This window comes from Camelus bactrianus, chromosome 8 (genome assembly GCF_048773025.1).
Source record: "Camelus bactrianus isolate YW-2024 breed Bactrian camel chromosome 8, ASM4877302v1, whole genome shotgun sequence".
Lineage (NCBI taxonomy): Eukaryota > Metazoa > Chordata > Mammalia > Artiodactyla > Camelidae > Camelus > Camelus bactrianus.
In genome coordinates, this window is record NC_133546.1 from 79,885,845 (window position 1) to 79,949,246 (window position 63,402).

At 46.3% G+C, this 63,402-nt stretch overlaps 2 protein-coding genes and 2 long non-coding RNA genes across 26 annotated transcripts; 2 read left to right on the top strand and 2 right to left on the bottom strand.

Moving 5' to 3' along the window:
• Positions 1-962: 962 nt before the first annotated feature.
• On the bottom strand, positions 963-31,232 carry LOC141578401 (uncharacterized). Its single transcript, XR_012508783.1, has 3 exons — positions 30,523-31,232; positions 3,667-3,852; positions 963-1,184 (listed from the first exon to the last, which is right to left on the bottom strand). It is a non-coding gene; the product is annotated as an uncharacterized LOC141578401 (long non-coding RNA).
• LOC141578402 (uncharacterized) lies at positions 31,019-32,696 on the top strand. Its single transcript, XR_012508784.1, has 2 exons — positions 31,019-31,145; positions 32,513-32,696. It is a non-coding gene; the product is annotated as an uncharacterized LOC141578402 (long non-coding RNA).
• Positions 32,697-41,957: 9,261 nt separating this feature from the next.
• Positions 41,958-55,738, bottom strand: LOC141578400 (uncharacterized). Of its 11 annotated transcripts, none has more exons than XM_074368782.1 (11): positions 55,659-55,738; positions 54,057-54,232; positions 53,854-53,936; positions 50,546-50,632; positions 50,038-50,198; positions 47,024-47,152; positions 46,547-46,680; positions 46,085-46,137; positions 44,141-44,305; positions 43,721-43,833; positions 41,958-42,314 (listed from the first exon to the last, which is right to left on the bottom strand). In XM_074368782.1, exons 5-10 carry the CDS (start codon positions 50,135-50,137, stop codon positions 43,830-43,832), a joined length of 585 nt encoding a protein of 194 aa, XP_074224883.1. In that variant the 5' UTR covers positions 50,138-50,198; positions 50,546-50,632; positions 53,854-53,936; positions 54,057-54,232; positions 55,659-55,738; the 3' UTR covers positions 41,958-42,314; positions 43,721-43,829. The 11 variants fall into 11 exon arrangements, with proteins under 11 accessions (XP_074224883.1, XP_074224886.1, XP_074224884.1 ...); XM_074368785.1 differs by having other exon boundaries at positions 54,152-54,232; positions 55,659-55,727; XM_074368783.1 differs by having other exon boundaries at positions 54,147-54,232; positions 55,659-55,727.
• Positions 55,739-56,117: 379 nt separating this feature from the next.
• LOC141578403 (GDP-fucose protein O-fucosyltransferase 2-like) lies at positions 56,118-63,396 on the top strand. 13 transcript variants are annotated; one of them, XM_074368800.1, is made up of 5 exons: positions 56,118-56,243; positions 57,628-57,864; positions 60,000-60,166; positions 60,994-61,123; positions 62,032-63,396. In XM_074368800.1, exons 1-3 carry the CDS (start codon positions 56,132-56,134, stop codon positions 60,005-60,007), a joined length of 357 nt encoding a protein of 118 aa, XP_074224901.1. In that variant the 5' UTR covers positions 56,118-56,131; the 3' UTR covers positions 60,008-60,166; positions 60,994-61,123; positions 62,032-63,396. The 13 variants fall into 13 exon arrangements, 12 of the variants coding, with proteins under 12 accessions (XP_074224901.1, XP_074224900.1, XP_074224902.1 ...); XM_074368799.1 differs by having other exon boundaries at positions 60,000-60,101; XM_074368801.1 differs by having other exon boundaries at positions 60,000-60,101; positions 61,066-61,123; positions 62,721-63,396.
• Positions 63,397-63,402: the final 6 nt, after the last annotated feature.

The window sequence follows — 63,402 nt, forward strand, 5'->3', positions numbered from 1 at the left end:
ATTTCCAGAAGCCTTAACTAAAGGAATACACATACAAGATCACAGGAAGTTCTGTACAAGAATGATGCAACTCAAACATTCTTTCTGACAGTGGAAAATGGAGAAAACTTAACTGTCCACCATCAAGACAATGATGCGGTAAATCAAGGCGAGCTGCGGGCGCTGAGGGAGCCGGCGTTTCGCCGTGGTCCAGGGCCTTGTCCACAGCACTATCCCACCAAATGTGTCCGTGGACAAGAGACGACACCCACACATCAGGAGACCCCTCCAATCTATCTGAAAGGGCCGGGTGAGTCTGGAGTGGGAGGATGTCCATGATATACCCCTGAGTGAATAAAGCGAGCTGCAGAAAAACATATAGTATGGTCTCATTTTTAAATAAAGCATATATACACACACCTATATATTGATTTCTCATATGTGTATATATATGTATCTCATAGGCATAAAGGTCATGAAATATATATACCAAAATTTCAACAGCTTTTACTCTCAGGAAATAATGGGAAGGGAGTTAGGGGCCTTCCTGTACCACCACAGTTCTCTTTTCAGTATTTCAGTTAAGTATACTTGGAATTTAAAAGTTTATTTAAGTCCGAAGTAAAATGGACCATGCCTCCATAAGACAGAATGCTACACTGGTCTTTAAAAATCATGCCAGGGGAGATAGAATATTGTAGAAAAACATGTAATAAGCCGAATGGAAAATGGAGGTCTCCGAACAGTAAACAGGGACGGAGTGCTCACTGGTTTTTATGACAGAGATGCTACACAGTGACGAAAAGAACAGAAAATAAATGTTAAATTGTTAATTATTATCTCTGAGTAGCGGGACCAGGATAGAATCTTTTGCCCCTTTTTTCAGACATATTATATTAAATGCACATTATTTTTCATCTGAAAAAAGCATTTTTAGACGTGTAGTACCACGCATTGGGGAATAATACATGAATACTTACAGAAACAAATAACTAGGAGACACCGCAGCAGCGCCACACAATGTAAAACGGGCAATCCTGATTGACACCGCTCAGTTACATAAGGATCCAGAAAGTGAGAGCACCTGCTGTAACAGGGCGTGGTCCCCTTCTATTTGTCAGTTGTGTCTTCAGGGCTGAGGCAGTTCTGAGCACGGTCAGTGTCAGTTCCGGTGTCTGGATGGATGCTACTGGAGGTGAGGGCACCTGCAAGCAGAAAGGAAGAACAGAAACCATCCTCTGCCTTTTCTGTCTTGTTTCTTTGTTACTTTAAAAGAGAGGCATAAATAAGATAAACTGTGTATCTCCCCTAGTGAAATTTCAGTAATGAAACCGTTTTTAAAGGCTTCAGAGCTTATATTATGTCTATAACTGTCTTTACAACAAAGCATAATATTCATTAAATGTTAATTGACTCAGTTAATTAACTCCCTGTTGAAACATTCAAGTAAAGAACATGAAAGGCCTTACGTAAAAGAACCACACCTGCAGTGACTAGCTCAGCTGTCTTGACGGCAAAGCAGTCAGCCCCCACCATCCCGTGGCCCTGAGCTCCTGATGCTGCTAAGAGAGCACGCTGCCGCCTCAGATGGAGAGATACTGTGAAAGCATTTTTTGAACTCTACAGTACTGACAAAACATAACTGACAAATCCCAGGCTCCTTTGAAGCTGTCATTTTCGGTTTCTGGCCATCCCCAGTCAATGAGCAGAACCACCCCATTCCCGAGTCATGGGACTCACGTGGGAAGAAATTTTGTAGAAATTTCAAGGTACAGAATGTAACCAACTATATGTAGAACTCTGACAAAAGAAAAGATGAAATAATCTGATGTTGAAGACACTCAAATTATTCTCCTAAGCCTTAGTAGCTGGAAAGGCTGGGCTTCTCCTCAGCCACTTATTTATTTCACAGCCAGTGAGCATCTCCCACACACCCTGTTTCCCTGTGTCTGCTGGGAGCCTCAGGCACACTGTTGCTGTCGATCTTATAAGTCACAGGGCAGACGCGTGTCTCTCATGCCTGCCACCCTCACACAGGCTCGCCTCCTAGCCTCACTGTCTGAACTTGGCCCCAATTTCTCACCTGTTTATTTGGTATCTGTTCTTCTGTAAGCTGCCTGAAATGCTTTTTGGAACAAGTCAGAAGAATGAGTGGGTAGAGAAATGGACAGTTGGACAGGTGAGAGTTGGGCAGACAGACAGAGAGACTCCAACAAAAGGGGAACAAAGAAAATTTCCTATGCAGAAAACTCTTCTAGTCAGGGAAGAAAACCGCCACGGAGACGTGTGAAGAGGCAGGTGGCTTAGGGCTGTTTCCTGGATTCCATGAAAAGTCCCACCAAGGGAGAGGGTTGAACTATAAATAATAAAAGAAAAAAGCATGCATGCTTGAAAAATATATCTACAATATGTACTTTCTAAAGAATAGATTCAAATCAGCAGGGCCCAATTACACAATCCTTGGGTATTTACAGAAATGAGAATCCCATCTCCAAACCACAAGGCATCCCTTCGGAGCACTGAGAGTCTACACGGGGCAGTTATAAAGCCTTCACCACAAAAGCTATGCTCTCCTGCACTTACGAGGAACGAGCAGCTGTGCTCGGGCTGCCCACGTGCATTATTTGCACCCTACAGCACCTCTACGGGGGAGGGACGCCTAGCGAGCCCCATCTCTGCAGGACAGAAAACAAGCCCGAGAGAGGCTAAGCCGACCTACCAGTTCTCCATCTCACAGGATTGGTCACTCCAGAGCAGGACTCGAACTCGGACCCAGTTTTGTAATCACGGTACTACCGTGCTTTGTGTGCTTTTTGTGTGTATAATACATTTGTTTCTGGCATGAAAGTATATTTAATAAATGATCGGTTGTCCTGTCTATCTCATTTGGTCACAATCAATCTTTATAGTGTTGAATTGTACTCTTTTTCCGTGGAGAAAGGAAAGGAACGAGCGGGTGTTAGAATGAGGTGGGGCTCCATTATTTATCTGGTACCTCATCTCATCCAAGTCCCCAACCAGGGAGAAGGAGCAAATGTTTTCTTCATCTTTTAAAGAGAGGGCTCCACTGATGGTGACTTAACTCCAAAACCAAGTCTGGGGAAAGGGCACATTCAGCAACCAGAGCTTTATCACATGTAGGAAGGCAAAAACAGCTCACGGGAGGGCTCAGGGGGTCACCCTGATTTAATTTCAATCGATAAAACAATAATGCACTCTAAAAATACTAGCATGCAATGGATTGGCTCTTTCTTGACATCTAGCAAGTTTCCACAGCCCACATGTACAATTATCGTGAACCAGTGAAAGGAAGTGTCTACAGACAAGAAAAATCAATGCCACAGGTAAACTGAAACCCAGGCTGGAGGAAAGGAAGAGAAAGGGCATAGTAAAGAAGTGGGGAAAGGCTGGGGAAAAAAAATCATCACACGGACTCTCAAGCATCATCCAACAAGCATATAATCATTCGAGAGAGAGAGTTACTGAGGTCCTATTCTGTGCAAGATTGTAGAGCGCGTGAAGCAAGAGCGCAGCGACCATGGTGGCAGCAAGTGGCGGGGCTCAAATACACTTCTGATCCCGGTACATGGCACACTTGTCCTCAGTATAAAGGCAAAAAAAAAAAAGTAAAATAACTCTGTAAACTCAAAGCATTGTTAAAAAAAAAAATGAACAAAACCTAAATACCTGGACAGACAAACCAAGCACATTGCTGGATCAGAAGACAGCGCTCTTGGAATGGCAGTGCTCCCCAGAACGATCCGTATATTCAACGTGGTCTCGATCACAATCCCTGCGGGCTCCTCTGCAGAAACTGACTAGCTGCTGCTACAATTCATATGGGAATTCGAGGGTCTCAGTAACCAAAACGTACTTGAAAAAGAAGAACAATGTGAGAGGACTTGTAATTCTCAATTTCAAATCTTACAACTGTATGTCTAGGTGAGATTAGAGGCCATTTTAAGTTATTAATGTGTTTATCCGTATTTTCTAAATTCTCTACAATGAATATAACTGTTACAATAAGAAAAATAAAAAGTAAGGTATCTTTTAAAACATGCACAGCGATTCATTCATTGGGAAAAAAATATTTTAACTATAAAGAGGTAACCAAATATCTAGTGAAAAAGGGCTACTTAAAAACAAGTGTGTATTTACATTTTTCATAAATTGAAAACTGAAAAGCACAAACACATCAAGTTTCTAGGGAGATCGATGCAACATATTAATAGTTATTTTCAAAAATTCTAATTGAACAATGAAAACTCAAGAAAGGGAAAATCGCGATTGACAGCCAACTGCAAACACATGGAGAGCAAAGGCCTAGAAATCACAGTTCCTTTAACTCTGATACTAACTCAATAGAAGAGGAAATTCCTCCCTGTGGGGACAGTGGAATCCCATGCATAAGACAGGATACACAGTACAAACTGCACTAGAATCTGGGGTGATTTTCTTAGAAGAATTCTAAAGTTACAACATTGCTGAAAAACTATAAAAACACTGAAAGACAGATTAAAACACACAGTCATATATATTATATAGAAACATATGAAGTCTGCTCCCTTGTTGCATAGAAATACAAACATATTTGTTCATTTATGGGCACTGAATATTTTATCCCAGGTAGAATATTTCAACTAAAACAAATAATCAATAATACACACCTCTTGTCAAATCTACTTGATAAGGTACTCTGCTATGTAACCATAATGTGTCTAAGATAGATCTAAAATTAGTGAAAAAGATCTTTGTATGGTTTCTTGAACTCTTCTCAAAATTCCAAGCTTAATTTTAAAATAGATCTGAGCAGTATTTCTATATTAACTTTTCCCTCGTGAAATGAACAGCACAGTCTGTTGTCAAAATTCTGTCCTTACAATGATTCACGAGCACTGTATCCTAACAAAACTGCTGGACAGCAAGGCACTATCCAGACACTGTGACCAAACAAATGAAACACAAGGAAGACAGTGACCCTATTCTGGAGGTCTTACCGTCTGTGTCAACTCTGGGGTTTTTATTTGATTGGTTTGATTGGGTAGCAAAATAAAATCAATCAAGTACTTTCTTCTTTAAGCATTCTGTAAGTCATGACTCTGTTGTTAGTGTCATGAGAAGGAAAGACTAAAGCAAGACTTCATTAGGTCAATTAGCAACAGCCATCACTGGGGAGTGAGTAATAAAGAAGTTAACTGATAGCAATGCTTCTGCCTACATGAGACCTAAAATAAACCTACACTGATCTCTTAAAGGAAAATGAGGAGATGAGGCCCCAATGAGAAAAACAAAAACTAACAAGAAATCAAAAAAGTAAAGACTTTTTCATTAACGATTCCAGGAAGGAGTGGAGCATGGTGGTGAAGAGCACAGATGCTGGGGACAAACATGAGGGTCTGAACTCCCACAGCACTGGGTAGCTTTGACACTGATAAGTCAGTGAAATTTTCTGCATCCCAGTCTCCTATCCATAGACTGGGGACAACAACAGCACCCGTCTCCTAGAACGGTCCTAATAATTAAGTTATTTTATATATAAAAGTTTAAATAAAATACCTCAGATATTAAATATTACCCCAAAAGGACAAGGAAAAAGAAAACAGAGATAAATTGGAGTTCATCAAATTTCAAAACTTTGCTTCAAAGACACCATCCAGAAAGTGAAAAAACAACACACAGCAGAAATTTTTTCAAATCATTTATCTGATAAGGAATTTGTATCTACAAAAAACAAAAACAAAAACAAAACAAAAACAAAAAGAACCTCCTACAACTCAACAATAAAAAGGCAACTCAATTAAAAAATGAATAGAGGATCTGAAAAACATTTATCAAGGAAAATATACAAATGACCAATAAGCACAACGAAACGATGTTCAATATCATTAGCTGTAAGGGAAATCAAGTCAAAACCACTAGGAGAAACTGCTTCACACTCACTACAATAGGTTATAATCAAAAAAAGAGTAACAAGCACTAATGAGGACACAGAAGATGCAGAGGTCGCAGCCGTTGCTGGTGAGGATGTAACACAGCCTGGCCACTTTGGAAAAACGCCTGGCAGGTCCTTAGAGAGTTGAACATTTGGTTTCTGAATAACCAGGCAATTTTGCTTCCTGGGCACACACGTAAGAGAACTGAAAACAAATGTTCACATAAAAACTCCTACAGGAATATTCACGGTGCCATTACTCATCACAGCCAAAAAGCAGAAACAACACAAATGCCTATCACGTGATGAATGGGTAAACAGAGGGGCCCAGCCATACAGAGGAATATTATTCAGCAATAGCAAAGCATAGAGTACTGACCCAGGCCACAACGTGGACAAATATTGGAAACGTTACTCAGTGTGAAAGCAGTCAGTCACAATAGATGCTTCCACTTACATGAAGTAACTCGATTTACATGAAATTTCCAGCAGAGGCAAACCCACAGAGAGAGAAAAGTGGCTCCCTGGGGCTGTGGGAGAATGGGGAAGATGGGGATGTCTGCTTATGCGTAAGGAGCTTCCTGTTGGGGGGACGAAAATGTTCTAAGATTGAATGGGATGCACAATTCTGGGCATAGAGTAAAAACCACTGTACATTTTAATGGGTGAATTGTTATTAAAACTGTTAAGAACGAGAGCACCTCGGGCCAGTACCTTCCCATAGTAAATGCAAATTGCTAAATTTTATTACAGGAAGAAGAAACTGCCCTCAGCATGAAAGCAGGAGTTCAGCAAATGTGAGTTAACCGAAATTGGACAAGAGCATTTCACTTGAAACAGTTGCTGAGTGTACACAAAATATTAAGACATGACAAGGAAAATCAGTTTGACATCACGAAGAAGCATTCTGCTTCAAATGCAGATCAAGGATTCGGCAAGCCCAGCTGCTAGAAATGACCAGAGAAGAAACCTGGCTCTTTAAACAAGCACCAGAGCCAACAAGGAAATAGTGGTGAGGAAAGCAGGCGGCCGAAAATCTGGAAAAGTTTGTTACAAATAATTTCTCCAATGAAAATTCAAAAATAAAATGAAAGTGATGTAATACTGTGTTGACCTCACGTGAATGGGCTTCCTCCGGTTCTCGACAGTTTTGTAACCCCGAATGAGAGACTCAGGAGAATCAGAATGGCTCCTGGGAGTCCCCAAATGACGGCCCACCAGCACGCTGACCACCATCACATCTGCCAGGGTGGAATTGCAGAGAAGAGACCAACTCCTGAAAGGCACAGGAAATATTGACAAGGGAAAAAAAGGCTGATGTCAGTCTTGGGACAGAGGCCCTGAGAGCAGAGGCCAGAAGGCTGCAGGTGAACTGGAGTGGCCCTGGGGCAGGAAGGGACCACGGGGGAGCAGATCTCAATTCTCTTCTCTCTCTCCCTCGGGTAGGAGAGATAAAGTCTGCATCCTTCTCACCTGGAACTGTGGGTTCTGGCTGGCAGAAGTCTTACCGACATGGAATGAATGACTCAAGACTGTGGAAAAAGGAAAGAAAGCGAGAGGGAGTAGGGAGCCAACTCCAAGAGCCTCTCAAATGCTCCCATATTTATTGTGTATAATCAAAGAAAATAGTCTTTAACAGTTGTGTGATAGTAAACAGGAACTTGGGGAAAGACAGGATGAGACAGAGATTGTAGAATCCACAATGAGTAAAAAGGCTTAGTTTACCTTTAGGGGAGTCATGGGGAGAGGGGAACAAGATAAATTCTTTAGATATTCATTACAAAGCAGACCACCAGTCCAGCCAGGTCCGTGTTTTGGGGATAATAGACTATCTAACAGCACGCACGCCCAGCATTTATAGCTGAGGGCCTGGGTCATTGCTGTGCAATGAACAGAGTGCTATCTAAAACCTCAAATATGCAAGCAAGGCATTGTCTCTGCTTTTTATGGCAAGGAGACAGGAGTGAGGATGCACAGGTGCTTGCTTGAAAGCAGTTACTAAGCACACTTTTTCTTCTTAAGGTTCACATGCGTCTGGAGTCTGTTAAATTTGTTAACCCAATCATGGGCTATCACATGGAACCATTATGGAGGACACCCTAGGATGACAAATCCTGGCTCTGGGTCTTTTCCTGCCAGCTTCGGCCATTCCAGCAGGGTCTAGACACATCCCTGAATAACGATCCCACAGAACCACCCAGACTCTTAACTCCTGGTGCTTGGAACTTAATTTTAGCTTTACACAACTTAACATAGAAAAGTTTCAGAAATAATAGATATTATATTCTTTTTATATCTCATCATAGAACTGATTTTTCTGATTGCTCTAAGCTGCTTCTACTTGGTAAATCACCTAATTCTGCAGGTGAATTCAGTACTTTCCATTGCGCATAACTAGACAGTCTGGGCCCTCTGACTTCTATTGGTCAAATAAATACCGATACACCTAATTGATTTCATTGTTCATCAATTTCAGCCTGGAGGTGAGGGAGTGTCACTCTGTTCCTCAGCCCACCCTCTACTCTATTCTCTTCAGCAACTCAGGCCTCCTGAATACAAAACATAGCATCTGTTTCCCTTCACCTACACTTTCCACAAACGCAACAGGAAACATCAGCCTAGAGAATGAATTCAACACAAATGTTAAAACAAAAATCTACAAACCTGAAGCAACTCCATCTCCGAATCATGATACACAATGACATGAAAGTAAGGGTGTCAGGTACAAAGCACGCGTGAGCCTGACCACCTCACTTCTATTCTTCAAAGGAAGGAAGTTTTTCATGTTTTTTATTATCATTCTTTGTCATTGTATCTGATTAAGCCAAAAAATAGTTTATGAAATAATTAAGCACTGCAATAACAGATTTTCGCTGTATCAATTACAGAAGGCATTCAGAGGGGATAGGAAAACCCACCAATGTAAAAAATGCAAAATTTCTTCCCCTGTTAAGAACACGTATACAAAATGCAACAGAGAATTCAAATTCATGTGGAGAGGAGCAAAAGCCACAGAATCAAAGTCATTACTATGAGTCAATTCAAAATTCACTGGACAAACATGCTCAATGCATTCAAAGAATTTTAAAGGCACACTGCAAACCATTCACTTAATGATCTACAGGCTAGAGGAAGAATTTCCCTCTTTAACAGACAACAGAAATCAATAGGTTGCCCCACCAAACGAGGACCAAACAGCAATCAGGTTTTTAACAGTTCTGATAAATCAGCATGTTCTAAACATCAAAATCCAGAAATTTTAAACATTCATTCACACCACAATGAAACAAGCACTTAAAAAAAAAACAAAACAATAACCCGAAGAAACTAAGCACAATTATCATGTACCTGGATCAATGGGAACTTCTTGTAACGCTGGAAGAAAGAACAGGCTATAGCCTTTTACTTAAAAAATAAAACTACATTTAAAGATAACTGCTAAAACACATTTCATCATTCATGTTGCCTTGAAAAATCTGAGGCACTCGTATCTGATCAGAAAAGCAATTCTGAGTAATAGTATGTTACAATTCAGTGCCAGTTTGCTTTAGTAGAAAAAAGAAAAGCTACTGTTTCTCATCCTGCACAAAGTGTAAAGAACCTTCCTGCCTCTATCTCCTCCTATTTTCTAAGCTCATTCTCCCCAACCCTTCTGAAACAAGTATGAGAACCTTTTATACCCACCAATATGCCAAATGACAAAAGAGTATCAATTTATTTGTATAAATATATGCCTACACCTTGAACTGGAAGAGAGAGGTATCAGAAGGCTATATGGAACTTATTTCTACCTTCCTGAAATCACACACACACACACACACACACACACACACACACACACACACGTTCACAGAGACACAGACATGTACACACTGAATTACTGGGCAATTCACAAGCTGAGGACTTCCAATTTATAGAAGATAACTTTGTAGTTAGTTTAAAATACAAAACTGTCAGCTTTTGAAAGCCTTCATCATCTGCTAAATCATCCAAATATCAACGAGACCCAATTAGCCTTCTCTGTAGAATATAATTTCCCATGATGGCAAAACAGACCCTAAGTAGTGGATCCAAGACTCGTGTTTATCACTACCTATGATCGTTTTTAAACACATAAACAGATTCAGAAAGTATGTCCCAACAACATTTATTCTTATTGAAATAGCATATGTATTCAATTGTCTATACAGAAAATAGGTCCCATGATGGTGTTTAAGAGCTATTTTGTGTATTGAAATATTTATTTTTAAGTTCAGACAAGGAGGGTCTGTATTACTCAGTTGTAGAACACCTGCTTAGCATGCACAATGTGCTGGCTTCAGTCCCCAGTACCTTCATAAAAATAAATAAAAATAAGTGCTTATTTAAAAATAAGAATAAATTTATAAAAAGAGTAAATGCAGACTAAAAACCACTGCAATCTAGGAGCCATAATTTTAATAAAAAACAAGAGTTTCTATCAAATATTCACTATATGACTATCACAGGGACAACCACAAATCGCCCCTGACAACCATCACGTGTGATTCTCAGCAACCCTACTAAGTAGACAGCGAAGAGAAACCCAGCATTGCGGATGAAGAAACGGAGCTCGGAGGAGCCGGGGACGCTGACCGTCCTGCTCCCCGTGACACCACGTCAGCCCAGGATGAGCGCTGACAGAGCTGCACTGTGGGGACACCCAGCTGTACGGAACCTTGGTGCACTGGGGAGTCCCAGAAAACACTCGAAACTGTTCAGTGAAGAACCAGCTCAAATATATTACATTGTGCCACATCCTTTAAACAGGGAACATGTCTGAGACCTCTTTGATGCCTCCGTGTCCTTTCTGCCATTATCAATTATTTGCCCTCTCAGCATGCCCAGTCATGAATTGGACCCCATATGAAGTGCACTCAGATGGCAGAGCTTTTAAAGCTGTTTTATGAAGTTTGTAAGACTCTGTCTATGCCTCACACAGGCGGTCATCCATCACTTCTCACCGGTGTGGATGTACCACATGAAATCACACCTTTCTGCTTTTTAAAATCCCTCCATGTAATCCAGACTTTTCAACAGCAAAGAAGCAGCTCAACCAGAAACAGTGGATAGCTTTTCACCAAATGGACTCGAACAGCCCATCGGACTACCTGGAAGCCCTTTTTTTCTATTAAACCCACTTCCAAGGACTTCATCATTTTCTGATTGGTGGACTTGGCCTCTGACTGGCCTACTCTGAGAGCTCCCAGCCTCACATCCGGGGGTGGGAGAGGACCCTGCTGTTCGGGGAAATCAGTGTGGAAGGCGGAAATCTTCCACCCAGGTCCACACGGGTAGAAGTGCCACAACATGCTCAGAAAATATACCGTCAGCAACCCTGGGCTCCCATGGACTGATGTCACATTAACCAAACTCATGAGAGACCGATGCAAAGAAACCAGAAATTGAATTTATTAATGTAACAGGAGATGTGAAACTACGAACCAGACTGAAATATCAGAGTTCAACTATGAGTACAGATTCTCCTCAGCGGCCCAATCACGGGCAGGCAGTCACATGGCAACCATGGACAGAAGCAGAGCAGGAAGGGTTTCTAGATTAACTCAATGGACTAAATTTCTGTTATACGAACAGATCTGCTGCCCAGAAGACATTTAACGCCAATCACGGTGCACTGTCCTTTGACAGTGGCTGAGACACGACTGTGAGCACCTGTGTAACTCTCCTTTCCCTGTCCTTTCTGGGCTAAGTGATGCACAGAGGTACAGAGATCCAGGGATGCAGATACCTCTAAACACCCAAAGCCCATCCCTGGGAGCCTGGAAACCAGACAGCCAGGGTTTAAATACCAGCTCTGCCACTTACTAGCTCTGTGACCTTGGCCAACTTAATTACTCTCTCCGTGCCTCAATTTCCACATTGTAAACCTGGGATAACAATCAAATCTCCCTTACTCACTTGTTGTGAAGATTGAAGGATTCATTTCTGTAAAACGCTCAGAAAAGAATGTAGCACATTTTTGGTGCTCAACAAATGTGAATTTAATAAGAAAGTGATTTACAAGTCTCCCTACTAATCATCTTCTGTGTTTCATGGCTAGTCTGAGTCCCAAATGAAATCCTTACTTCCCCTCTTATAAACTCTTGGAGAGCACCCTTCTCTTGCATCTCACCACCTGTTTAAACTGAGAGAAGGGATGCCTCCTCCACACTCCTCTGGTCCATGGAGAGTGCTTCCCCCTTCACACCCCTGACCCCTGGCCAACGGCTAGCACTCTTCACAATAACAGATTGAGGTGTGAGTCCGGAGAGACAAGCAGGGCATATGAAACCTTTCCTTTCCCTCCAGTGTTGGCCACCCTTGGGAAGCACCCGGGATGCTCAGCTCCATGGCAGGGCAGCCCTGTGCAGGATGGGGCAGATCATCTTAAGGGAAGGCTCGCTGTGGCCCAGAGTTACCTGGGACTGCGTGAGTCTCTAATTCTGGGACACAGTATCATGACACGCATTTTCCCACAGCCCTGAATTTCATGGAGAACGTGGCTTCATCAGTAATAAAGGAGACATTTATCGCCTGTCTGTTCTTCTGTGTCATCTCTCAGTTGGCTGCTGGAGAAAACATGTGTATAAGTATTGGGTCCACTTAAGCCCCAATATATATGAAGTACCAAAAAATTCTGTGGCTTAACATTGGTTCAGGGCGACTGTGTAACTTTCCTGACTTTGCTGATGCTAAATTATGGGTATAGGAACTATGGAACCTCCTCAAATATCTTTCATCATAAAACCAGCTTTTCTTATTTTCCTGTTTCGTAGTAATTGCCAAAGACTCTAAAATGATGGCTTCATACAAAACAGGAGCTAAACTTTATGAGCCCTTTGACATTCCCACTGTGCTAAACAATTTACATAATTTCTAATTCTCACAATTCTGCAAAGCATATACGAGCATCCCCATCTCACAGACGAGGGAGAAACTCAGAACAAACTGACTCAGGCTCACGTGGCTCAGTGGCAGCGCGTGCACGCAAACCCAAGTCAAATCACTACACCCCTTCTTCTATGTACAAAATCACCTCCCACCAAATGACACACAGCGGCTGGGTCAATACTCAGGGAACTCAGTACACTTTTCAGCTTTAAGGTGCTCAAGAGGCCGCTTCTAGCTGCTTTATAAAATCCCGGCTCACTGGTTGCTAACACTGGAATAAAAGACCGATTTTGCCATTGTTTGCACAGCAAGTCTGAAATGTTCACAGCGAGATGACAGAATAAAACAAAGACATAAGCAGAATAATTTTTCCAGGTAGACAGACATAATGGACATTGTGCTATTCTGAAGCACTAAGCAAAGGAATCAAAGCAAAAAAAATATTTGTTAAGCCTTCTTTTACAAACAGGAAAATTAAGACTGTATGAAGGTGCAACAGCGCCTCCAATGGATAAAAAGACCTTCCAGGTTGCCGGGAAAGATGCAACACAAAAATTGCCTGTTGAATCAGAAACAAGAATCAGATAACTAAAAGCTTATGTAGCACATACTGCAGTTTGCTTCGGGGAAGGGAGGGGTATTCAGTATTTAATCTGACATTGCTAATACTCTTGAATATAAACAAAAGACACAGGCTCATGGAAACTCATCTTAGAAGAGGAAAGAATCCAGTCCAGCCACTTCATTTTACAGGAGGGGAGACTGAGATCTGGGATCTGTCCTTCCGGCAATCAGCAGCAAAGTTCTCTCTCCTAGGCCTCATGTCATGCACTGTAGCAAAAACCAACAGATCTGTACTAGACCTCTATTCATAAAAGTCACGTCTGTATTTTTCCAACAGTAGGTAATCTAAGTATCTTGCAAAATACTTCTCAAAGAGCCAGGAAATCATACAAGTGTATTGAAATACAAAAACTTTTATTTGCACATTAAAACAGCATGAGCTTTATTCTATTAAAAAAAGTGACATGTCAAATCAATGTTTTGATATTTTAAAACCTATTAAGCATGCAGAAAAATAAATCAAAATTTCTTTAATCACAAAAGAAAGAAGCTTATTCCCTTAAAATGATCAATGTGGATTTTTCTAAACTTAATAGTTCTGGTCAGATTTCTACGAATTTAAATGTCTGAGTGGATGGTTACACGGCAACATGAATTTTGAGTTATAACAACACACATTCTGTGTAAATAATCTTCAAGGCCGTCTGCTTAAGGTGATTTAACTAGTCCCTGTCTCACTAGAATGATACAGATTTCATTAAACCTTCATACTGCACACACACACAAAACCCTGAATCCTTGTTACTTTAAGCCATATTCATATATTCATATATATGCATATTGAATATGCATCAGAAACAAGCCACCCTCTTTAGTATTCAGAGTTGATCCTTCTAAACTATCTGTCCTTGTGACAGCATATTTTTACTAAGCAGCTCTTGGGTGCTTCGTATACAAGGCGTCTACATCTCACAGTCAAACAAGGTAAACGGCATCACTCAAATTTCACAAATGAGGAAATGTAGTTAAGCCATGAAAACAACTTACATATTCATCATCAGGAAAGAAAAGAGTAAAGATTTTACTTACAATATTCACTGACAAAACTTTCCTCCATACTAAGACTACATAGAACCAATTCAGTCTTTGTAAATTTTTCTCTCAATAAGCACCACTAGAGAAAAACAAGCAACATCATTAGCAATGGTTGGACTTTCAAAGCCCACTCCTATTTTGCACTATAATCATTTGTAATGTTTTGTTTTTAGTGTTTACAGAGCACTAAAATAAAAAAATATAAACTTTTTAAGTCATTGGCTGAGAATGCAACATTTGTGAAAATGTACAATTTCAATTTATGCCACTCTGTCTCACATTCTCACTGGTGTGTCTCCTTTGAAGGCTTCATCATACTGAGACCGCTGAAATCGTTCATTTATGGACTCACAGGAGTTCGGGAAACCACTCAACACGGGGCTGATCAGAGGAGCCATTGAGAAAGCATCCTGTGCAGCCTGGGTTCCAGCCCTGAGTCTGCCAGCGCCAGCTGTGTGAGATTTTGGACAAGCTGCCCCATCTCTCAATCCCTCAGCTGCAAAAAAGGAGACACTGATACCTACCCTTAAACACCTGCTATGAGGTAAAACATGAGGAAAGCATTTTAGCCTTAGGGAGGTGTCCACTCAGAGCAAGCTTGGTCATTATGATGATGAGGATTACTTTTAATAAGTTAAGGCAGACAAAAAATTAGAAATCACCATAAAGGAGAAACATTTTATGTCAATGAGCATTTCCTTTTGAATGGATTGCAGAAAGTTTTATAGAATTTTTTCATAAACCAAATTTTGTCCACTAATTATAGATTTACAGGTTCATGGACATGTCTCCAGAAAAAGAATTAGAGGCCTCTAAACTCTGAATACTAAGAAAGAAAAGTTTAAAAAAAATCACGGGGGAGATTATACCTCACTTGAGAGAGTATGTGCTCAGCATGCATGAGACCCTCAGTTCAGACACCAGTAACTCCATTTAAAGACTTTTTTTTTCAAGAAATGGAGAATTAAATAAAAAAGATGGAGGAATACAGAAGTTTTTTAGAGACTCAACTCAGATTAAAGATGGGGGAAAAATATCCATTTCTCATAGGAAATCTTGAGAACTATGTAAACCGGATCTGAGTTGTCTAATCTTTTAACATTATTCATGAATTCCTATTACCAAGTCTTAAAACTGCCTGATAACCCACAGTGGTGATACTGATCATAACAGCTGCCAACACGGATCGAGCTCCGGCTAGGACTGCTCTGTTCGGCCATCTCGGCCCCTGAGGCCTCACCAGGCTGAGAGCACTAAATTTTGTCATTCATGAGCATCTCGTGTAAGTCCTCCCTTTGTGCTCCTCACTCTCCCCTCACCAGCCCCTCTGAGGGAAGCACTGTTATCATCTTCCCCACCCGCAGATAAGGCCACTGAGGCACAGAGACTAAACCTGCTCCAGGTCACATCGGCATTAAAGGACGTCTATATTTCTGCTGTTTTACTATTGACAAAGGAATCTGAGATATCAATTCAAGGGAGACTGTTAAATAATCAAATCTGCCAGGTCTTCACCTCAAAGAGCAGATAGTATAGATTCCTGATGTAGGATGAGGCTGCCGCCACAAACTGACTCAGTTTGAAATTAATATCCAAGATGAAGCAGCGGATACACGTAAATATTCACGATTGTCAACTCCGCTCACGGGTCTGGGCCCTTCACTGCCTGAACGGGGGTGAAATCCCCACCCCTGTCAGGGATGGAAGCGCGGCTCTTCCCAGTGTCACCCAGGCTTCACGGGCTGTTTCCCCCCACAGGCTGTCCTCAACGATTAAAAATCTCGCAAGATTTTTACACCATGCAAAACTGAAAGACATTTCTGCAGATGGAGCACTTTCTCAGGCTTAAAAATTTTTTGCTTACACTCCGCAAGGGGGAAAATAACACATGACTCTGCAAAGTCTATGAGCCTCACCACTCACAGGAGTAGAATGGACTCAGCACAAGATGACTCTTCACGGATGAGAACAAAATAAATCCACCCCCAACCACAGGCACTCCCAGAGACAGCCCTCAGCAGTCTTCTGCACACTCACGGTTGTGCAGCCCTCACCACCATCTATTTCCAGAACACTTCATCACCCCAGAAGAACACCCCTGCCACTAGCAGTCAATCCCCAACCCCCCTCCACCCAGCCCCTTGCAACCATCACCTGCTCCCTGCCTCTGCATGTGCCTATTCTGAGCATTTCAGATCACTGAAGTCAACAATATGTGGCCGTTTGTGTCTGCTTCCTTTCAATTAACGTGCTGTTATGAAGGCTCGTCCATGTTGAAGTGGTATCAGCATCTCTTTTTTTTTTTTTGAAAGTGTTAAAGTTTATTAGAAGTTGGTAAGTACTATGAAAAACAGTAGAGAGGAGCATAAGTGATTGGGTTTCAAAGGGAAAAGGGCGGGTTGATCAGTCAGGGTGGGCTTCCCAGAGCAGGTGGCCTTTTCCATATTCCCCTTTATTTATTTTTTCTTTTTTATTCACTCTTACATCTGAATAATGTTCCACTACATGGAGATACTACATTCTGTTCATCCATTCAGCAGCTATGTACGGACGAGGTCCAGAAGAATGAGTGTAAGAGGTGACTAGGCAGGGATGGCATTTAAGCAAAGGGCAAGATGTGCTTTGAAAAAAAAAAAGCCAACAAACAGAGGCACAAGGAAATTCAGCGTGTTTCTGAGAAAGTGCATGCTTGCTTCAGCATGACTGCCGTGCAGGGCTGGGGGGGGTGGGGAGTGACAGGAGTCACAATGAGGGAGTCACCTGAGAATATTCCCCATGCAAGCAGCTCAGCCATTTCTCCTCCTTCATCCTGTATTTTAGAGCCATTTTTGATAGGTTTTCTATTTCAAGTAACAGTACTTTGTTACACATCTGATCATCTGCATCAGATCACCTTACCTCCAAGGCACAGAAAGTCATTCACTGACTGGAGCAGCTCCAAGACATAACGGTGATGGACCAGGGAGTCCTGCAGCATCCCGGCCTGCAGGCACAAACCCCCACATGTTCCATGGTGATGTCCGGAAAGTAAAATGCATGGAAATATCTCACTGTTTGTGCACGATATCTGCCCCCAAATTGCCCCAAAATCATGCTGGCAAAGCACTACTGAGCCCTCTCACTACAAAAAAAAAAAAAAAAAAAAAAAAAAAAAGATAGAGAGAGAGAGAACAGAAAAGAAAAGAATAAAGCTAAGTAGGCAAATTTAGGGTCTTCCATTGAAAACCAGCAAGCATCACTGCCAGTATCTCAGCTGGAATGGTCCTGTCTTCAAAAACCACTGCGCAGTTACATTGCAAACGTGCTAGACATACATGTATTCCACGTAGATGATATTACAGTAGGATTTTTCTTTTCGAAATTTCCAGTTGCAACATTAACACAAGAGAGTTTATGTTTCAGCTATAAAAAAATCAATTATCTTCCACTTTCTTAATTTTGAACCTATTATTATTTTATAAAGGGTGCTATGCTGCAAATTATAAACCAACTGTTTGGCTTCTGCCAACAAGAACTTTATGACTTCACTATTTCAGAGCAAGATTTAATGATGCTTTGAGAAGTGGGGCCTGGGGCGCTCACTAACAGCTCTTTAAATACTGACAAGGATGTGCTATTTAAGTAATGCAAAGGCTCTAACTCTACATTAACTCAGAATCCAAAGAAACTACACCAAAGCCTTACTTTATCATTTTTAAATTTTGCTATTGTTTTGAATATTAAATTTCTTAAAAGATAAGATTTTTTTTTGAGAAAGACAGCAGCTGTATTAAATTTCCTCTCACCAAGAAAGCAATCTTTATCAAGAATAAATACCCCTATGGAAATCCAAAAGACGGGACGTTTCTAGCTAAGTGAACATGCAGATCTCAACACAAGCCTAAATCCTATCAGATCTCACTCGAACGAGCTCAACAAAGTCCTGGACTACCCTGAAACTTAGCTCTTCTGTTCCAAATGTTGGCTGAGCTAAGATCATCACACAAGGCAGGGAAGAAGAGAAAAGTCCACCTGGCTGCATCCGTTTTCTTCCAGCCACAAGGTGCCGCTAGGGGGTCCCCGTTAATAAGCCCTCCCCATGAGGAAATCCGGCATCCACACTGCCCCTGCCGTCCCCAAGCAGCCCCGACGCCCCTCTCCCACTGGTGGCCCCCCAGCCTGTCAATGGTCTTCTAATGACCCTCCCAGTTGGTGGCACTCTCCCCCTCTTCCCCGCTTCACACACACACACACACACACACACACACACACAGCCAGGACAGCCTTCCCAAAGCACAAATTTGATTACGTCACCCCCACTTCAAACCCTTCAGAGGCTCCCTGGTAGAGTTCTAGCCCCACCCCCGACCCTGCTCGCCCAGCCTCACCTCAGTACCCAGGTCCCCAAAGACCTCAGGTGCCCCCTGACCTGCTGCTACTTCCCACTTGCCTCCAGGCTCATTTTGACGGTTTGTCAAGGAAGCCTTCCTTCCCTCGAACCTCTGCACTTTGGGTTAGGTGCCCCTGCTGTGTTCCTAGAACATTCTACGCTAAGACAACTTCTGACACTGCTAAGCTCTCAAGAAGCAATACATTTTGCTTACTACTGTGAGTCCACCCTCTCTCCCCTGGACACTCAGAATTGCATGTGTTATGAATAAATGAATGAAGGGGTGGGTCTCAAAGGGACGGGCAGAGCTGCTCTCGCCCACCCCGACCCCTTCTTTCTGTAGAACATCAGAAGCAAAACCAGGAGTACCTCTCCTGAGGGTCACTTTCTGCTGACACCCTTCACTGCCACTTCTGTGTCAGTTCTAGTAAAAAACCAAGCTCCTCCAAAGCCCTCCATCCCTAGGCCCACTGCAGGGTCCTTCCAAGCAGGGGCACCCTCCACCCTGGACCACACAGTGCACTCTCCCCGAGTCCCCACCCCACAAGCCTCCAGGCCTCTACCCGGGCTGCTCCTGCCACCTGAGTCACCCTCTTGATTCCTTCTCCTGGCTGACTCTTACTCTGCCCTCATAACTGAATGTAGAGCCCATTTCTTAAAGGAAGCCCTCTCTGATGATGTCCTTTAGCTCTTGGCTGGGCTCCCTCTACAGCAGGACTGCTTGGCGACCAACTGGTGTTTGTCCACCTGCTCCTCGGAGACCATGACCTCTTGGAGGCCACGTGAGAAAAAGGAGTGAGACAACAAGAGGGGTGGGAAGAGCAAAAAGCAAAATCACAGCCCAAGTCCCAGATTCAAGGATTCTGTCTCAGAAGAAAAGAATAAAATGTTTCATACGTATGTCATTTGGCTATGAGTTTTGTGGCTCATGGAAAGCAAGAGGTTGGTGTTCTAGTCTAAAATCCAAGTTACATGCAAAGAAATGTACATATTCATATCCAAAGGAAACCAGAGCTGCTCAACAACAGTTTGCAGTTAAAATCAAAGGAACTTTGATAAAGGCAATCTCTCTCTCTCTCTCTTTTTTTTTTTTTTTTGTATCATATAGTTGTAGAAGTATTTGTGTAACTAAGTGATGGCTACAGCCTATGATTCTGCACTGGAGTGTTTGGGGCTGAGGAAGCCCAGATTACATGCACTGTGTAAATACAATCACACCAACACACTGACAGGCGCCCTAGTGGCTGAGCTGAAGTTCCAAAGCAGACAACCTTACGTTGCAAGACATCTCTCATTAGAAAGTAAGGAATGCAATATTCTGTATTCAATTACATACGTTATATGGGCCATTAAGAGATAGTGCATCTTGTCTAATGAAACCCCAAAATAAATTGTTAACGTCGATTTTCTCCATCTGACCCTTCTTTGCTAACGTTGGATATCAAACCCTCACTCCATACGGAAAGCTCAGATCTACGCTGCAGCAGGTTACATCCCGTGGAAGAAAGCCTATCAAGGGAGAACTGGAGAGTTTCCCTTCAGAAGCTGCTAAGTCTGGTTTTGCACCTGTACGTCATTTGCAACCACGTCAGCGTCAAAGGAGTAAGACCTTACCTCTGTGGGGCGAAAAGCACTGCGGTGCTTCTGAACCATCAAAGAACACTGAGCTTTGTGAAACAGTCCTGAGGCACTTAAATCGTACTTTTTGAGAAAGGCTCCAAAACTGACCCAATTCACCAATCCAGGTACAACAGGGAGGTACCGGAATTAGTAGATAGAACATGCCCTTGAAGTCTGACAAGGCCCTGCTTGAATCCTGCTACAGCATTGACTAGCCGCTAAACGGACCAATCCCTTAACCCCTCTGAGAAGGCTTCCCAATCTGCAAAAGGGGGCTGCCACCGCCCACCTGGGAGACATGGATGTGAATGCAACACGCAAGTAGTGCGGCCGACTGGTACCTGACACGAGGCCTGGCTAGTTTCCCTCCGCTGCCCTTCTCCCCCTTTAAACTTGCATTGTTCCCCCTGGTAAGGGTCAAGCCCCCGGACCAGACTGCCCGATTCTTCTGTGTATCCCCAGATACATGCCTTAACTTGAGGAGGCCAGAAAAAGAACTATCTCCTCCAACGTCACTATCAATGTTCTTAAGAGTCTGGGTTTTTTTAACTCTATTTTGCAGGGAGACTATTCCAGAACTGTCCAACCACCATTCTCCACTTTGGCTCCTCTCCCAGCGCCCGTCCCTTCTCACCTCAAATCTTCTGACTGCTGGCCTTTTGTTCGTGGGAAAGAGAGTCCGCTAGGGTGGAGAATCCCTAGGCCTCTGTCCCTCCCTCACAGGTGAGTGTGACTACCTTCTCCGCACTCCCCACTCCGACTCCAGCTTCCGAGGAGGTTCCCCTCCCGGACCATGCAGCCTCTGCATCATCCCAAGACGCGCACGCGTGGCCACAACCCTCCCTTCAGATTTCTTCCTGGGTGGCCCTGCCCACCCCCAGGACCCTTAAGGATAAATGCCATTGCTCTGAAAATCCCAAACGCCACTGACTGACACACCAAAGCTGCATGGTCTGGGCTTTCCTCCAACCCAGGCACAGCCCTGCCCCGCCTCAGCCTCAGTCTGCACCTCTCGAGATGAGCTCATCCACCTGCACGGCTGTGAACACCAGCTAAGAATGACGACTCCCAACGTGTATCTGTGGTCCGGCTCCTTCACCTGAGCCCCAGGGCCATAGACCAGAGTGCCTCTTTGAAGTCCTAACTTGGATGACAAATGGAATCTTAAAAATGCCTCATGTCCACCATTTACTCTAGAGTTCGATTCCTGGCAGGTACCTCCCAGGCTCCCGATTTTAGTAACAGACCCAGAACCCACCTAGGTGTTTGAGGTCACATTCAATTTCCCCTGTTCCTCCCCCCGGCCCTGCCCTGGAATCAGTCCTGTCATTTCTATCGCTAAGCCAGTCTCAAGTCTGGTTCTGCAAGGACCACGGATGGAACCCCACAAGCTCATAGCAAGGTACAGTGCGTCACAGTCCTCCGAAGAGAGCTCCCTGGAGGGGGAGGCATCTCCTGCCGCTGGTCACCTCAGAAGGCACTGGATTCTCACAAAGGAGGCCCAGGAGAAGGGACTCAAGGTTCTCCTGTGGTCTGAACTTTGAAGGGCCCGAGGTTTGGGGCAGTTCCGAGTTAGCAGACACACCTGCCAGTGAGCAGATGAGGATGGGGGAACCCAGGCAAGGCTGTTCTCACTCCGACCCCTGGGCTATCGGGAGCCACGGGAAAGGCCTGTGTCCAAGGCACAGCCCAGCCTTCACAGATCCCAGCCTGCATTTGCCAACCCAGATAGCCTAGACACCTACTTGCTACTCTTACTTCTGTTCTGTTCCCCCCCAGAATGTGATGGACTCTTTCAGAAAGTCTGGCCTGTCTCAAGCGAGACCAAGTCAGTGAAGGATGAAGTGTCCACAATTGGACCAGGGCATGAAAGGAGAAACAAGGTCTCATGGCCAGCATGACGGTGGTGGCCAAACCCTTTCCCCGGGTGAGATGAACCAGGGTGTGGGTGAGAATGCAAGGTCACTTCACGGCTGACTGGGGTGTTGGAGACTCACTACCGCAAACTAACGACACGGCCGTCAGTGGTGGACGTCAGCTGCAACAGACACGGAGTCAGCTATTTACTGCCAACATGGGTTAATAGTAAAGGCTGGTACAGGGAGGCCTGCATGGCTGCTGAGGCAAACCACAGACCCGGCTCTGAATGCCCACTGGCTGGAGCAGAGAGGAAGCTACGGTCCCCTTTAGCGGTCCCTGTGTCCACCAGATCCAAGTGAGCCAGCTACTTAGGAGAAGGCCATGTTGTTCTGATACTCAGAAAAACCAGCCTCGTAAAGGGAAAATAAGAGTGGCATGGAGTTTAGACCCACTCCTGCCTCTCTATGAAGGCAAAGTAAAGTAAATGGCACGGGGAAGGTGAATGCAAAAACAAAAAACAAAAAAACATAAAACCGGTGACTGCTTCCTCCAACAGCATCCCCTGCAGCTGCTCATCTCCGAGCCTGCCACTTTCTCACCAGTGACCACCGGCCTGGAAGCTCCGTCACGCACGTCACACAGCAACAGCCCGGAACCGCGTGCCAAGCACGTTTGTGTGAAAGCCAGAATCAAGGAAGATGCTGTAGATTTTGACTTTTCAAGTTTAAATACTCCATGAAAAAAATCCCTCAGCAGCCACCTAAATCAATTCGCATCTCACTTCTTCAAAACAATCAAACAAATTTAATAAGGGCGCATTTGTCACCAAACATAAGGAGGACCAAACTGGTTCCTCAAAGCAAGGATTTTAACAGGTATCAAACACCAGTGGGTGATGTGCTAACAAAAACAAAAATTCCAAAAAACTAGAAAATAAAAAGATGACTAGGATAATATATGGATCAAGGCAACTGTTAAGGTTTTTGCTTTTTAAAGCGATGGGGACAGCACGGAGGACAATCTGGCTATTTCCAATGCAGGGTGTGCACAGTCCACTTTTCAGACGCAACAACATGCTCACAGGGCGGTACAAGATAGAAAGGGAAATAGAAAAAGGAAAAGAGGAACAGCGAAAATTAGAAACACATGAGAACAAAAATAACTGACAGCAATTACAAGAATTTAGGTGAGTTTGGTGAGGACAGGGACGAGGGGACGGTGAGACCCACCCTCACCTATTGTTCCAGGGAAGGCAGGGGCCTGAGGCGAGCGGCGCTGCCGGGGGACCCCAACGTGGTCAGCGCCCCAAACCTAAACTTCACCTAGATGCGTGTAGACAGCTTTTGAGCTACAAAATGTGGTCGCATTTCAAGCTGGACAATTTTACTCACTCCCACCAAGAGTAACAGGAGAGAATTAGGCTCTGTTCCTGCACCAAAGCATTGTTTAAAAAAGTAATGACTGTGGAATAGTAAAAGCAACAATGGAGTAAAAGTGACTGGAGGAGAGCGTACTTGACCCGAGCTCACTGGCCGCGTTATCTCACTGACGTTCAGATGCTGGCTGAGCCCTTATGATACCAAAACAGACAGACCCACCAGGAGGGAGGTTTAATGCGCTGCTGTATTTTGATGCCGAGAGCCATGCCTGGTACACGAGGTTCTGGGTAAACAATGGTGACAGTGTCAACCACTATGGGCTAAGCACACAACCAGCTACTCCGCCAAATCCCAAGGACACACTTCAAAAGGCAAAAACAAGCTGGCATTCTCTGGTGGGTCTGCAGACTCAGAGCCAAGCAGTTGCTGAGCAAACATATCACCAGTGCCTCCTGTGACAAAAGAGGAGGCACTGGCCAGGGGGCTGGGGCAGGGCTCCAGGCTTCCACTGCTCACCCACCATTTTGTCCAGGGGGAGAAGGTGGTCCCTGCTTACGTTGCACCGATGCACCTACATTCACTGACGCCTGGGGACTGAGCAGGAGGTGACAGGTGACGGGAATGGAGCCAGCCTGGGAGTGGCACGGTGCTGGCATCTGTGCACTCAGCTTTGCCCAGACCACTACATCTGCCAGCTCATCTACAAGAAGCAGAAGGGGAGAAAGCCGTGTAGATCACAGGGCCCTGCGAGGACAAGTACAGGTCATGGCCACGATATGCCTCGCCCCTTCCTTAAGCCATAGAGGTATGTCCGGGGAGGAAGTGAAAATTCATCCAGAGCCCGCCAGGCACCACAAGCAGGTGGGACTCGGGTCCCCTGTGCCTGTCACTCACAGGACTGGTCTGGACTATCTTTTTATCAATTCTCTGGCATCTTCTCCTCCAACTTACCAACAACCAGAAAGTAGAATCTGATTTTAGACTCACAGAGAATCGCAGAACACCTCCTCCACTTCGGGCCCGGCAGCACGTGCCAGGTCCTCCGACCGTCACCTGTGGGACCACCATGAGCCCTCTCCAGAGTCAAGGCCCGAGGCCGTAGGCCGGGGGGACACAGATTCCCACAATCTCCCCAGCAAAGGGGGACCACCTCTCGGCAAAGGCATCTCACCCTCTTCTTCTCGAGGGATATCTCAATAGATACACAGGGAAACAGAGCAGAAGGTGGGGGGGTAGGCAGCCCAGAAGAACTCGTCTGCACTTCCAAGGCAAAGTGGGTCCGTTGACCTAATCACAGGGACAAAGTGAGGACGAATCTTTCCCTGCTGTGCCCCATACTCCGTGACACGCCTTTCCCTGCATAAGGAGCTCATTTGGAAGCCCCTGGCAGTGTTTCTGTTGTCCTAAATTGGCATGGTGGTTGTCAGGCAGGGAGAGAGGGCCTGAGCCGTGCGGGTGCTGGACCTGGGAAGCAGGAGACACTGGCTCCACCCCCAGCTCAACCAGCGCCTCATTCTGCATCTCAGGATTCAGCATGACATCTATAAGCACAGGGATGAGACTGTCCCAGGACAGGCTGTCCAACAGGAATGAAATGTGAGCCATGAAAAGAAAGTTTCCCAGTTGCCACATTTAAAGAGGTAACCCCCACCAAATAAAACCCCTAGAAACTGATTTTAAGAACATATCTTACTTATTCTACTGTATGTAAAATACTATCATTTTGACATGTAATCAATAAAGAAAGTAACAAGATAGTTTACATTCTTTTTACTAGACAAGTCTCAGCGTCTGATGTGCATTTGACCTAGAGCACATCTCAGCTCAGAGCAGCCTCCTCCCCAGCTCTCCTAGCATCAGTGGCTTTGGCTACTCTATTGGACAGCAACTCCAGGGGTCACACCAGGGTAATTGGCTGAAAAGCGGGAGTAAGTGTCCATAATAACCCTAAAAGAATCTCTCCGAAACAAAGGCGGATTCACTTTTAAACGTCTGAAAACCGGCGGGTTGCTCCTCCCTCACGCCTTGGCTACAAGACAGCCCTCCTCCTTGCTGATCCCTTTCTGGATGTAGGGAAGCAACCCTTCACATAGCCAGGGTGGCCGGGCATCCAGGTAGACTTTCCTGCTCTCTGTGTCCAGTCCCACGAAGTCCTCATTCTCAAACAGGATGTAGAGCAGGAGGATCTTGTCCCCAGACTTGTTGGATGCACCGTCCAGCCACTTGGACTTGAGCATGATGAAGAGAGACTCAGTGAAGTCCTCGATCCTCTTCTCCACCACCCGGCAGTCCTCGTAAATTGAAGGCCACGTCGGTGCGCGGCTGCTCGGCCACCTCCCCATGCAGCACAAAGACAAAGAGCCGAGAGTCATAGAGCGTGGTGCCATACAGCTCCTCTGCACGTGGAGCTTCTCGAAGGTCTTGGCCAAGAGGCAGTCGGTAATGGTGACAAGGCCCACGACCTTGTGGTGGGTCTGGAAGTCGCTCCACCCATTCTCGGGCGCATAGTGGTGACTTTAGTGGATACAGAGTGCCCACTGCGAGCCGCACGGGCTGATCTGCCTCACCAAGGAGATTCGCTTATAGATGCACAACAAATTCTGCTCTGAGATGATCCCCACGGGTTGGACCACCACGGGGAGAGTCTGGTGGTCCTCAGCACACTGCACGTAGTCAGGGATGTTCATGTTGCAGGCCCTGACGAGAGGGAAGAGGAGACCGAGGTACATACTGTGCTGCGGGCTGCGGGCCTCACTGGGTTGCGGTGACCTGGTGTGTACCAGTCAGAAGGCAGGGGAAGCCCAAGCAAAGCCGGGGGTACAGTTTGTCCTCAGCGTCTGCACATGGCTACCGCAGCTCAGATCACATTACGCAGCTTTTGGTCTAGGCCTCCGCCCTCTGCAGAAAAGGGTCATTTCTTGTTTTCTGTTTCCAAGCACCTAGCCAGGCCCTGATGCAAAGTCAGTGCTCAAAACTGCTGAATAAAGGAATGAATAAAGGAACTGCTTCCACACCCCTCAGCAGGATATAATGCAAAGAAACACAGTAGGATCAAAAGACCTGGATTTCAACTCCAATTTATTTGAACTCCTAAGCTGCAGAATACTTGATAAGAAAACTTTCTTTGGGGAGGAGGGTACAGTTCAGTGGTAGAGCACATGCTTAGCATGTATGAGGTCCTGGGTTGAATCCTCAGTACCTCATTTTAAAAAAAATGAAACAAATAAATAAACCTATTTACCCCCCTCAAAAAATATTTTTTGAATTCCAAATTCAAGAAAAAAAAAAAAAAACACCTTGCAATTGACACAACATTGTAAACATGAGTATACTTCAATTAAAAAAAAATCCTTGCCTTACAAGAATATATCTGGATTATGGAAGTTTACAAATGTAAAATGCCTAGGGTCCCACCTGCATAAGAAGAAGGAACTGTACAAATTTACTATCCCTCATTTATGAGCTATATTTCCTTTGGGGGGTTTATAACCTCTCAGAGCTAATTTTCTCAGATTAAAAAAAAGAAGGAAACATTACCGGATTCTCCATACTGCTGAAGAATCAGATAAACCTATGATAGCATCTGACCCACAGAGCTTACTCAATAAATGCTTGTTGAATGAATGAATAAACAAGCAAAGTGAATGCTGCTCCCTGCCACAGAGCATCATGATGGTACTGCCTGGAAATCCCAAGCCCACGTTTCACCCGACTCTACACTAACCATGGGTGACCTGGGCAGGCCTGTGTGCTCCTCTTAACCCCAGTTTAATCATGAATAGAAATGAGGGCAATAACACAAACCTCAAAGTGTTAGTGAGTCATTACTGAATTGTATCCCAACTTTGCAAGATGGAACCTTTAAAGAAACTTGGGCAAAAAGTCCGTAGGCCCTCTCCATATTATCTCTTACAACTACATGGGAATCTACATTATATCTCAAAATAAAAAGTCTAATTTATTAAAGAGGCTATTGAGGTTAAATGAGCTCACTGTCTCAAATAAGGAACACACAGTACAAATAGGTCAATGCCCAGCCCATGAGATACACTCAGTAAACATTCCCACTGAGCCCACTGGTCCCTCCAACTTCAGAGCACGATGATGTGTCCTCATGGCCAGAGGCCCCTGCACCTGAAACTAACAAAGCTAATGGTCCCCACTTTCAAGAGCCCCTGCCACCACCGTAGGTCTAATTTTGTACTTGTAATTTTTTTTTCTTTTTATTAAATAGAAAAACGTAATTGCATAGCCTTCAGGTCACCAAAAGCTGACTACAGAGATCATGATGGCAGCCCTTCTTCGTGAAACAATAAAATGAAAAGCCATTTCCACAAGATCTCTGTGTAAATCTACTAGGGAACTTCATCCTGGACTGAGAGGAAGAGGACTGGGGAGGAGGGGGCAATCTGCGGCACACAGACCCATGGGCCACCTGTCCCACGATGGACTTTAGACCCAACACTCACCCTCAAGGAACTTCAAAATAGACACAGACAGAGTGCTGTGGACAAGATTTTTTTTTTTTTTTAAAGAAATCCCAGATTCTCTCGCAGGTTTTTTTTCTACCGAGAAACAAATGTCTTATGTGTATAATGTTTCACAAAAGACTTAAATTATTATCACCCCAACTTGACGCATTAAGAAACTGAGGGAGAGAGGTTTATCACATTGTGCAAGATTAGAGAGAGGCAAAAAAAAAAAAAAAGATTAGAGAGAGGCCACTTCGGACACTGTATTTAAACCCAAGCCCCTGTTCCAGTGCTCACACTAGAAAGTGGGATATACTGCCCCTTTCCTGCCCTCTCCCTGCAATAAATGTCTGAAGAGTCTTTTCTGTGCCACCTGGAATCACAATCACTTCAATTTTCCACAAAGAGCTATGTCACTCCTTGGAGGATGTGTCAAAATCTGTATGTTGAATGGGAGGAGAGATTTGTATATTCGGTTTCTCAAAGGAAACATGGCTTAAAAGAAACTGAAAAGCACTTTTCTAGTCTAAGTCTTCATTGTGCAGAGAAGGAAACGGAGGCTCAGAAGAGATGAGGAAAGGGTCTTATTAACAAACATTGCCTCAGCGCAGCACCAAGCCAGCCTTGGGCACTTCTGGGGGAGGATCTGGAAGGCCCAGGAGAATGAGTCTTAGAAAACGGAAAGAGAAGAAGCATACAAGGCCCCGTCTCTACACCACCATACCATGAAGTTCCACCAAATTACCCAGTATGGGTGCAGCCAACATTAAGGTGGGCTAAACAGGTTATGGAAACCTGGAAGTCTCAACCATAGTGGAAATTCCAACGTTTACTATGTTTTTTTTCCCAGTTCAAGCATCAGCTCAGTGGGCACTCTGTACCAGGCACTACATGAGGCCTGGAGTTCTCCCAAATACACAACTCTTATATCACGTGTGCAAACCACACACAGGCCCACCAGAAGGAAAATGCCCACAGATAAGGTGGAATTACTGAAACTGAAAGCAGCCAACCAGCATATATTACTAGCAAATACGGTGCTGCTAGAAATAGACTCATGGACATAGAAAGCAAACTGTGGTTAGCAGGCAGGAAAAGGGGGATTAACAGATACACATTAATAAATATAAAATAAATGACAAGGACCTACTATATAGCACAGGGAACTATATTCAATTTCTTGTAATGAGTTGTACTAAAAACAATCTAAAACATATGTAGATACATATGCATATGTTTATAACTGAATCTCTGCTGTACATCTGAAACTAACATTCTAAATTGACTACACTTCAATAAAAAATAATTTTAAAAAATAAGTAAAAATAAAAGAAACGCCATTTAGAAAAAATAAAAGAATACTCTGATCCCCTTAGCTGTAGGTGCTGGAGAATTCTGGTTACAAACACCAAGTCCACTGGATCACTCCAGCACTGGCTGTCACTCTTTCTGACCATCAGAGAGTCACTTGGCTTCAGTGAGTTTACTTTTCTCTTCTGTGAAAGGCTTCAGTTGCAACTAACGATGTATAGAATCTCATCATTCACAAACCCAACAATTAAAGAGGACTTCCCATGGGCCAGGCTCTGGAAATATGAAAATATAGGGTCCGAGATATATTCATGGGTAGAAGAAATTTATGCCATAAAGACATTAATTCTTCTTGCTTTGATAGACAGATTCAATACAATTCTGTTTAGATTTCCTACCAGATTTTTTATGGGTAACAAGATAATTTATGGTCAGGAACAACCAAGAAACTTCTTTAGAACCAGCACTGGGAAGGGGTGGATAGGTCATTCATTTCCACTGGTCTTTCTGAAGTGATGAAAACGTTCTGGAATATTAAATGGTTGCACCACTGTGAATATGCTAAAGCTGCTGAATTGTAGCATTTAAGTGGGTGGACTTCATGGTGTGTGAACAATATCACAATAAAGATGTTAAATGAAAAAATATTTCTTGACAATTATTTTTCCCTCTATACTACTAGTCTGCCCCACAATTTAAGAAGAACAAAAAAACCAAAACAAACCAAATATTGCCAGGAGCTCTTTAGGACTGCAAAGTCCCTGAGTCTCCAACGCCTCTGGTGGTGCTGTTCCTGTTAACACACCCTAGCTGGGCTGGGCTAGTTAGGGACTGTAACTATCTTTTTAAGATCGACGGCCACACGTTTCACCCTGGGAGAGGGAAGGATGGAGGATGTCACAGCCTCATGCCTTCAGCTCATTTTTAAATGAACCAAGCCTTGCTTTCAACACTGTAATCCCTCTCACTATAAAAACAGTGACATCATCAAGCACCGCCATCAAAACACGTGAAAGTGTTCAAGGTACTTACCTGGGGCAGAAACACTGAGGGAGGAGACGGAAGCTCGCTCAGCACTGACGCTCCCTTTTCCCGACTCCACCAGGAGAAGCTGGGGTTCACAGCCGGAGGCTCTCAGCCCGGGGAGCAGCGCCCACACCACTGAGCTGGTCCCCAGGGAGCGGGAAAGGGAGAGGAGGGCAGCCCCGGGGTCGCGGGGCAGGGAAAGCGGGGGGGGGGTGACGCGGACTGTAGCCCCGCTCGGAGGCCAGCCCCAGCCCCAGCCGCCCGCCCCCGTCCGGGTCCGCAGAACCCGCCCGCCCGGGACACAGCCCGCCTAGGGGCGGGGACGGGCCGGCGCCCGAGGAGAGGCAGCCCGGGAGGAGAGGACTCGCGGGCGGGAGAGGGGAAGGGGAAGCCAGCCGCGGACTGAGGGGAGCCCGGCTGGGGCGAGAGGCGGCAGGTGCACACTTGGCCCTGGACAGCTGTGGCCGGGGCGCCAGGGCAGGAGCCAAAGTCCTACCGGGCGAAAGAGCTGAGAAGCCTTTGGGGCCGATCCCCGGCTCGGAGTTGCAGCTTCCAACCCTCGGTCCAGCTGGCACAGACTGCGCATGCGCAGGAGGGCCAGCGATCCTCTCTGGGTTCTGCAAGAGAAGGTGGGGAAGCGAGGGACGGAGAAGATGGGAGGAGGAAGGGAGAAGGGGAAAAGTGGATGGAGAGACATGGACAGGAGGAGCAGAGAGAAGGCAGGGAAATGGAGGGTGGAGGAGAGTAGCAGAGATGGAGAGAAATAGTTTTAACTCTGGGGGCATCCTGAAGGAGGCAGCAGTCCTGCCTCTGCACACTTCTCTAACCCTTCAAGGCCCGCAGCTCATATTTTACCTCCCTGGCCCAGCCCTCCACCCAAGGCCTCTGCAGGACCCCTACGGGGATCACACCCATTGCCCCCAAGCGGAGCTGGGTTTCCTTTTGCTCTGGGAACCAAGCACCCGCAGGTGTTGTCGCTCAGAACTACCTTGGAAAGAGTACATATTCCCCTTTTACACGCTGGGACACAGGCAGGCAAGATCTCTGCCTTACCTCCACTGTCCCAGGTGTTGTGCTGGCGGGGAGCGGGAGGTACAAGGTCAGATCCCAAAAGGAGCATACTGCCTGAGTTTTGGTGCATAGTCCCCATCCTTCCTGGGTAAACCACTCCCCACCCTCGGGGAACCATCAAGGGCACACAGTATGTCCCTGGGTGTGGGATAGCTGCCCTCAATTCCAGTGCCCAGCTTGCTAGGAAGATAGGAGTGTTACTGAGTCCAAATTCATTCTCCTTAATGCAGGACAGGCCAGTAAGTTGGGAGACCAGGTGTTGGGGCATGAAATAGCAACTTTCTGTAGACCTAGATGGCAAACTAATGTCCTGGAAAACCATCTCCCCAAGTCAGAATTCAGGCTCCTTTCCTACGAGCTTGGTTTTTGCAATCTTCTTGATGTAGTAATTCTTTGTTGTTAGAATCCTTTGTTCTTGCAGCTATCTGCCTGGGTCAGATCCCTGTAAACCTCCAACAAAACAAACGTTATTTTCTATTATGTAACGTGTTATCTTTATATGAATGGAAAAGTGTTAAATATCCTTAAAGGTCAGAGCATTCAAAATAGGCTCTCCTGTATATTTTAGGCTCTAGGCAACATTGTTTTACAAGCAAGATGAAGCCTAGGAAACAGAGCACAGGGTTTAGTCAAAGGAACAGATCTAATATGGAGTCAGATTTGTTCTTTTCTATTACCAGGGCAGAAGACACTTGAGGATTTAAATCCCTTTAAGTTAAAAATAAGTAATACTTTAACTTTAAAGGAATTTACATACATAGGTCGGAATGTGCATAGCATATCTGGAAAACACACAAAGGATTGTAAACAGTGGCATCTCCAGGGAGGGCTGAAAGAAGAGAGGATGAGGGAAAACTTCTTTCACTTGTGTATTTTTGTGCTCTGTTTGAAATTTTTCAACCACATGCATGTATTTCTTTTTCAGTTAAAAAAAAATGTGTAATGGAGCAAAGGAGTAGCAAGCTCAGCAAATACAGCAGCCATGGAATCACTGAGCCATCACTTTTGATTTCAGCCAGGAAGCATTTATTGACTCTCTCCTATGTGCCCAGTGCTGTTTTAAGACTTCTTTTATTTTTTTTCATAAAATAATAAAGTGCTATTCCTCACCCCTGCCCATGGCTGGTGGAAAACCAACTGAGTTTTTATTGAGTTGTTTTCCAAGAAGTAGAGATCAGTTATAAACAGAACACATCTTCAGGGCAAAACAGGCGGAGTGGTTTTCCAGCAGGCCAGATAGCTATGAAGGGTTTTCAACAGAGGCACACAGAGGCTGAGAAAGCCTCCAGGACCCTACAAAAAGCTGCCCAAACTGCCTTCTCCATGGCACTACTGAAATAGGAAAGAAAAAATCTGACTCCATATTAGATCTGTTCCTTTGACTTTAACCCTCTGCCCTGTTTCCTAGGCTTAGTCTTGTTGGTTCTGCACCTTTTGTAAAACAATGTTGCCTAGAGCCTGAAATATACAGGAGACCCTATTCTCAAGGCTCTGACTTTGAAGGATATTAACACTTTTCTATTCACATAAAGATAACAAGTTACAGAATAGAAAACAACATTTGTTTGTTGGAGGTTTACACGGATGTGACCCAGGTGAAGAGCTGCAAGAACAAAGGATTCTAACAACAAAGAATTCATACACCAAGTTTGCAACAACCAAGCATTCCCACTTCCCATTTTTAATATAAGAAGAGCCTGAAATCTGACTTGGGGTGATGGTTCCCCAGGACATTATTCTACCATTTCTCAGCTGGCTTTCCAAATTAAAGTCGCTATTTCTTGCCCCCAAAACCTGGTCTCCTGATTTATTGGCCTGTAATGCACGAGCAGAACAAGCCTGGACTCGGAAACACAGACATTGAAAGTACCCATTTGGTATATTAAATGACCTGCTTCTACTCATCTTCCTGACGTTTTATTCTCTTGACCACTCCTGCTATGTTTATGAAAAACCTGTCATGTGGACACATTTCCACCTCTAGCCACTACCCTTCCAGGTAAGAACTGATGCCAAGAAGGCAATGGAAGTTGCTAGAAGGTATTACCTGGACAAAATAGAGCAGAAGTGGGTTCTGGCTGATGTTCAGGGGCAGGCTGGAACACCTGACAAGATGTTATAAGTACGGATAGACAGCTGGGCACCAAAGGAGAAGCTTCTAAACTTCCATGAGGGACTTGTTGGATAGGAAGGAAAAGTCCCAGACTATAGCTCGGACCCCACCACGAGCTTCCTGGGCGAGTCTGGGCAAGTAATTTAAAATCTCTAGGCCCGTGCTGTCCAACATGGGAGCCACCAGCAACATGCAGGATTATGAAGTTATTCTGTAGCCAGACAGAATTATAAAAAGACATTTTATTGCAAAGGCCCAGCAGGTATAATATTTAAAAACGTTATTGGTTATCTTGACCTAACGAGTAATTTTTGTATGTGTAGGTTTCTGTGGTTTGTAAGGCCTGTGACTAATGATTCCGTTACAGTGAAGTATTTTGAAATTATAAGTTACTGGACACAGTACCCTCATATCACAGTTGAAAAAAACTGATCCACATAAGCAAGGTGATCTGACTTATTAGTTATGAGCAGGGGCTCTGGGGCCAGCCTGCCTGAGTATAAATTCTCACTCTGCCTCCAGGGGGTTCTGTGTGAATCTTGGACAAATTATTGTTGTTTCTGTTGTCGTTGTTATTATTTGTGCCTCTTTTTCCTTACCTTTTAAGTAGCGAGGAATATGTAGACTCTATCTCCTACTGTGTTGGCAGGATTAAATGAGTAAACGTCTGTGCTGCCCACTTCCCTGGGTTTCAGCATTCTCCAGGCAATCAGTGCCAAACTCAGAGGCATTCTCCACTGTCTTCGTCAGTCTGGGATGCTGTAACAAATTACCGTGGGTCGGGTGGCTTAAACAACCAGCATATTCCTTATGGTTTGGAGGCTGAGACTTTCAAGGTCAATGTATCCTTGAGAGGATTGCCAGCTCGAAGATGGCTGTCTTCCCAATATCTTCATATCCCAGAGAGCAGAGAGAAGCAAGCACTCTGGGGGCTTGTATAAGAACACTAATCCCATTCATGAGGGCTCTACTCTCATGACCTCATTTTATCCTACAAATCACCTACCAAAGGCCCCACCTCCCAATACCATCACCCTGGGAGATGGGGTTTCGACATATGGATTTTGAGGGGATGCAAACATTCAGTCCACACATCGGCTAAGTCTCCCCAACATGCAGTCATCAAACCTGTAGCTAATTTCAAAGTAATATTTATGTCTCTCTGCCCATTTTAATTCCTACATCCACTATCACTGAAGCCCTGTTACATTTTATTCCTTATTTTTCTGGTAGAGATTTAATTGATTCCTCTAACTCCAATGCTCCCCTCGCTCCAGTCTGCTTAACAGCCCTGCCAGGTAGGTCTTCCTTAAAACACCTTCCCACTTCACCTGGTTGTTTTTTAGTTGTAAATGTCAGAATCCTCTCCACACCCCATCCTATACCTTTAATCCGTTACACTACGGCTCACTATGTTATTTTCCTCTTACCAATGTAAGAAATTTCCATAAGCTTAAGAGCTTAAACCAGCACAGATTTATCAGCTTATGGCTGTGGAGGTCAGAGATCCAACACAGTTCTCATTGGGCTAAATTCAAGGTAGCAGCAGGGTTCCTTCCTTCTAGAGGGTCTAGAAGAGAATGTTTCCTTGTTGTTGTTGTTTTTTTCCAGTTTCCAGAGGTCACCCACCTTCCTTAGCTTGTGCCCCACGACTTCCTCCATTTTCATGGTCAGCAGCCTTTCTGAACATTGCTCTATGGCTACACCTCCCTCTGATTTTAAACTCAGCTGGGAAATGTCCTCCATTTCAAGGACCCCTGTGATTACATTCGGCCCACCTGGACAATCCAGGCTACTCACCCTATTGTCTCATCTCAGGATCCCCTTGTCCCATCCCATTCAGGCATTATGAATGTGGCTGTGACACTCACCTTGTGTAACATTTCCTCTCATGAGCATTTTATGGTTCAAGGCACATATGAATGACTTTTTGTTTTTCTTCCTTAGCCTTTCTACATTCAGTATGTCTGGTGAGATTATATGAATCCTTTTTATTTGTCCCCCTGCACTAATCTTTAATAATGTATCATGGGTTTAAAATGCTAACTGATAGACAATTTAGAAGACAGAAATCCTCTAAGATTTTTGTCCTAAAATATCTGTCATGCATTTTGCCATGTACAGTAACATGTCACAGGTGGCTACCCTGTGGCCGGGGAGGGACATGATTCTGCCATCACACTCCCCTCATTCTCACCAATGTGCTGATCACCTAACCAAGGACCTATGCTCCCCGCTTCGCTCACTTCCTCCTCCTTTCCATTGACTACCCTGTTCCCATCGCTTCCTTCATTCAGCACATCAGGATTTCATGACCACATTCTTCTCTAAATGGAATGGGTATCTTGAATCTAATGTCTGACAACTGTTCTTACTGTATATGCACACACTGACCTGCACATAACCCCGTCCAGCTCTTTATTTTCCTAGAATCTCCCAGAGGAATCAGTTCCATGATGATGGTGATGATGATGATGATACTGACAATGATGACAGGGACCTCTCAAGGATTCTGATAAAGAGGGAATCAATAAAGGGAGGGAATCATTGCAAAATTGCCCCAGAGACAGGCTTAAAAGTAAATAACTGCTATAGTGTTTAATGAAATTGACTAATATTTAACTATTTTTAAAACTTTATATCACTGAATTTAAAATTTTAACGGGAATTCTCATTCACCAGTAACCAAGATTCAACTCTAGGACCAAAGTCTAAGGATTTCAATCTTCTAACATATTGTCCACTAGCCTTTTAAACACGTGATCCTTTTAAAAAGCTTAGTGCTGGGCTGAAAATAAGCAGGATTCATATAATCTCACCAGACACAGTGAATGTGGAAAGACTAAGGAAGAAAAACAAAAAGCCATTCATAACGTCTTGAACTTCACGTTGCTCACAGGAGAAAATGTTAGCCAAGGTGAGCGTCACATCAACATGACGCCTGAGTGGGATGGGGAAGCTGATCTTCCTCATCAGACATTTATCCTGATTTGTTAGATGCCAACACAGTTTCCTCATTGGATTTACTTCTAACAAGTATGGAAGAATTTACGTTCTACCAAAAGCAGTCTAAACATTTTCCCCTGCTGTCAGGTCTCTGGACTGAATGTCCCCACAAGAAGGACATGAATATGTTTCATAGGGAATTCTTCCTGAGAAGCAACAGGATTTTCGAGGGAAGAACTGCAGGCCCCCCCATGGAGGGCTGGAGGAGGGCTAGAGGGGGCACTGGAAAAACAGCAGGAGTGAGTTCAGATACTACCGCTCAGGTTGCCAAAGACAGCATTGCTATCTCTGAGGATATGACATTCTCCCAAAAGTTCCATGAGTGAAGGTACCTGTGAACACTAAGCAGGTTGTTAAGAAACAGCAGCACATAATTTGCGTCACAGCTCAATTACAGCATGTTTTGATATTTGGGAAATAATTAGCCCATTTTCCTTTGAAACTGCAGCAGTAGCAATAGAAATAAAAAAGGCTGAGCCGTCTTGGAGACAACAATCAATAAACAATTCTAAATCTGCAGGATTCCTTGACGATATGCAAGCAATGAGCTAGATGTGTGCTGCAGATACCTCTTACTGCAGGGCTCACTCCTGCAAAGCATAGAACTAGTTTTCTCAGCAGACAGAGGGAACCAAGTCAAGATTCCAAATCTTGAGAGATTTACCATATGGCAGGAAAGATCACACAAGTACATCCAGCCAAATATGAATAAATGTAATCAAATATTATCAAATGTGATTGGAGCACAGATGAAACAGAAATTCCTTTCACCTGGGATCTAGAGAGACTTCTTCAGAAAATGTGGCTTTGGAGATGGCCAAAGACATGGGTGGAAATTTGGCAGAACAGGATGTAAGGAATTTTAAAACTGATTCTAAAATTCATATAAAAATTCAAAGGATCCCAAATATCCAAAACAATTTTGAACAAGAAAAACAAAGTTGGAAGACTTGCACTATCTGATTTTCAGCCTTTTTTTTTTTTTTTTAAACTACAGTAATCAGAAAGTATGGTGTTGGTGTAAAACAGGAAAATAGAATAATGGAGCAGAATAGAATGTTCAGAACTAAACCAACACTTATATAGACAATTGATTCTCAAAAAGGATGCAGTGGAGAAAGGATCTTTTCAACAAGTAGTGCTGGAAGAATTAGATAGTGATATGCAAAAAAAAAAAAATGAACTTTGATCCACACCTCACAAAATATACAAAAATTAAGTCACAATGGATCATAGATCTTAATAGGAAATCTAAAACTATAAAACAGCTAGGAGAAAAAGCATAGGCTTAAGCTTTATGACCTTGGGTTTGGCAAATATTTCTTTGCTATGACACCAAAAGTATAATCTATTTTAAAAAGAAACTGATAGAGTGAACTTTATCAAAATGAAGACTCTTCAAAGCTGTTCTAAACACTGCGAAGCAAATGAAAAGACAAGCCATAGACAGAAGCTATTTGCAGATCATATATCTGATAAAGGTCTCTCTTTGTATCTGATCCAGAATAAAGAGGTCTCAAAACTCAATAATAATGCAAACACCTGAATGAATGAATGAGGCCAGAAAACACACTTCAGTAAAGATATCCAGATGGATAATAAGCATATGAAAAGATGCTGATTAAAGATGCCATTAGTCATTAGAGAAATGCTTTTAAAAACCACAGTGAGATACTAGTACACATACATACAAGAATGAATACGATTAGAAAGACCGACCTTACAAAGTGCTGGTAAGGAAGTAGAGCAACCAGAGCTGATACACACCACAAGGAATTTACAATAGTACAACCATTTTGGAAAAGTCTTTAACAGTTTCTTTAAAAAAGGTAAATACCTATCTACCATATAACCCAGATATTCCTCATCTGGTGCTTTAGAAAAGAAAAGCATATGTCCATATAAAGACTTGTAACCAAATATTCACTGCAATTTTATTTATAATAGCTCAAGTTGTAAATAACCCATGCATCCATCAAGAAGTAAATGGAGAAACAAATGATGGTCTATCCAAACACTGCTCACAACAAACTCTTCAGTAAAAACTCAGCACTAAACAATACTCTGCTATAAGAAAAATAAGCTATTAATACAGCAACACAGATGACTCTCAAAATAATTACTCTGAATGAAAGAAGTCAGACAACATAGAGTAGATACTGCATTAATCCATTCATACAAGGATCTTGAAAATGCAGACCAATATGTTGTGATGGAAAGCAGATCAATGGTTTCCAGGGGAAGAGATGGGGAGGGAGGGAGGGACAACAAATGGCAGGAGAGAAGCTTTGTGGGTGATGGGTATGTTCACTCTCTTGAATGTGGTCATGGTTTCTTGGGGATATACTTATGTGAAAACGTATTAGCTGTACACTTTATACGTGTGAAAATTACTTTGCCAAGTATACCTCAAAGCTGTTTTAAGAAAAAAGGCACTTCAGTCCTGATCCACCTCAGCGCCTGATTGGAGCGACATGATCAGTCCCTCACCCTGTTTGCCTAACAGGAAGGTAGAAAACCTCTCACGGAAAATAACATATGGATTTTTCATTTGCAATGTCTGCCATGTAATAAAGAATTTCAAGACATGCAACATGTCAAGACTATATAACGGATAATATGAGAATAAGAAACATTAGACAAAGGATGCAAACCCCCAGGTGATGTAGGCATCAGAGTTACCAATAAAGGCTATAAAATACTTTTAATATATTCAAGAAAATAAGGAAATTATGGGAGAATAGACAACAGGGTAAAGACTTTCACCAGAGAAATATACTGGAATGTATTTTTAAGAGAAATCAAACAGATACTCTAGAACTGAAGCTTTCAGCTCTGGAAACAGGTAAACAGAGCTAATTAGGATCCCTTTTAAGTAAAACTTTCAGTAATGCCGGGTAAAATACAACAACAAATGTAACACAGAGCTAACTATGGAAAGAGAAGTTCCCAGGTGACAATACAAAGAGGACACTTAAAGCCCAGAGTGGTAATCTTGTGAGCTGATGCCACCACACCCTGGAGGGAAGGGGTTTTAATCTGCACATAAATAGAGATACAATGTCCATTTAGGAAAAAGGGTCCATACCAGATGTAGAAGACTCTTCCTTTATATCTATATAGTCAGAGACAGAGATGTAAAGTGGCAGCAGAGGTCACAGTGACACAGGGCCCTGGGCCAAGGAGTGTGAACACCTCTGCAAGCTGGGAAAGGTAGGAAGACGAATCCCTCCCTAGAGCCTCGGTGTGGAACGTAGCCTTGGCCACACGTTGGTTTTAGCCCACTGACAATGACTTTGCACTTCTGCACAATAGAACAGTGAGATGATGAATGTGTATTGCTTTAAGCCACTGAGTCTGTGGTCTTTTGTTACAACAGCAAAAGGAAAGAAACTCAGGAACCAACATGAACATGAACCCCAAGCTGCCTGCTGTGCTGGCAAGAAGTTCTTTGTCTCTGAACCTGGGGGAGTCTCCTGTCTTCTGGCAGCATCCACAAACTACCTCATGCTAACTTGACAGCTTGCAGAGGGTTAAATCTTAACCCTGCACAGTTCTTGATATTTAGTTAATAAAAATGATGGTGTCATCATGGGTATTTTTCCATCTTTTAAATACCCTTCAGTCTTCTAATAAAGCTACCTCTAATTGAGAGACAGTGTAAATTGTTTTCAAACTTCATAATAAATAACTGTGGTTTTATTTGGTTACTTAAATTATGAGTAATAATATTCACATTAGTAAAAGTTATTAAAATCAACATTGTTTAATGAAAATATCATTTCTTTTTGCATGAACATGTATTAACTACAATAAATGTTCCATGCTTTGTTCTACGATTTACTGTTAGAGCCTTAAAGAATAATATTTTCCTCAAAAGATATTATGGCAAAGGGATTTCTTTTGGTGGAACAGTTCCTACATCAAATCTGGTGCATGGCTCAGGCCACTGGGAACCTAGAGATGATAGATATTAGGAGGCATTATAAACACAAAATGATTTTTAAAGGAATTAAACAACTGGATGTGTGAAAACAAAGAATCTGAGAATATTCTAGTGAAATAAATGTATTTTTCAGCTTAAGCAAGACACTGGGTGAATAAATCTAAAATGAAAAAACCACCCAGAGATCAGCAGTGAGTCATGCATGCAGTGTGACTGATCAAAACCAAGTTGTTTCCAAACCAGTGTGCAGGCTTGATGCCTTCATGAATCAAGTCTGTGTGGCACCAGGCCATCTCGAATACATGTTGATGAGGTATTTATAAGCCCTTCACCATCCCAGCACAAAGCCCACACATGAGCCACAAGACCATCACCTACACATCTGCAAAACACACAGCATGGTGAATAGCACTTTTCTTGTTCAGTAGCCGGTGGCAGGGCACTGTGAGCAGACAGAGATACAGGGACACAGAGAAACAGAGGCACTTCCCCTCACTCAGCTGATAACCTTCCGTGCATTCCTGGGGACAGGATTGTCATAAAATGCACCATGGGTTGATCCTCCTCCTAGGAAAGGAACGGTAGGTCTGTCCTCAGGTTGGAGCAAGGGTGGCCGGAGGATCTCAGAAGAGCTGTTTCAGCACAACCAATAGAAATGTCTGCCACCGTGACCACGAGAGACAGGTCTCCTGCCATCCCGGTAGGCACTTGGGCTCCTGACAAAAGCTGGGCTCAGTAAAGGCTTGAGTAGAAGGCACAGACCTGAGGGATGCCCCAGCAAGAGACAGGAGGTAGGGCCTGGTTTATACTGCTCTGGGTGTATCCCAGCCTCATCCGAATACGAAATCAGAAATTTGCAAAACAGCAGAGCTGGGATGGATCATCTACTCCAGACTCCTCACCTTACAGTTTAAAGGGTGGCAGCCCTGGGAGGCAAAGCAACGTGCTAAAGGCAGAGCGTGGAAGTGGCAGCGCCAGATGAAAAGCACCATGGCAACCCCCGTTCAAGGCCGCTGACACTGAGGACGGGGCCAAGGTTTCCAACGAGGAGAATGAGACAGTGTAAATACTTTGTTCCCCCCAAAACCCCAAATGTTTACTAAGGCACAAAAACTCACCTTAACTAGCTCTCTTCTGAGGGGGCTCTCTTCTGTCTCCGTCTTTCTGTCTGTCTCCATTTCTCTCTCTCAGACACAAACACATACAATTTTGTGAAAGGGGACTTCCTGCCATACAAAGACAGACTTCACATCTTCAGAGAAATACTTGACAAAGCACATTTCCAATTCAAGTCTTTGTGTGAGGTCTGGGCAACTGGCTTATTTTCTAGAACAATAGGTGGTTCCAAAATCAGGAGATCATCTTCCCCAAAGGAAGAGTTCTGGTCCGTGTTGATGAAGCTGGGGGTGTCACATTTCATGAGCCCGTTCGGCTCCTCCTCTGGCCACCTGCTGCATCTGATGGCTTCCTGGAGCCGAACATCACTGTCAAGGGCTATGGTTGGGATACCAGCTTTGGCCTTGTCCAAGCGGTCCACTTCATTGACGTAGCAGTGAAAGAGGTACCTAGATTCGTCATTGTGCTGCCAGAGAACCCCTTGGGCACCAGCGGTCTTCCAAAGTCCGACACAAAGCTGTTCAGTCTGAATCTCTTCTCGGGAGACTCCGCATTGCAATAAAGAAAACCAAAATAAAAGATCGCTCACACTCTAGCTCGGTGACCTGAAGACTTATAGTTTTTGATATCTGCTGAGAGCAAATCCCTGCACAGAGCATGCTGACAAGCACTGGAAGTGAGAGACATCACTTTCGAACACATACAATTACACCCAAGGCAAAAGTCTCGTGAGGGCCCTTGGACCATCCTGAAAAGACATCGCTCCCTGAGAATCCTCAATACTGGTGCATCGCACACCAGTGTTTCTCAGTGGGACACTCAGATCATCTTCATCAGAATTAGTTAAAGTGCTTCTTAAAATGCAGAATTCTGGGGTGCACACCCTCAGAGTCTCCAGAAGTAGGGACCGGCAGTCTGTATTTTCATAGCCACCAAGATCACTAAACATGCTCAGGTTTAGCACCGCGGTCTACATCGGGTCACCTGAGCATCGACAATGCTGTCTCATGGGGTGGGGGGTGCCATATGTGTCAGTGTGCTGTCCTACCCACGTGTCTCCCCTGATTCTGAGAACTGACAGTGCAGTCCCATTGGGCAAGAAATACCACCATTTCACAATGCATACGCAGGGCGCCTGACTGACAGATACAATCAGTGCTAGGAAAGGGGACAAAACTCAGGTTCCTCATCGCTTGTTTCACTTACTGTGGGACAAATGATCAATTCAAGGGTAATAAATCAGTGTATGAGTGAATAACATGACTCTCGTTTGTCCCACGAGTGCCTGGAAGAGCGAGCCTGGGCACACTGAGAATCATAACAGCCCATCTACTTAATTGTCATCCTCCCCAGATTTATGTAAAGGTTACTTCCACCCAGGCAGTGACCCCTGAAGGGCAAGAATCATGTCTGAACACACTCTCAAATCCAGAACAGAACCTGACAACAATTAGGCTCTGGGGTCTGTGTTTAGCGAGTGTGGAATCTCAGTGATGCCAGCTCTTAGACCTTGCCTTCCCATCCCACCCCTCACGATATGGCCCTTATGACCAGCTCTCCCGGGGCTGGGGCCACGGAACCCATTTACAGGACTGGAAGAATCTGATCATGTAAACCATCCCCCAGATTATCATCAAGAGTCACCTGCATTTCAGGGATCAGTAATCCCAGAAGCTTTGCAGTTCAGGCAGGTGAGGGATTTTTATATCAGCTCTGTCTTCTACTGTGACTGCCTGGGTGACATCAGACAAGGAATTCTCAAAAGCCTGAGCTTTTCCTTTCAGGAATAATCTAAATAACAAATCTCGTTGACCACTCAACAAGTGTGATGTGAAGATCAATGATTGACACAGGAGTACAACATTCACTAGGTCATGGATTTAGAATCAGAGAAAAATCATTTGAGAAAGATTGACAGAATGTAGCTTTAATGCAAATTTAAGTATTCTTACCTTTCAGTAAATCATCTTCTTCCCCAACTTATCACTTCACCCAAGTTTAAAAGATGTTTGAGAACAGGGATGAGTGTGCCAGCAATCTGGGACCCAATAACCTAAAATGTCACCTAGGAAAAAGAGGGGAGTAACACATTTGTAAAAAGCATGGTGAGGATGGCGGGGCCATCCCCCAACTCCAGACTAAGAAGCTCTAAGCAATAGATTTCCTGCCTGCCTGGGGCATCAGCTGATGTGAAAACCCACCCAGAAACCTCACTGTCCAGCAGCTCCTCCGTAACACAGGCTACACTTTCTCAGAATTAAGAATTGGGGCCAGTAACCACTTTGCTGAAGAATAAAGACAAAGAAGAAGAAGAGAGTTCTGCCCCTCCCCAGGGGAGAGCCCAGACCTTGGGCTGCATGCACTGAGCCTACCTCCCAGGAGAAGGATAAACTGGAGAAGGGCGTCCTGCGAAACTGGGACAGCAAATGTTGAGATGGGAACAAATTGACCGGCTGGCCAGGGACAGCCCCCTCCGTCGCTGCCTTGGCGGCTGCCTCCGCCCCCTCAGCACATCCTGCCCACTTCCGGTGGTTAAGCTGTCAGGGAAACAGTGCTTTGCGACCTGGGGCAACAGAGGCTGCCCCCAGGCCAAGCTGCGGGGGAAATGGGATCTAAACCACCAGCTCCCAAGCGGCAAGCTCCATACCCCCGCCAACAACCCGCCGCCCCCGCAGCCTACAGCACCCCTGGGGCAATATGTCCTGGAGAAGGGTGACCCGGGAATGAGGGGCAGCAGAGGCCACCCCCACGTCAGGCCTCCAGAGAGATGGGAGCTTATCCTCCAGCCCGCCAGGGGCAGACCCCCCTCCTCTCCAACCCCTGATGTCACCGCGCCCACCTCCCAGGAGCAACCTGACCGGGTGTGGGGTTTCAGGCTAATCTTGGGCGGGAGAGGCCGTCCCCAGGCCAGGTCAGGGGAGAGGAGAAGAAGTGGCCCCATTAGGCGGGGCAGCCGGCCGTCGCAGCGGCCTCTGCCCCTCGACAGCATCGCGCCCGCCTCCCAGGAGCAAGCTGACCTGGAGACGGGCATCCGGCTTCTTGGGCAGCAGAGTACGCCCCCAGGTTTGGCCGTGGGGAAGAGGAGAGCAAATTGACAGGCTCCGCGCTGCAGGTCCTCTACCCCTGCCGTCGCCTGCCCCACACTTTAAAGGCACTTCCCAGGGCGCCCCTCCCCCAGCAGGCTAAATGGGACAGGTGTGTCTGGTGATCTGAGGCAGGAGAGGCCACTCCCACACCAGGCCATCGGGGAGACGGGAGCCAATCCACCAGCTCCCCAAGGCAGCCCCCTACCCCCACAGCAGCCACCGCTCCTGTCCCCTGACCTCACGGTGGCCGCCTCTAGGGAGCAGGCTGACCTGGAGATGGACGTCCGGCGAACTAGGGACAACAGGGACCGCCCCCAGGGCAAAAAATGGGGAGAAATGGGAGCAAATGGACCGGCTCCATGGGAAAACCTGCCACTGCTGCCACCACCCCCAACGTAACACGCCCGCCTCCTGGGGCCAGGCTGACTAGGATACACGTGTCTCTTAACCCAGGGCAAGAGACACCTCCCCCAGGACAAGCCGCGGGGAAGATGGGAGCAAATGTGCCCGCTCCCCCGCTGCAGGCCCCCGACCCCCGCCACCCGTGCACCCTGACTACCCTGCCTCCCGCCCCCAGCAGGCAAAGTGGGAAAGGGTTGTCCCGGGACCTGGCGCAGCAGAGGCCGCCTGCAGGCCACGCGGCACAGACATGGGAGCTAATCCTCAAGCTCCCCCGGGGCAGCCTCCCTATCCCCGCAGCCACCACCTTCCCAGCCCCCTGACTGCACCGCACCCATCTCCCAGGAGCAAGCTCACCTGGAGTCGGACCTCAGGCAAATCTCTGGCGGCAGAGGTCGCCCCCAGGCCAGGCCGCGGGGGAGAGAAGAAATGGAGCAGCTCCCTGGAACGGACCCCAACCCCCAGCCGCCGCCGCCGCCGCCGCCTCCCAGGACCAAGCTCACCTGGAGACCGGCGTCCCGCCTCTACAGCAGCAGAAGCCGCCCCTGGCTCCGCCGCGGGGGAGAGCGGAGCGAATTGACCGGCTTCCGTGCGGCAGCCCCCCTATCCCCGTGGGCCCTGCACCTTAACCACACCGCCTCCACTCCCCACTCAGCTTGCTGAGTGGGACAGGTGTGTGCAGCGACCTGGGGCAGCAGAGGCCGCTCCCAGGCCCGGCAGCCGGGAGAAGGCAGCTATTCCAACAGTTCGCCAGGGGCAGCCACGCTCCGCCCCCTTGCCGCTGCCACCGCCCTCTGACCTAACCGCCCCACCACCCAGGAGCAAGCTTACCTGGAGTCCAACATCTGGCGAATCTCCGGCGGCCAACGCCCCCCCAGGCCAGGCTGCAGGGAAGAGAAGAAATCGACCGGCTTGCCCGGGCAGCCTCCCACCCACCGCCGCCGCCGCCGCCGCCGCCGCCGCCCCCTCCGCCACCCCAGACCATTGCACTAATCTCCCGGGGTCAGGCTGACTGCGAGGATGTGCACTTGCCTTCTGACCCTGGCCACGTGCCTGAGCACCTTCCTGCACCCCTACACTCCCTGTACCTCTGCACCCCTGCCACTCTCTGCCCTTCCGCACTTCCTGCACCCCCGCATCCCCTGAACTGCCTGCACCCTCCACAGCCCCTGCACCCCTGCCACCACTTACACCTTTGCACTGCGTACACTCCTGCACCCCTGCTTGTCCCACACACCACCTCTTGGGCCTGTGGCAGAGTCTCTGCTGTTAGACCAATGCACAGGAACTCACATCTTTGCCAGTATATGATGCATCAGTGGACGTCTGGGGTTGGCTGCAGGAAGGTACATGTTCCCGGTCACTAGCCTGGGCCACTAGGGTGATCTCTGTGAGGTCACCCAGGACGGGCTCAGAGATGCTGTTCTCTGGGAAGAGAGGAGTTGAAACCGGTCTTGAGGGCAGAGCTGTGCTCACCAGGTCGTCCACGCTTCATGTTTTACACAGGGTTTCGGAGAAGTGAAATTGATCCGGCCAAGAAAGACCGGCCTGCTGTGCGCCCACCTCAGTCCTGGGCTCTGAGGCAGACCGACTGGCTCCCACCATCAGGACACAGTTTGGGCACCTGAATGGTCCCTTGGAGGCATCCTATCACTTCTCAGGAAGAAGTCTGGCTGCTTCCACCCTATGGCCCTCCCTCCCACTGTGCTGGCCTCAGGAAGGTTCCTTATTTGGGGAAGAAGGCAGCCCACCCCCTACCCCACCCCTCACCTTTCTCTAACCCAGGCTGGTGCTTTCTCTGCCCTTCAGAGTCTGGAAAGCCATTTCTCTTCAGGTATGTCCCTTCTGAGATGGACTTGCTTCCACTCAATTCTAGGCGAGGATGCACCATGGAATGCACTGGGTAAGAGAACCAAAATAAATAGTTTCTTCTGTGAGGTTTTCTGTTTATCTACTGGGGCTGGGCTGTGTGTAGTTTGCTACAGCTATTCGTGCGAGAGGCTAAAGCCACCCGTGTGTCCTTGTTTTCATCTCCCCGCTGTCTTTGGGTTTTCCCTAGACACTCCTGAGACATTTACTTCTTTTAATTTTATTCCTGTTATTACACAGGGGCCCTACTGACATGGAGGTAAGGTGTTGGGGGAGCGGGACAGAGCAGGGCATCTGTAGTCCTGTGATTAGTTCTCATTGAGCCTGTGCCCTGAGCTGTGACCTCCACAAGTGTGTCTCTTTCCCCCACCCCAATTTGGGTGACACAGAAGGTATTTCCCTTCCCCCAGGTAGGTTAGGCTCTGGTAAAATAATTTCTCATAAAAAAAAAAAAAAACACAACCCCGCACAATGGAAGAGAATGTTCTGGGTGTATTTCAATAGAGCTATTTTTTCCTTTCCTGGCAGGAACCATGAGGAGTTTTCCTATGATCTTCACTCTGAGAACAGGATACGGTCCTGGAGGTAAAATGCATGAAAAAGAGCAGGGGGCCCCTCTGACTGGCCCCCTGGAGTTGTCACACTCGGACTTCCCCACGCTGAGCCTCCAGCTGGCCTCAGGGACCTGTTAAATCTGCCTGCCCCCGGGGTTCTTACAAAAGCGGGTTCTGCCCTGGGAGCTGTGACTCTCCAAGCCTGCCCGGCTGCCTCTCTGTGTTGGGAGCAGCTTTCCCCCTCAGTTTTCTTGTGGATCTAAGAAGAGCAGTGGGTTTGCAGCTCCCTCAGCTCTGGTGTTGTTTTCAGGACAGAAGGAGCAACTTCTGAGCTCCACACGAGCTGGACCAGAGGCTGGAAGCCTCCCCTCCTCTGCCTCCATGCAGACAATCAGTGGCTGTGGTTCTGGCCGAGTTTCTGAAGATGTGGATTTAAACACACACATCCCAGCCCCCACAGGAGCACACAGTCCCATAAATCCCTACAACTTCCACTGGTAACTACGGAACTGATGAGGACACGGGTTTCGGGGCTGCAGAGGCCTGACTGCATGTCTTTCTCCGTGGCCTATTAATGTGGTTGTTATGGGCCTTGTCTGAAGTGGCTTGCTTACCGCACCTGGTACATGGGAAATATAAAATAAGTACTAGAACCTCCACTTTTTCTCCCTCTTGGGCCTTCCAACCTATAAAGTAATACGTGAACTCAGACGGCCTAGTCACCACAATGAGGTCCGACCAGCCCGGTTCTCCTGAGTGATGGACACTGACTTGCGCATTAACTTGGAACAGTAGGGGAACCGCCTTCCTCTAACTGGGCCTCTCCCCACACCAGGCACGCCCTCAGCTGAGAAGGGGCCAACTCCCCCATTGAGGTGTGTGCTGGTGGCTTCAGTGTGACCTGGCCCTGCCGGGACATGAACCTGCAGTGAGGTGGAGTGTCAGGAGGAGGGGGGGTCCCTGCTGGGGCAGCAGGGGGCCCGGTAGCACCCTGCGCAGCCTGGTGCCTGGGGCTCCCCAACATCTCCTACGGCCCCCGGGTCGGCTCTGGTCTGGGCCACTCCATGCACCCTCCCAGTATCTTTTCATTAAGTCCCTTTTTTGCTTTTATCAGCCAGAGGTGGCTTCTGTTGCTTGTTCAGTGAAACAGTGCATCAGGAAAGCAGACTATTTCTAAGATCAGTAAAATACGAACTTTGGTCAGCTCGCCGGGCAGACCGTGCAGCACAAATTCCCGCACAGGGCTGTGCAAATGCCTTACGTGAAGGGTCCTCATCATCTGTCTTCAGAGATACAGAAGCTCGTGGTTCAGGTAAAACCTCAGGGAGGGATTGAGGAATCCAAAGCTGGTTGGTTTCAAAGACTAACCGGTCAGACCAGACCCCTGAGCTGTGGTCAGAAGCCTGGCTCAATGTCACGCAGACTCAGCATCCTAAGTGTCCGGTGGGGCCGGTGCTGTTTCCTTTACAGGCTCTCGTTGGGGAGTCACTGTAGCCCCTTACACTCAGCAGGGAATCCAGCCCTCTTAGCCCCCACCCTGAGTGTTCCATGACACAAATCTCGGGAGTGTTTAATTTTCATCTTTGTTTAGGAGGATGAAGGTGGGGCAAGAGGAGAGATAAATTCACACTTAGTGACACCAAGTCACAGCCAGTACCTCCTCCTCGGAGAGCTATGTGCTCCCACAGTGGTGGCTGGGGGGCTGGGCAGAGCCCCTCCTCTGGTCACAGAGGGACTCACTCCTCTGACTGCAACTGATGGGTCGGACAACCAATCCAGAGGGGACAGAGCATCTTTCCCGGGAATTTGGAACTGATACACAGAAATTAATTTCACTCATCTGGGGATTGGGAGGAGGGTGGGAATCAAATGAAACCAGAGCAGGAGAGAAAGTTACAAGTGAATGAGAGAGAGACAGAGAGACTGAACTTGTGAGAGTAAATAGTGTGAAGGAAGGATTACAATCAGGGCACAGAGGAATTCCAGCTCCTGGCAGTCTAGTGTGTCCCAGCCCATCAACAAACCTGCGGGGTGGTTAACATCATTCCAGTTTTGCAGATTAGGAAACAGGCTGAAAGAGACGGGGGTTGGCTTTGGGTGCACAGTTAATTTAATTGCCACTGGACCCCTCACTTCCCACTGCCTGAAGGCACCATGATCCTCACAGGGACCCTGCAGTGCTGACAGCCTAGCACCCTGATCAAAGGGACCCTGCGGGAGTGGGAACCTCTCTGAGTTTGGAGAGTTCCCTGCACCGAGATTCCATGCATCAGCCGGCTCCCGCTCACCCCAGGTTAACGTCTCCCCAGCTGTGTAGTCCCCCGAACCGCTTCCCTCCCTGCCAGGCACCCCCGTTCTTACCACCGAGTGTACTGCAGGAATTCAGGCACAGGGATGCCCAAAGAAACACGAGCCCACCGGCTGTACAAACAGCAGACTCCCAGCCCCACCTGGGCTCCATGGGGATAGTAGGTGTCCTCACCTTTCATGTACCTAAGGCAATCTGTTTCTTCAGCTGGAGGCTATAGAGAAAAATAAAAGGTCCAAAACATTGTTCAGTGAGGAATTCCTCCAAGGACCTGACTTCAGAGTCTACAAACAGTTGTGCTGGCCGCTCTTACCCCCGGACTTTGGGTGAGGTGGATTATTGATCAGCACAATCGCCGGTGGCCCAGCTCCTGGGCTTGGCTGCCCAGAGGGGGCTGGGGGAATGGGTAAGGCCAGGGCACTCAGGAAGAGCACAGAGGACCTGACATCTCGCCTCCGCAGTTGTAAACCCTTCCCCAAATCTCAAGGCATCGGACAGAGTGCAGCCACCACAATTATGAGATGTTCCCATCTCTTCACTCACTCCTGTTGGTTCACTTACGTGCTGAGCATCCACTGGGTCACAGGACATGACACACAGGATGGCCGATGGGACAGGCTTGGTACTTCCCCCTGGATCCTGTTCAATCTGATGGAAGAATGATCACTCATAAACGGTTTCTCAAAAGGATACATAGACAGGAGACAAACTGCAGAGTGAATCAAATTTTAAAATATAAATGAAGATCCCCCAGTCTCCCCGCCTAAGGTTAACAGCATAAAGAAAATAGATCTTGCCTTTGATCACCAAGGAAGTGGTCACCCTCTCTCAGGAAGAAAGGAGAGTTAAACTTTGAGCAGGACACAGAAGTGCTCCATCGAATTGGACCAGGACCTCTGCATTCATTCAGCAAATCTGTATAAGCTCCTACTACTTATGGGAATCTAGTAACTATACCCATTCCCAAGGCTCTTGGGCTTTATTAGTCAACAAAATAGACACGACTCCCCATCACTGGGGGCTCAGAGTTTTAGCAGAGAAAACAGGCAACATGATGGGGGTAGCAAGAGCTTGGGGAAAAATAGGAGTGATATGAGCAAACTCAGGTGATGGCGGTGGGGTGGGAGGCAGGCAGGAGGGAATAAGGCAATCCTGGCAGATCTCAAGGAGTAATGAACTTGAAGCAGAATAGATCCGGAGGAAGAAGGAAGAGCCGGAGCCAGAGGCCCCCAGAGTGATGGGGAGAGTGTGGGCGGAGAGCAGAGCAGGCCGTGTCCTCGAAGACTTTGGGACGACTTTGGCTCCTAATGGAATGGTGACCCTTTTAGTGAGTTTTGATGGGATGGGTGATGTCCAATTTATGCTTTTGTTTTGGGTTTTCTTGGGAGGAGGTTAATTTATTTATTTTAGTGAAGGTGCTGTAGTTTGAACCCAGGATCTCATGCATGCTAAGCATGCACTGTATCACTGAGCTACACCCACCCCCTCAATGTATGCTTTTATAGGCTCCCTCTGACTCTGTGTGGATGAGATTGTAGAAAAGCAAAGATGGAAGAAGTAGGCTAATTGGTGTCCAACAAGGGGTTGAAGGTGGCTCCTAGGAGGGTGGGGAACAGGGAGTACGTGGTTAATGAATTCAGAGTAGCCAGAATTTTCTAACAAGCTGGATTTGCTGTCTGTGTGTGTGTAAGAGAAAGAGAGAGGGAGAACATGGTTCCAACATCTGTACCTGGAAAATGGGATGGATGTCCTCTCCATCCACAGGGGATGGGACAAGATGGGGCTGAGCAGGTGGAAAGGGGCTGGAATCAGCTCAGTTCTTCAATGTCATGATTAAGGAGTCTATTAGATATTGCCACAGAAATGCCTAATAGGTAGAGGAGTCTGGGGTTTTTTTTCTTTCTTTTTAACATTAAAAAATATAATTTAAATGTATTAATTTTATTATGTGAGTGGATTTGGAATTTCATTTCATGCCAAGGTATATGTTATAATAGCCAAATGGAAAATATATCAGAAAAGGGGAGAAATGAGGGCTTTCACATAAACTGACTGTCCATAACGTAGGTAAAATTTCAATGAAACAGTCTTCAGTGCAAAAACCTCATCTTGGTGTTACATAAAATTAAATGAAAAAGGACTATGTTGATGTATCATTATTTCATGTTACATAGTAGCCCCAAACAAACACACTGTTTAACTATGAGGCTTGTAGAAATACTATTCACTTTATTGACATAAATACAGAAATGCAGAAAGGTTCTAAGGTAGAATAAGCATCTTAGTGGAAATAATAGAGATCTGAGCATTTCACATGATATGTATGGACTGATTCAAAATTTGGAAAAGTAATTTACACAGTAGAACATATGTATGAATGTGAAAGCAAGATGAATGAAAGAAAAAGAATATGAGTATCAGGGAGAGAGTTCCAAATGGAAAAGCTCAATCAGGGAGTTTTGGACAAATCGAGAAATTGATGGCATGTCAATTTCCAAGTCTGGTTGCTTCCACCAAAAGTATAGCAGTGAGATAGAGGAGAGACCCAGGACCCAACTCCGAGGCACATTCGCAGTAAATATTTGGAAAAAAGAGGAGACGTTGGCAAAAGACCAGCCAGTGGATCGAAAGCAGAGCGATGGGCTGGAGGCCAAGTGAAGCAGGAACACGGGGGAGGAGAAATGGAAGAGCTGGGTCAAATGCTGCCAAAGGGCCACGCATGATGAAGACTAAAAACTGACCACTATATTTAGCAACGTGGGGTCACTGATGGCCTTGACAGAGCAGTTTCCATAGAGCGAGGGATCAGGGGAAAAGCCAGAGTGGGTGCAAAAGGGAATGGCTCAAGAGAATATGCAGACAGTGAGTTTAAACGACTCATTAAAGATTTGCTGCAAAGACATGGGGTGGCAATTGGTGGGGGCCAATTAGAGTCAAGGAGTGCTGTTTGTTTCTTTTAAGAGGATGGACTTTTATATACTGATAGGAGCCAACTAGCAGGAGAACAAAATAGATGAGGTAGTGACAGAGAGGATGGATGTGGGAGTGACAGCCCGGAGAAGATTGTATGGATGGGCCCCCTGGTGACTTTTGGATGATCTGGCTTTCGATGTCACCTGTAATAAGAGGTGGGGCAGCGAGAGTGAGGTCACAGACATCAGAAGGCGAGCGGATGTGCTGGGAGTTGCTGGTGAAAGTTCTCTTCTGTTGGCTTCAGTTTGCTTGGTTAAAGTAGAAAAGTAAACTTACCAGCTGAGGGACGAGAAGGAAGAGTTACTGGAGTCATGAGCAGAAGATACAAAAGAGCCTTCAGGGACAATGGGACAGTGAAAAGAGCAGAGGGAGATGGGGGGAGTGTGCTCCCAGAAAGTTACGTTTTATCTTTGAGGTCCCCAAGTGTTGGATGTGTGATTGCCTTTCCTGCTGTCTACGAAATAAAAATTGAGTATGGTTCAGGGAAAATGCTATTTCATTCTAAGAGGCTGCCTGTTTCTCAGGAACGGTCATCTTAAACTGCAAACACTACAAAAATGTTGAAAAGAAGAACTTGTGTACCCAATGACCCACTATTTTCTATAAATTTGGTTGCTATTTAGTTCCCCTATCAATACCACAGAACCGATACTGCCTAGGATGGAGATACATCGATGCTTAAATGGAAATGAAATCTGTATCTTTTTCCTAAACTCCATGGCTTCCTTAACATCCCATTCCCCTTGGAATTTAGGGGTGTCCGGTATAAGAAATAAGAAACAGTTTGAGAAAATCCCGGCTCAGAATTACACAGCACAACCTCAGCTCAGAAGTATACAGCCATAAAAATGTTTAGAAGCAAAACTCCATAACTACTCTTAAAGAATTTTGCAAACCTGGGCCTGCCCAGATGTTTCCAAACTGGAAAGGTACTCCAATCAGTTGACCGGTACGGGAACCAGAGGCTGGTCAGCCTTTTCTGTAAAAGCCAGAGAGTAAATATTTTCAGTTTTGCAGATCATTTTGTTGTAACCATGCAGGTCTGCAATAAGAAAGAGAAGAGCACTGGGAGACACGAAACAAATGGGCATGCCCACACCCTCCCTTCCACTCAGGGCAGCTTCTCTGTGGTGGGGAGCTTTGCCACAATGACTTGTTTCTTTGTTTCCATTGGTTTCTTTGTTTCCACCTTACTGCTCAAACTCAGAACTTCAAGTGAGCCTGGTCCTTCAGCATCCATGCAGAAAGAAGGCTGAGCGGGGGTGGGGATCCCACCTGACAGAGAAGAGAGATGGCTTGTCACCATGACATGAGACAATCACACCTTCCGGGGTGAAAGGGAACAAAGATAAGGGAGGGGCACAGCAGTGGGACCCCTGGGTCACCTGCCAGGCTTGCTCTCCCTCCACGGCCACCCTGGGGGCCTGGGTGGTGTTGGAACTCAGCTACAGTGATTAGGCTGAGGGGACTCAGGATAAAGGACCCTCCGTCTCCACACCGGGTTCCAAACGCAGCCTCTCTAAGTCTACCCTCTGAATTTCTGGAACTCAGCTGGAAGAATACATGATCAGGCCAGACCCAGAGCCCAAGCCAAACACGACAAGGGTCACGTGGGGTTGTAACCCGGTGCTCAGCGGTCGGGGTCTCCTTGCAAATCTGCAGAAATCCCTGTTCTGCCTCATTCCTGGGAGAAACCCCACATCTCTTCCTGCTCTGTCTGTTCTTCTTTTGAGGCTATTGTCCTGGAGGGATGCAGTGTCCTTGAACCTGGCCCTCCAAACGTACATAAGCAGCCTGTTCAATAAAACAAATTATGCACTTTTTCACATTTGCCAGTTTTTTGATTCCAGAAAGGCCGCGGGACTCTTTCTCACTGTCTCCTGTGCCCCCACCACTTGGTGGCCCTCTCCTCATGGAAACACGATTTCCCACAACTGCACCCTGCCTCCCAGCTTGTCAGAGGGGAGTGACCCACAAAGACACAGGTGTTTGTGAGGATCCTGTCCCCCAGCAGAAAGCCTACTCCTGGAGCCACGGACAGGGATCTGGCCTCCTGAGCCGCTCAGCTCAAATTGAAAGCCTAAACTGGGGACCCCGAACATTGCTGACTGACTTTCTGAGTCACCTGGGCTGGAAGGGCCTGATTTTTCTTTCCAAGAATGGATGTAGCGCAGCCTCCATTTTCAGGGCTGACATTCATGACGTATCTAGTTCCCCCAAATGCACCCCAGGAAGGAAAGGCCCTTCCATCCCACTGGTTAGAAACCCAGCCCAGGGGAGTTCCGAAGCACTGCATTGCTGTCAGGTCCAGCATCCCTGCAGAGTGGCCCATGCCCCTGAGTGAGCCCCTTCCCTGGGCCTTCCCTGCCTCGACATGACCACACCCCAGGTGGTGCTGGGGAAGGCAGGGAGTGCAGTGAGGGCAGGGGGGAAGCAGAGCCCCTTGCTCTGGAGTGAGGAGACCACAGAGAAAGGCACACACCACCCCGACCCTATACCCCAAACTCCTAGCCCCGCCAACACAGGGGCCGCTCTGCGCCCTCTCACCGTGGCTCTCCTGTGAGACTGCACCCAACCCGACATCTGGCACCCAAGCCCTACCTCCCCTCTTATGACAGATCCCGTCTTCTTGGAAACTGCCTAGCAGCGCGTATTCAAGGCCGGCAGCGGGCCTGGCGGATCTGCACTTCAGGTGCCCTACCTGGCCAGCCGTGCGTGCCTGGGCTCAGTCCTCTATCTTGCCCACCGATAGCCTGGGTCCACGTCCGGTGCAAGCGGAGGCCACGGAGCCCAGGCTGATCCCCACACACGGACAGGTGAGGGTGCCCCCGCCCCGCTGCCCCGCTGCCCCGCTGCCCCGCCCACTGGTGGCAGCAACGCCCCAGCCTCCGGCCGGCGCCACCTGCAGGTCAGGACTTCCACGCGGCCCTGCCCTCCCCGGCCCCGCCCAGCTGTCCCATAAGCCTCCCCCCACCCCCGTCCTGGCTGCGCCCTGGCTCCCATTGGCTCCGCAAGTTCTGCCCTCGCACAACTAGACTCGGGAGGACGCACGACGCAAGCGCTAGGGGAGGGCCCCGCGGAGTTGCCATGGTTACAGGCGCCACGCTCTGCGCGGGCCGACGTGCGCTTCTGGGGCGGGTAGCGGGCTCCGAAAGTGTGCAGCTGCCCGGGACCATGGCGGTGCTTGCTGCTGGGGATGGCGGCTTGCTCGGCCGGGCGACTAGTTCTGGCCTGGTCAGTCGGCGGCCGACATCCTGTCTGGGGCGGCGTCCCACAGACGGTAAACGTACGTCCGCGCCGTCGGCGGGGCCGGCGGACATGAACCGGGGTGGGATCGGGGTTGGGGCGGTGGCCGGGGAGGGCTGTGGTGCCGGGGAGCGTGTTGGAGCGGGGCGGGGCAGGGCTTGGGCACAGCCTCAAGCTTTCCTCCCCCTCAGGCCCTGGGGCTGGGGCCGCGAGTCTGGGTCGCCCTTGGTGGCCGCGGCCTCCCAGAACCCCCCGGGAAGGGCAGGCGGAGGACCCATCTTAGATGAAGCGGGGCCTTACCCGGGTTTTGAAGAGCCCCAGAATCAGATGTTGGAATGGGGTGGCTTATCAGCCTTGTTTATCTGCAGGGAAATTTCAGTTCCATCCAGATGTTGGTTCCTTCAGTCAACCTCAGGAAAAAGACACAAGGGTCAGTGCCGATAAGCAGTTATCTAGGGCTTGACTCAAAATAAACTATGCGGGGTGTAGGGATGGTAGATGGGACCCTCCCTCTTGAAGTTAGCAGTCTTCTGGGATTAGAGGCCCCAGTTGAGGATTACATCCTCATCTGCAGTAATGGAGCTTGTGAGAACACACAGAGAAGGGAGGGGTGTGGTGGCGGTAACTCATTACAGAATCCAGGACCCTTGCCTGGCTCTTGTGTAGAAGAGTCTCGCCTTGGATAGGGCAACAGTTATCAAAGTGTATCCAAGGCCCCTGAGGTGCAAGACCATTTTCATAGAAACGCCGGGATGTCACCTGCCTTTTGCACACTCTTGCTCTCCCGAGTTCCTGCGGGGTTTTCCAGGGAAAACCTGGCCTGCGATATCACAAAACAGGGAATGCAGAGGCAGATAGGAGAATTCAGCTCTCACCAGTCCAAAAGAGATTTGCAGAAATTAAAATCACTGCTATTCTTTTCACTAATGATTTTTCTTTTGAAAAATAGAATTATATTTTGTTTAAGAGTATTAATGGTAACATACAGTAGATTGTTAATATTTTTAAGTGAATTCATACACTTTTTCTAACTTCTTATTTAACTTCTAACACAGGAAATAGTGATAGATTAAACTCACATAAATAGCAGCCTTTTGGAGTTCTCAGTAATTGTTAAGAGTGTATAGGGTTCTGTAGAACAAGAAGTTTGAGAGCCCCTGGAGAACGGGTGCTCAGATGCTAGTCGGGTGCTTAGTGGTGTTAGACGGATGCCAAGATGTCTTCCGCAACTGCTCCCGGACTTGAAGTAATTGGCCACATGGAGATGGGTGGGCAGTGCCTCCACTTTACAAACCAGAAGCTGCTGAATGTGTCTGGAGTCTAGGCCATGGGCTGTGCAGGGATTCCCGTTGTATCTGTTCTATCTAAGCCGGGATTCTTGTGCAGAGGCCTGGCCCTGAAGACCCGCTCTCCTTTGCTCCCAGCCAGGTACCTTCTGTGTGACTTCAACCCTCCAGAGGGCTTCAACCTCCGTAGGAACGTCTGCATCCACATTGCCTTCCTCCTGAAGACCCTGCTGAAGATGGAGGAGACGGTACTGGTGCTATTCCCTTGGGGCCACCTCTACCACTGGCAGAGCCCCGATCCCTGGTCCGACTCCTTTGACCTCCCAAGTCTCAACAGAAACATCCCTGACATTGAGTACGAGCAGTTCATTGCAGGTGAGGTGGTGGTCATTTAACTGGGGCCAGGTGGTCTTTGTTCTGGTTCCGATCTGAACATCGGGCCATCTTACTTTGGGCTTGTCGGTCTGCTTAGGGGCCCTGCTCATGTTTCCTACACTGCAGGTGAATTTGGTTTTTCCATAGTTTTTTCGGGAAGTCAATTTGAAGTGTATGAGCTCTATGTCCCCTCCCCTCTGAAAACCCTGGCCTCCTGGTGAGATGCAGCGGTGACAAGGAGGCCACTGCCACAGAGGCCCTTGTCCCAGAAAGAGTCGCTCGCTGTGCAGTCAGGGCTGTTCTTACCTGTAGGAAAACACGATGTGTGTGTAGCATGGGCCACGTGCTGGAGAAGATATGTAACTGCCTATCCAGTATAATTTGGCCCTGCTCAAGCTACCCATTTTAAATTTTGTAAGAGGGAAGAGTTCAAGATTTTCTTTGAATAAAGGTATTTAGAGCTTATCAATTTTTTTTAAATTGAAATGTGTTTGATTTACAATGTTTTGCTAGTTTCAGTTATACAGCTGTTTTGTTAGTTTCAGGTATGCAGCATAGTGATTCAGTTGTACATATACATAGTCTATTCTTTTTCAGGTTCTTTTCCATTATAGGTTGCAAGATACTGAATATTCTTCCCTGTGTTCTACAGTGAATCCTTGTCGTTTGTCTGTTTTACATATAGTAATTTGTATCTGTTAATCCCGAACTCCTAAGTTTGTTTTATAAGTCTGTGAGTCTGTTTTTTGTTTTATAGATAAGTCCATTTGTATCATTTTTTTAAAAATTCCACATATAAATGATATCATATGATACTTGTCTTTGTCTAACTTATTTCACTTAGTGAGATAATCTCCAGTTCCATCCATGTTGCTGTAAATGGCCTTATTTCCTTCTTTGTTATGACTGAGTAATATTCTGTTATATCTAAATACCGCATCTTTATCCAGTCATCTGTCAGTGAATGTTTAGGTTGCTTCTATGTCTTGGCCATTGTAAACAGTGCTCCTGTGAAAATTGGGGTGCAGGTATCTTTTGGAATGAAGGTTCCCTCTGGATATATGCCCAGGAGTGGGATTGCTGGATTAGGTGATAAGCCTTTTTTTTTTTTTTTTTTTTTTGTCTTTTGAGGAATCTCCATACTGTTTTCCACAGTGGCTGCAACAAACTACATTCCCACCAACAATGTAGGAGGGTTTCCTTTTCTCCACAGCCTCTCCGGCATTTATGGTCTGTGGACTTTTGAATGATGGCCATTCTGACTGGTGTGAGATGATAACATTGTAGTTTTGAGTTGCATTTCTCTGATAATTGAACGATATTAAGCATTTTTTATATGCCTATTGGCCATCTGTGTGTCTTCATTGGAGAATTGCTTGTTTAGTTGTTCTGCCCATTTTTGGATTTGGTTGTTTATTTTTTTCTTATTAAGTTGTATGGACTATTTATATAGTCTAGAAATTAAGCCATGGTCAGTCTCATCTTTTGCAAATATTTTCTCCCATTCCATAGGTTGTCTTTTAGTTTTACTTATGGTTTCTATTGCTGTGCAAAAGTTTATAAGTTTAATTAGGTCTCATTTATTTATTTTGGCTTTTATTTCTGTTGCTTGGGTTGCTTAGATTGCCCTACGAAAACATTGCTGAGATGTATGTCAAATAATGTTTTGCCTATGTTTCCTTGTGAGAAGTTTATAGTGTCGTGTGTAATATTTAAGTCTTTAAGCCATTTTGAGTTTGTTTCTTTTTGGTTTTTTTGCGACTCTATTGTATGCTTTTGATTTGTGGTTACCTTATTCTTCAAATATATCAGCCCATTACTATATCTATTTCCTTTAGACTGATAATCACGTAGGCTCCAACACATCCTAAGAATAACGAAGAAAAAAAAGAAAGAAAAAAATCTACATTTTCTTGCTCCCCTCTCCCATTCCCAACTTTTTTTATTTTGTTGTCCTTTTTCATTTTTACATCTTTATGTTTATTTTCTTGCAACTCGTTATTGCATTTCCAACTATGGTTTTCCTGTTTCTATAGCATCCTGCTTCCTTTCTGTTTAGAATAGAACCTTTTAATGTCTCTGTTAGGTTCAATATTGCTGAGTTATCTCACCTCCCCCTCCCCCCTTCCCCCCAGGCCTCTGAATCCTCAGTCCAGGGAAGCTAAACCATTCTAGCCTTCATCGGTTCTGGGAAAGCAATCTTCAGAGTGGGAAAAGACATTGAAAAATAATATTCTGTGAGTTGCATTCTACCCTTGCCCAGAGATGAGAAACATCTGAAGCTGGAGGAAAACAGTTGGAGGTGGGGAACACAAAGTCTTTTCTCCTTTTGCTACTGAAGAAATGATTGCTTTTGTAATTAGTGATGATGCCCTTTAAATTGGTGAGATCGAGATTCCACAGCTTCAGCGCCTGTGAATAACCAGCTGGGAGAAAGCTCTCTAGGGCCCCTGCAGTGGGAAAGGCAGCCCCTCTGAGCACCTGTTGTTCTGTATTCTTCCTGCCTCCACACGGGTTCCCTAGGCACCGTGCAGGACGATGCAGTTACCCAAGGTGGAGGACGGGGAGACCCCTGCTGTGTGGCGAGCCACAGAAGCCCACACTTGAAGGACAAAATGTAGAGTAGTGGGGCGGTCATAGGAACAGGGGATGGTTGAGACCCAGGATGGTGTCCTGGAGTCCAGCAGCCAAGGCTGGTGGGGCAGATGGGGCCCTGGGGCATGGGCAGTCCTTGAGGGATCTGAAGCAAAGATAGGAACCAAGAGACTGGATTCGTGTGGGGGTATGGCACCCCTTGGAGGCTGCGGGGCAGCTCAGTGGGCCCAGGGGGAGCGGGCACTTCCCCAAAGCTGGGTTGACAGGTCACAACCAACTCACTGGGGACCGAGAGGCACTGAGTCATTTTTAACTTTTTGTCCCTCTTCCTGGAAAAGAAACTGCTGCCTGTTAAATAGCCTGTGTCGTTAGTGAGAATTAAAGACATGAAGCAAGATTGCCTCAAAAGTCATCCATTGTTTAGTTGTTAATAAGGGTCAAATGAAAACTTGAATAGATGAAATGAAGCATTCATCAGAGGACTTGAAACTCCTTTAAAATAAAAATTCTTGCTGCCTTTGTTCTTCATTTCAGGGTTCACTTGGTGATAATAATCATAACCAAAGCAACAGCAAACCCTTACAGAACTCTGTCCTGCTGTTCCAGGAACGCTGTGTTCATGACAACCCAATGAGTTGGCACCACTATGAGTTCCACTTTAAAGGTAAGGACATTCATTAATCACACGGCTAATAAATGGCAGAGCTGGGACTTGAACCCGAGCTCTCTGGCCCCAGAGACCCCTCTCAGCCCCTTCACTGCAGCTCATCACTTGGCATGCCCGACACAGGCCAGCATTTACGAGCAGCGTGACCTTGGCCAAGGCTGCTTCACTGATTGGTCTCTGATTCCTCATCTGTAGAATGGGGGTGTGGGCAGTGAACTCTGTGAGCTCAGTGGTCACTTCCTCCAGCTCTGCAATTCTACTGCTTTGAGTTAGTATAGTAAGTATCCGAGCCCCTACATGGCCCACACATGGGCTGGCGCTTTGCTAGGCCCTGGGTTACGGAGCAAAGTAAGATCCGCCTGCTCCTCCGAGGAGCCTGTGTCCCTCCACGGCAAACAGCTGCGAGGCCCAGGCTCCCTCGCTGGCGGTCGGGGGCTGGGCAGGAAAGTCTGATAAGAGAAGATGGAGGCAGAGCCCCTCCGGGAACAGTGGTGGCCACACAGCTCTCAGGAGCGAGAGCCTCTGTCCAGGCTGCTGAGAGGGGGATCCTCATGAGGCCAGTAGTCCCCCCAACCTAAGCCCTCAGGACAAAGATCCAGCCATCCCTGCACTGTCACCATAGAGCCAGTCCATCCTCATCACTGTGCCTCTGTGCTCCTTTGTCCTGGGGCCTCTCTTCCCCCTACACCCAGAAGACTCTTCTCCCTCTCTTCTCTGAGTGCCCCCTCACTTCACCCGTGGTCCCTGCTTCCTGGGCCACCATCACTGGAGTTGACGCTTTGCACCTTCACAACCCCCGTTTGATCAGGTGCCTGGGTTGGCCTCCTTGTGCTCACTTTCCACCTTCAGATGATTGCTCCTCCCCTCGTGGGAGCACATGGAAAACCCAGATCCTTTCCTAGCAGTGCCTGCCACCCTGGCCTCCCTGCTCATCTGCCTCAGTCAGGAGCACCTGGACCACCAGCTCTGTATTGCCTCGCCTCCTACCATCAAGACGTCAAAGTTCATTCTCCTTCCACCACCCAGTATGGTCATTGTAGGGTCTTCTTCTCTGTCAGCCTGAGCCAGCCACCCCCCATTCACCCTACCCCCGGGCTCATACCCGGGCGTGTCTCCACCCCAGGTCCAGCCTCTCTCCTTTAAGTGCCCACCTCTAGCCGTCCAGCTTCTTCTCCACCAGCCTCCCTGGCCCTCCTTCACCCTCACTGGGGCATCATGTGCTGACTCCTCTGCTTTCCTGCCTGTCCACGTTCCTCTTACTTCCACTTCCCCACCTTCCAGCTCTGCATCCACAGTCAGCACTCTCTTTATGACAGACAAAACCCCCTTGAGCCTTGACCTTTTCAGTTCCTCACCAGGCCGACTTCCATCTCGGTTCACCCAGCTCTACTTGTTCTGAGCCTGCAGGCAGCAGGCTCTCCCAGCACAGATTTCCAAGACTACAAATCAATGCCCACCATGTTGCCGCTGCCAGGCAATCCTCCAGGATTTCTCTAGTGAGCACATTTCCCCACTTATCACTCAGTGGTGTCAACATTCTCTGCTCTCTGCACACCTCTAACCTTCCCTCTGTCTCTTCCCTGACTCCCAGCAGATGGCCTTGCCTCCTGCTTCAGAGAGAATGACATGTCACTGGAAAGGAACTCGCTCACCTGCAGCAAACCTGCTCACCTCACCTTTTATCTGTCCCTCTCCCACCTGGACTCTAGCTGTAGTTGTTCTTAATTCAGTGAGTTTAGTTGACATATATATACACAGTTAAAAGCATAGCACACTATCGGCTACCTTCTAGGGGTTACTTTTTCAATTTAACATGGAGTGTGCGATTCATCCACTTCATTGCATGTACCTGCAGTTCATTTGTTTTAACTGATCTTAAATGTTGTGTGTGTGAAAGTAACACAAGGCAAGGGTAAGCCAGGATTCAGGATGCTGGTTACTTCCTGTGAGAAAAGGCCAAGAGCAGGATAGGGAAAGAGGACACAGTATGTCACTGTCAATATTCCTGTTATGATGCTGGGTGATAGGTTCATAACTGTGTCTTATAATATTAATTTTAATACATAAATACCTCTGACAGGCACCTAAGATGAGAATGTGTCATGAACCAAGACATACAATGGGTAATATTACATCATTATTGTTATGTAATCTTGTTATATTATATATTAATCATAATCTTACATTATTTGTTATGGGTTATATATTATATAGATGCATGAATTATATATTATGTGTATAAACACCTACATATGTATTATATACTATCTGCTAAT

What these genes read in the sequence shown, in the direction of transcription:
- LOC141578400 (XM_074368779.1), bottom strand. Translation starts at nt 53,142, where the DNA reads ATGTCTGTGACCTCACTCTCGCTGCCCCACCTCTTATTACAG. An exon ending in ACCCAGTGGATGCTCAGCAC is followed by an intron (nt 50,199 to 50,545) that starts GTAAGTGAACCA and finishes TTTTCTCTATAG; the next exon opens with CCTCCAGCTGAAGAAACAGA. An exon ending in CATCATATACTGGCAAAGAT is followed by an intron (nt 46,138 to 46,546) that starts GTGAGTTCCTGT and finishes TCTTCCCTGCAG; the next exon opens with CCTGGCCTGGGGGGGCGTTG.
- LOC141578403 (XM_074368791.1), top strand. Translation starts at nt 56,132, where the DNA reads ATGGCGGTGCTTGCTGCTGGGGATGGCGGCTTGCTCGGCCGGGCGACT. An exon ending in GCGTCCCACAGACGGTAAAC is followed by an intron (nt 56,244 to 57,627) that starts GTACGTCCGCGC and finishes CTTTGCTCCCAG; the next exon opens with CCAGGTACCTTCTGTGTGAC.